This window comes from Peromyscus leucopus, chromosome 9 (genome assembly GCF_004664715.2).
Source record: "Peromyscus leucopus breed LL Stock chromosome 9, UCI_PerLeu_2.1, whole genome shotgun sequence".
Lineage (NCBI taxonomy): Eukaryota > Metazoa > Chordata > Mammalia > Rodentia > Cricetidae > Peromyscus > Peromyscus leucopus.
The window spans coordinates 102,690,126-102,752,488 of NC_051070.1; the positions used below are offsets into that span (position 1 = coordinate 102,690,126).

At 45.6% G+C, this 62,363-nt stretch overlaps 4 protein-coding genes across 6 annotated transcripts in view; 3 read left to right on the forward strand and 1 right to left on the reverse strand.

Moving 5' to 3' along the window:
• Positions 1–3,446, forward strand: part of Ghitm (growth hormone inducible transmembrane protein) — a 13,400-nt gene extending 9,954 nt beyond the window's left edge. For both annotated transcript variants that reach the window (XM_028883031.2, XM_028883032.2), the window contains exons 8-9: positions 306–477; positions 2,161–3,446. In XM_028883031.2, coding sequence (XP_028738864.1) covers positions 306–477; positions 2,161–2,245 — 257 coding nt within the window. In that variant the 3' untranslated portion in view covers positions 2,246–3,446. The remainder of the gene's footprint in view (positions 1–305; positions 478–2,160) is intronic.
• Positions 3,447–12,896: 9,450 nt separating this feature from the next.
• Positions 12,897–20,585, forward strand: C9H10orf99 (chromosome 9 C10orf99 homolog). Its single transcript, XM_028883030.2, has 3 exons — positions 12,897–13,229; positions 16,105–16,179; positions 20,027–20,585. The coding sequence occupies exons 1-3, from the start codon at positions 13,160–13,162 to the stop codon at positions 20,110–20,112; spliced, it is 231 nt and encodes a 76-aa protein (XP_028738863.1). The 5' UTR covers positions 12,897–13,159; the 3' UTR covers positions 20,113–20,585.
• Positions 20,586–26,736: 6,151 nt separating this feature from the next.
• Cdhr1 (cadherin related family member 1) lies at positions 26,737–47,048 on the forward strand. The gene is made up of 17 exons (XM_028883029.2): positions 26,737–27,031; positions 27,548–27,643; positions 28,508–28,653; positions 29,688–29,738; positions 30,960–31,049; positions 33,087–33,173; positions 34,404–34,520; positions 35,600–35,743; positions 36,128–36,206; positions 37,383–37,483; positions 39,136–39,339; positions 39,801–39,953; positions 41,821–41,985; positions 42,682–42,749; positions 43,346–43,574; positions 44,196–44,453; positions 44,946–47,048. The coding sequence occupies exons 1-17, from the start codon at positions 26,977–26,979 to the stop codon at positions 45,480–45,482; spliced, it is 2,580 nt and encodes an 859-aa protein (XP_028738862.1). The 5' UTR covers positions 26,737–26,976; the 3' UTR covers positions 45,483–47,048.
• Positions 47,049–50,231: 3,183 nt separating this feature from the next.
• On the reverse strand, positions 50,232–54,961 carry Lrit2 (leucine rich repeat, Ig-like and transmembrane domains 2). 2 transcript variants are annotated; one of them, XM_028883021.2, is made up of 3 exons: positions 54,852–54,961; positions 53,787–54,568; positions 50,232–51,398 (listed from the first exon to the last, which is right to left on the reverse strand). In XM_028883021.2, the coding sequence occupies exons 1-3, from the start codon at positions 54,959–54,961 to the stop codon at positions 50,641–50,643; spliced, it is 1,650 nt and encodes a 549-aa protein (XP_028738854.1). In that variant the 3' UTR covers positions 50,232–50,640. The 2 variants fall into 2 exon arrangements, with proteins under 2 accessions (XP_028738854.1, XP_028738853.1); XM_028883020.2 differs by having other exon boundaries at positions 50,232–51,423; positions 53,776–54,568.
• Between the last annotated feature and the right edge of the window lie 7,402 nt (positions 54,962–62,363).

A 62,363-nucleotide genomic window follows, 5' to 3' on the forward strand; every position in this document is an offset into this window, starting at 1 on the left:
TGATTATTTGACATCATAAAATCTTAGCTCATGGTTAAGTATTCATTTTATTAAATACCTCTGAAATGATCAAGCTGACTTAGAAATTACTCTACTGTTGGCATGTAACCCATTAGAGGAAAGGTGATCTGTGAGATTGTATAAGCACCTACTCAAATATCAGATATACCAAGGTAGCTTTAAATAATGGAAACTATAAGTGCAGTTGCAAGAAATCCCTTTATATATATATATATATATATATATATATATATATATATATATATATATATATATACATTCTATTTTTTTTCCCCTTGTTTCAGGGTCTATGTTTCTTCCCCCTACCACAGTGGCTGGTGCCACTCTGTACTCAGTGGCAATATATGGTGGATTAGTTCTTTTCAGTATGTTCCTTCTGTATGATACTCAGAAAGTAATCAAACGTGCAGAAATAACACCAACGTATGGAGTTCAAAAGTATGATCCCATCAATTCGTAAGTAAACTTTACTGTTACTGCCGTATTACATGGGTATGGCTTTTTGGTTCTGGTTGCATTAGTTTCACAAGGTACCATCATAGCAAAGTAGCATAAGATAGGTGGCCTAAAATTTATTCTCTTTAGGCCAGGCATGGGAGGAAAAGGCAAGCAGATGTCTTTGAGTTTGAGGCCAGCCTGATCTACAAGAGTTCCAGGATAACCCTGTCTTGAAAACCCACCCAAAAAAAAAAAAAAAAATTCTCTTTTTCAAAGCCAGAGGACTAAAGATGTGAGCATGGTGGAGAACTTTGAAGGCCTTGAGTGAGACTGTATTCTCTGTCTCGGCTGTATATGATCAAGTGATCCTTAACTAGTAGATACCCACCTTCATCTTCATCTGCCATTGTCCCTGTGCAGTATGTCTTTGTTCTCTTTTTAAAAAGATTTATTTTTATTTTATGTGCATTTGTGACTTGCCTGCATATTTCTATGAGGGTTCCAGATCCCCTGGAACTGGAATTACAGGCTGCTGAAAGCTGCCATGTAGGTGCTGGGAATTGAGCCCAGGTCCTCTGGAAGAGCAGCCAGTGCTCTTAACTGCTGAGTCATCTCTCCAGCCCCATTTCTCTTATTTTAAGAAGGCCACCAGACATATCCTATTCCAATATGGCCTCATTCTAACTCACATTGTAATTGTGTCTGCTTTGTTTTTGGTTTTTTGTTTGTTTGTTTGTTTGTTTTTGTTTTTTGAGACAGGGTTTCTCTGTGTAAGCCTTGGCTGTTCTGGGACATGTTCTATAGACCATGCTGGCCTTGAATTCACAGAGATATGCCTGCCTCAGCCTCCCAAGTGCTGGGGAATAAAGGTGTGCTACCACCACCCACATAATTACATCTTTGAAGACTATATTTCCAAATAAGGGCACACAGGACCAGTACTGGGACTTCCAACAGGTTAAATTTTGCTACATCTGTTGGAGTATAGTTTGGGCTCTCTACTTAGAAAACTGATTGCATTGCAGCTGAGTATAGCATTCAGGTTATCAGTTACAAGTAGTGTCTATTGGAAGGCACATAATTAACTGAAATGTTTAAAGAGAGGAAACCAGTTCTGAAAATATTTTTCCTTGTGTTTGTGCTAGAGACATTCAAGTTTAGTTGACATTAAATAATATAAAATAAAATAATGTTTTCACTTTTCTTAGATTCTGCCTAGAGTTCCAGAGTGTCTCTCACATTTTTAGTAATGCTTTCCTTTACTAAAAATAAAATAATGTAATAGCTTTTTAAAATGTTGCTATAACACTTGGAGTTTTATAGCAGCTTTTTTGAAGACGATGAAATGGATATATTCTATTTGAAAATGCTCGACTGTCTTGCAAGTTTTTAAAGGTGTGTTTCTTTGATTTGTTTTGGTTATGCCGTTGTCTAACACTCAGGTTTGATCCTCATAGCAGGATGTCAGAGAATACATAATCCTTTTAAAAATTGTGTTCTGCATTTAAAAGATGATTCTTCCAGAAGGAAAACTGAGCATTATCTAGTTTAGGACTCCAGCTGACTTTTAAACATTGTATTTTTAGTTTCTATCTAATAACACTAGGAATAATGAGTATTATTTTTTCCTTTTTTTGTACTATGAAATAGGTTGTCATCTTTATTGTTAGAGTCACATCTTTCTATAATTTTCTTTTCTAGGATGTTGACAATCTACATGGATACATTAAATATATTTATGCGAGTTGCAACTATGCTAGCAACTGGAGGCAACAGAAAGAAATGAAGTGACCGCTTGTGGTGTCTCTGCTCACTGATGCTTGCTTGTTTATTAGGAGCAGATAGTCATTACAGTTTGCACTAGCAAAACTCCTTTGAGGTTTAGAAGATAACCTGTCACCATGTTGAAAATGTTCAGTAATGTGACCCTTCAGGCTTGCTTTTTCTTTTAGAGAATAAATTCAATAGATGTCTTCCAAATAAGCACATATATTTTCACCTGTCATATTTGAGTAATTTAAAAATGCTTTGATAAGTGTGGGAACTAAGATTTGTGTTACAATATTGCAAGTATTTTTTTTTTAATTTATTGGATAGGTAAAATTTAGCAAATTTGTGTGTCTTCATATTTTGGGGAGCTTGCAGAATATTTAAGATCATGAATGATGTAGAGGTTTTAGTATAGAGATCAGAGAGAGGTAAAAAGTCACCTGTAGTCATATTTTGAATGCTTAGGAGAGCACTGATTATGGTGAGCCAATAAGAGACATCTGAGATGTGGAAACAATTGACCACTCTTCATGGTCTCTGACTGAAGACACAGATGTTTCTTTCCGGTGTTGACTACTCACTGTCAGGATAGTCCAGAGTGTTCTTCCTTCAGAGACTCCCTGGTAGAATTATGTATATGAGTTTTACTGTGAAGTCGTCTTAAACAAATGTCCTTAAAACTATACTCACTATAACATACTCCAAAGCACGAGATTTGTTTTCAAATATATGATCTATTTGTAGTTGCAGAAATTTGTTGAGTGTTTTCTCAGTGTCTAATTGAAAGCATGCTTGCTTCTCTCATCACAGCTTTGACAGCTGTCAGAAAAGCCTCTGTGGCTTATGCTAAGATTAGGAGCCTTTTTTTTTTCTTCTCTAAAACTGTTGGCTTCCTATGTTCCTTCTCAGGTTAAGCATGAGCAAACAAAGCAAAGTTAGTTGACCTTGGGAAATATTTGACTGAAAAATACAATGGGGAGGTGCTTCTTTGGCCTCCCTTAGCACTTTCTTTCCGTGTACACCAGTGACATTTGTAAGGTTTTAATACAGATCAGTTATGTGGGGGTGAGGGGGGCTTCAGTGTAGTCTGTATAAATATATACACAATTGCTATTTTTGAGAAATATTTATTACAATAATCAAGAAATGACTAGTTTAATCATTTTAAAGTATACAGAATGCTTATTTCTAAAATAAAAGTTTTAGCCAGATGGTGATTTCTGTACGTTTTTCTCTCTGAAACTTCCACCCCACTGGAGTCTTGGGTAAGAAAGCAACTTGGGCTTTTGCCCCTCAGTACATACTGCAGTCTGGTAAGATGGGGAGACTTGTGGCTGGGTGGCCTGTCTCCATTTGGATCTCAACTCAAATTTTCACTGATTTCTTAATTGATGTGGGACAAATTACCTAACCTCCCCAAACCCAATTTCCTCATCTGTAAGATGGAGACAACATCTACCCTGTGGGGTTAAGGCTAAACTCAGACATGGTTGGGCATTGTCTGAAATTTAGCTGTTGCTGCTGTTTTTGTTTTTTTCCCTTAAGTAAAAAAGACTAAATGCCTAATTTTTGTCTTTTAGTCTTCATAAAGTTATACTGTCATTTTAAGTTTAAATCTTAACCACCTATTGTTTTCCATTGCAGTTTAGAGCCCAGAGTTTAGTCCTTCATTTTGTATAGTTACTCACAAAACAACAGTATGATTTCAACAGTGGTGTCAGGTAGAAATTGATAAGATCAAGGGTTCTTTTGCATTGTGAGCATGCACATGTCATGGTGTTCTGTGGGCCTGTGATGATCAAGACAGCTTGAAGCGTTCTCTTCTACTGTGTGGGTCATAAGGTATCAGCTGAAGTCATCAGGCTCAGTAACACGCACCTTTTACCCACTAAGCTGTTTTGCCTGCTGTCAACTGTTTTACTTTATGATAGTATTTTATAGCAGCTTCATCACTGAGACAGTGAAGACTGTAAAATGAGTTCTATAAAATATGATTAGTTAGGCAGTGGTTCTGAAATGATAATGGAAAAACCTGATTTCTTGGATCTTGATATAATCTTGGTGGGTGAGTAGGTATTCTCACAGAATAGAATTGACCTGCAAAATAATAGATTTTCGGCAAAAATGGAAATTTTGTATCATTTGAAATCTTAAGTTATAACAAATAGATGGTTTAAAAATCACAGGTCCTTGGGATTGCTTAGAAGGGTTTTGTTTTTTAATTTGTTTTGGCAAAGCTTGGAGGCATGTAATTGCTAAAGTAGTATACATCAATTTGTTCTAGTCAATGGCAAACTGAGCTTGGGGATTTTTGTTTGTTTAGTATTTGAAAGCTGTTTTTGTTTGATTGTTTGCTTTGTTTTTAGTATTTGAAAGTTTTATACATTTATCTTAAATACCCACTTATTCCCCCTAGTGCCCCACACCCTTGTGTGCTCCCTGTCCCTCAGTCCCCCTTTTTGTTAATAACTCAGAATCCATATGCACATGGATATATGTCCCTGATGGAGAGTGACTCCCTCAGCTGCCATCACCTACAATCAATTTCTAGGAGGGTGGGACCTCAGAGGTCCCTCCATTCTGGAGTTTTGACTAGATGTGCAGGTAGTCACATGCTGTGAGTGGATGTGTGTGTAGCAGCCATGTTCAGAAGTCAACAGTTCACAGTACTCTTTCCTACAATTTGCACATTCCGTCAAGTTCCTTGAGCTTTGGATGCTGGAAGTTGCTATAGATGATTTGCCCACAGCTGAGCACTCAGTCACTTAGACAGTACTTTAGCCAGTTATGAGTCTGCAGCAGCCACTACCCACTGCAGAAAGAAGCCTCTCAGCCGGGCAGTGGTGGCGCACGCCTTTAATCCCAGCACTCGGGAGGCAGAGGCGCAGATCTTTGTGAGTTCAAGGCCAGCCTGGTCTACAGAGCGAGATCCAGGAAAGGCACAAAGCTACACAGAAACCCCGTCTTGAAAAACCAAAAAAAAAAAAAAAAAAAAAAAAAATGACATACATATTTGGAAGTTAACATGACATTTTAGCAAAACATTTTATTCCCTAGGGTTTATGATCTCCTACATTAAATATGAAATCCTTCCTGAGGCACAGACCATATCCAATCAGCATTTGGTGACCTTCATAACCTTCATGTAACACCTGCCCACAAGTCAGTATTGTAGCATTCAAGGTGTAGCATCAAGTAAGATCAGCAGCCTGCTCAACACCTTCTGGCACTATGTAGGTTAGCCAGGAGGGAAAGTATCCTGGCCAGTTCAAAGTTGATTTCTGTATGTCCTGAGCAAGTGTTTTGCAGTGGGCAGTGAAGCGCAATGGCAACAGTATATTTGGGGTGCCTCTGGGCCTACCAGACCAATAACTCTAGATCTCATACTTGGCACTGAGATTTTCATTTAAACATGCCTTCTGGAAGCAACAGCATCTACTCAGTTTTGTTGAAATTCCTTTCATATGTTAGCTTACAACTTAACTGATATCCATAATCTTCGTGTATTCTTAGTTTTGGTTAGCAACCCTCCTACTTTCCTTACACCCATCACCCTATGTATATGTATGTAGTCCCAAGAATCCCCTCTCCCCCTTTTTCCTGTAACCTGTATTCTGCTGCCCCCTCTAATGGAGCTTTTTTTCTTTGACTAGAAGATCCTGGGTTTCCATACAGCTTTGCCATGTCCTCTTCCCCTTGGTTGAGTCTTCTGCCCGACATATTCCCCACCCCTTCCATGTTTGAACCTTTCCACCACTTCTCTACTTTGACTTTACCTGTATTTTACTAGCCCCTCCCTTAAGCATCGAGTCCCAATGGCTCATTTCCAGTTTCCTGGCTTCCACATGTACTCCAGGTTAAACATTAAAAAAATAAAACCAAAGCTAGGATCCACATATAAGAGGAAACATGGCTTTTGTCTTACTTTCCCCAAGTAACTACTTTCATTTTGCTAGTTCCACTTACCTGCAAATTTCATAATTTTTCTATACTACTGAGTACTACTTAATTATTCATCAGTTGATATCTTGGTGGTACCATTTCCTGGCGACTATGAAGTGGGCATCATTCAGAACTGCCAATATCAAGATATAAATGACAACAAATGCTTTCAAGGACACTTGAGTGTGAACTAGTAGAGTCACTCTGGAAATCAGTCTAGGGGTTTCGAAAAAGCTGGCCAGAACTACCATGACCCAACTAAATCATTCCTGAGCATATTCCAACAGCACTTTATATCCTACTGCAGAGAAATGCATCCATAATTGCCTTTACCTTTTTTTATTTTTTATGTATACAGTGTTAAGCCTGCGTGTGTGCCTGCATGCCAGAAGAGGGCACCAGGTTTCAATCTTATTGTAGATGGTTGTGAGCCACTATGTAGTTGCTGGGAACTGAACTCAGAACCTCTGGAAGAGAAGCCAGCACTCTTAACTGCTGAGCTGTCTCTCCAACCAGCCTTTACCTAATTTTAATGAAGGCTAGAGAGATTGCTCAGCAGGTAACATGCCACAGAGCCTGATGACTTTAGTTGGATCTCTGGGACCCATATGGTGGAGGGAGAGAACAAACTCCTGCAGACTCTAGCTTCCACATGTGTGCCCATGTGTCCTTTTTTTTTAAGGAGGTGGGACTTCAGAGAGCATTACAAGAAAGCATGGACAAGTCAGCCCAGTTATGTTCTGAAAGCATGTTGAATAAGTTGATCTTGGCAATATAGAATGACTGAGACTGAATGATGAATGGAAATTGAGATCTTTACTTGTTGATGTGATCTGTGTTCAAGATTATAAAATTTGGTAGTCCTTGAATTCTTGGCACCAAGTGGAAACAAAGAGTGGCCTGAGGCATGTCAGTCTGAAAGCTTGCAACTGATCACCAGTAACCAAGAGAGGTCTAATGGAGTTAAAGCAGTTAGCCTTGCTGACCTTGGAGCACACAGTGCTTACGGCAGAGGTGGAGAATTTTAAAGTCTCGACAACACTATCCTTCAGAGCTTGAGTCACTCCAGATGTCAGCACACCTGAGTGACCCATGAATCACTCTTAGGGGGTTGGTGTATCTATTAGACACTCTTAAGTAATAGTTGGAGCACAAGAAGTAATACTTAAGTGACTCACGATTATCCAGAAAATAAAAAACGGATTATCCATAGTAATTTTAACGAGTGCTGAGAAGTCTTGGTACTTCTGGGAAGAAGAAAGTCTGACCTCATATCCACAAGCAGCAGGTGTGGGGAGTGTCGACCTACTTAGCAGAGAATTCAGCTCCAACGCAGGAACCAATCAAATCCTGCATGGTATTGGAAGCTGTAAAGTTTGGAGGACTACTTGTACTCAGAGTCAAGGACTGCCACTCTGGGTGTCTCAAAATAGAAGTATAATCGGCAGACTCATTTAAGTAGAATAATGCATCCTAAAGCTGATATGGTTGGGGGCACCAAGATGACTTGCTGGGTAAAGGCACCTGGTGCCAAATCTGATGACTTGAGTTTGATTCCTAGGACCCATATGGTAGGTGAAAACCAACTCCAGTGAGTTGGCCTCTCCTCTTCATACAGGTATCACAGCTCATACATGGGTGCATGCATGTGTCTATGCACGCACACACACCACACACACAGGCACAAAAGTAACATACTAAACTACAAAAATGAGATTTTTGTTTTTCAATTGGTAAATTGAGGAAAATGGGGAGTTTGATATTTTTTAGTATAGTTCAATTGCCCATGGTTAGTATTTTACATGTATGAGTGTTGTGCCTGCATGTATATATGTGACCCATGTGTGTGCCTGGTGCCCTTTGAAGCCAGAAGAGGGTGTCAGAATTCTTGGGACTGGGATTACAGACAGTTGTAAGCTGCTTTGTGAGTCTGAGAGTCAAATCTGAGTCCTCTGGAAGAGTAGCCAGTGCCCTTAACTGCTGAACCATCTCTCCAGTCCCTGGGTAAAATTTAAAAATGAAAATCCATATGGAGAGACATTGAAACAGTAGATAGGGAGCTCCTGGGGAAAAGGTCAGACCCACTGCAGTGCTGGCCTTAAGCCTTCAATCCCCCATGGCCCAGCATTCTTTGCTACCTTGATTCCTCCAACTGAGTTGACTTTACCCCAGGACTGCCCATCTCCAGCAGATCCACACAAATCTCCATTCTGTTTTGGGTCTTCTAGTGGTGGAGAAGCAAGGTGACACCTTCTGGGAAGGCTGCTGTTGAGTAGCAAGGAACAGAACACACCAACAGGATCCATCCTGAGCCTTCATGCAGCCCTAAGCAGAAACCCTTGTCCCTCCAGCTCTATCCATACCCTCCCTGCCAGTTCTCACATGGGCTCTACTTGTCCTCACCTTTCTCTATCAAAATCCACATGTGCACTGGGCAGTGGTGGCGCATCCCTTTAATCCCAGCACTCTGGAGGCAGAGACAAGTGGATCTCTGAATTTGAGGCCAGCCTGGTCTACAAAGCTCCAGGACAGCCAGGACTACATGGAAACCCTGTCTCAAAAAATAAAAACGAACAAAACAAAAATCCACATGTGCAAGTGTTGTCTGTCTCCTATTGTAATTAAGGAAGACCTAAAACTCAGTGTGTGTATGTGTGTGTGTGTGCCTAGTGTAGCAAGAAAGTGCCTATTAAAGCATCAGATATCTTTTAACACAGGTGGTAGTTGAATACTATTTGGAGACTGGTTGTTATTGGAAAAGAAGAGCTAGCCACCCCATTTCTGGATATACATCCCAAGAATGTGAAGTCAATATGTTGAAAAGATATTTGTGCACCTGTATTCATCACAGCCCTGTTCACAATAGCCAAGGTAGAGAATCAAACTGAGTGTCCATCAGTGACTGAGTAGATAAAAGGTATCCGGTATATATATCCAACATAATCCTACTAGACCTTGAAAAGGCAAATTTGCCATAACATAAGCAACATCCTGGGTATTGTGTTAAATGAAATAAACAAGGCACAGGGCTGAGCGGTGGTGGTGCAGGTGGATCTCTGTGAGTTCGAGTCTAGCCTAGTCTACAGTTCCAGGACAGCCAAGGCTACACAGAAAACCATGTCTCAAGGGGGATGGGGTGGGGTGGGGTGGGGATAAGGCACAGAAACAAAAGGAATGTGTGCTCTTATATGAACTCAAGCCATTAAACTCAAGCAAAGCAGCAAATGGAGATGGGCTGTTTCCATCAAGAGCATAGAGACTGGCATCCTAATTTCAATACCAACTTGCAGTGGTCATGGAAGAGTAGAGAAAACAGAAAAAAAGTCTTCCTGCAAGCCTCTGTGAGCTGGTAAAGAACATGACATTCAGGAAACTTATCAGTGGAGGAAACCCCCGAGTAGCTGCTTCTATGGAAAGTCAGGGTGGCCCCAGAATCAAGGCTGTGGGAGAAGTATCTGGGGACCCAGAGATGTGAGTTAATAGTAGGACGACTCAGACTCACCACAGCAGTGAGAACAGAGGTCAGGCCTTTGTCAAGCAAGGGCAAGGACTGAGGGAGCACCTCCACAGCCGCACCCCAACCCCACCACATACACCAGCCTTGCTATCAGCTTCGTAATGTCCATAGGCAGGCAAGACCAAGTGGATAGAAAGAATGAAGGCATGTGAGGAAGTTCAGTTCGGGTTAGCTGAATTAAAACCATCTTGCTGCTCCTCCTCCCCACTGTGCTCACACCCTGGAACTCTGAGGGAGAACAACAGCTTTGGAGTCTGACAAACCTAGTTCCAGGTGAGAGACCCTCATGACTTCAAAGCCAATTGAAACTTTACATTCCCCGGGATCAGGTAGAGAAGGAATTCAGTGCAGCGAGGAAAGCCTGGGACCTGGGGCCTCTTGTCACCCTCCATTAGTTGCTGCTCTGCAGTTGGCCAAGCACACAGGAGGGAGAGTCATTTCTGGTCAACCACAAGGTCTATAAAGAAAAGGTAGGTGCTGCCTGAGGTGTGGAACTCAAGCCAAAGAGTGAGCGAACTGGGTGGGGAGGCGGCAGGCAGCTTCCTCCTCACGGCTCTCAGAAATGACAAAGTTGATTGGAAATGCTTTTTTCTTCCTTATAAACCCCCCTTGTTTTAGGTGTGTCTCTGAGAGATTCTCTTCTCAGGATGGCTGCCAAGTTTTCAAAAGCATCCTTGGAAACCATTCAAATTTGGGTATTTCGTTTTTCCATACTAAAGTTGCATATGCTTGAGACTAACAGGCATCCCCATTATACTCCTCATTTTCACCTCTCAGCTCAACATGAGATTTTGAATATTCTAAAAAGCCAGAGGTGTTTCTTCCTTTTTTAAAGTAAGAAGTTGACAGTTATCTTTGAAATGTTAAAAGTAAGTGAAAATCTGAGAAGAGTCATTGTCCCTGGGGCTGAGCTTGGAGTTTATGTTAATACCCTGTACTATTTTAATTTGCTTCAGTCAATTTTTGTGAGCATTTAAAAAGCAGGCAGAATCCCAACATAGGACTCAATTATTCCCCTGAAACTTATGACCCCAGGAAAAAACCTGCAAATGTGAGAATTGTGTGTGTGTGTGTGTGTGTGTGTGTGTGTGTGTAAAAGCCCCCAAGATAGCCAATTCACCCAACCCTTAGCTGATACTGGCCTTGTAGCTTTCTCCTGTGATAAGGAACAAGCTGTGCTAAGAACCAAAAGCCCCTTTCTGGTTCCACGATGGAGTGAGGAGAACTCCCGGGAGAACGATGGCAGCCTGTCCTAGTGGGTCAGAAGGCGAAGGCAGCGCTCCCCTAAGCAGTCTACGTTCAGGAACAACACTAGAGCTGGTGCCCAGGAAAGAGGTGGGGCGGCCACTGTTGGAGCAAGGTGTGTATTCTCTAGAAGTGATATTAGAAGGAAAAAGAACAACTTAGCTGGCAGAAAGGTAAGTACGCCTAACGTGACCTACAGTCCGACAGACCAGGAACCTGAACTAGTTTCTGTGGGTGAACTAACTGAAGTTTTTTTCACCCTATAAAAAGCATCAGCTGCTGGTCAAGATGTCCCTTGCCTATTGGTTTTTTGCACTGAACCATTTGGGGCCCGAGTCTAAACTGCTTCTCTGGCCTGCAACAAACAGAGCCCCAAGGTTAAGTGTACCATGGGACAGACTCCATCAACGGGATGTCTGACTTGTCTGTTTCCAGAAGGGAGTTCCTGCAGGCTGGCCCACCTTCCAACTTCACATTTCTTCTTAGGTCAGAGTCAGCTGCTGCCCTGTGCCTACCCATATGGAGAGCCCCTCCCACATGTGTTCCTTGCACTCTTTTGGCTGGAAGGACATTGCATGCTTCTCAGTCTTCTACTCCTTAGGTTCTGATCTGACCATATGCAATGCAGTCAGTTTTCCTATCTTAGTTTGCCTCTTCTGGGCAGAGCCTTACTCTTCCAGCCATCTCTGGAATGACAGCCTGACCTAGGGCCAGGTGGCCCGGTGCTTTCAAGTCTCAAGGCCTGTACCACCCTCAGCTGCCCAGAGATGCCCACGAATCACAAGGATGCCACAGGCCCACAGTGTCTGCCCTGCTCTTCTTTTGCTGTGTGGGTTCAGGCCGTTCGTCTCTCAGACCTCTACAGCTGGGAGGAAAGAGAAGTTGGAGAGCTAACAGTCAACACCAGCCACCATCACCACCGCAGCGGCCAGGAAAGCTGGGAGAGAAGATTCCTGAGCTGGGTCTGGAAGGAGGAGCAGGAGCTGGTTCAGGAATCTAGGATTTGGCTAGAGCTGGGTAAAGGCTCAGCGGAGTGGGTGGGAGTTGTCCACCCACTATCCCTCATAGGCTGGCCCTTTTATCCTCAAGACCAGGGCCTGGTACTTGCTGAGATGCCCATACAGTATTGTTAAAGGCCTCTGGTACTTGCCTTGCCCCCCAGGAAGCTGTCTTCCATTCACTCCCTAGGCTTCATAGACTGTTGTTAACAGAAAAAGGGACCCTAAGTGTCCAGCCATCTGTCTACCCAACCAAAAGACACCAGGCCTCCCTTTTTCATTTGGCCCATATAACTCCTCTGTTCAGGAAGCCCACCATGACCTGACCTACCATACCAAACCACTGCTCTACCCAACCCTATCTGCTCCATCTCTGCACAGCCTTCTCTCCTTCCTCTTCCAACCGACTAGACAACACCTTTTGTGGGCCTTTGGTATGGTACGGCATAGTGTGGCAGTCACCTCTTTGCACAGCAGTCTCTGGGGTCAGGCACAGTATTTTTCATGTCCTTGTGGTTTGGCTGACATCCCAGTGAAGGGCCTATGTCTAAGGGATGGGTGACCTAGCCTCCTGCAACTGTGACACATTCCCTTACTCTTCCAGTCAGATTCTCCCCGACGTCATGCCTTGCCAATTGCCCACCAGGGGCTAGCTGTGGCCCCCACATAACCTCACAGTGGCATAAGTACCCAGCTTGGTACAGATGACTTCTGGATCATGTCGTCAGGCAGCTCTGTGTCCACTTCACATATGGACAGCAGACTAGAGACATTTAATGACAGCAAGTTCAAGATAACACGGCTGATAAACATGAGAGAAAGGATTTAAACCTAGGCCATTTGGCTCTCCCCAAGGCTTTGCCTTTGGTTTTATGGCCCCTTTCCCAGCCATATTCACAAGAAAGCAGGAAGATCTGCATTTGATGAAGTTATTGCTGACTCTAAAAGTTAACGTTCAACCTGGACAGTGGCTTTTCCTTGCACGAGAGCTTCCTTCTCTAACCAGCTCTCAGGGCTGCACATTTCCAAATCCCTGCAACAAGTCATCTAATCCTCCTGACTTCTTGAAGAGCTGGTTTATTATCCTGTTGGGAGGGGACTTCTAGGGCTGGGATGCCTTGCCTGTGGGGAACGCCTCTCTCTGTCACTATAAATGTCTTCAGAGGCCAAAGAGAGGCCTTCTGTGTCACCGCTCCCTCCCTAGCTGTGAGACTCCAGCTACTTCACCATGAGACTTCTAGCCCTTTCCAGTCTGCTCTGTGTGCTGCTCCTCTGCTTCTCCATTCTCTCCTCAGAAGGTAAGGCTGTCCTCTAGTCCCTGCGTAGTGATTCCATGGTCTGGCAAGGTTTCAAACAGGAACTAATGGGGCGCAGGTCCCGGCAGACAGTCCTGAACACTGGAAAGAACTATGCAGATACTCTATCCACCACAGTGCCCAACAGGTAGGGAGCTTGGGGACTTCAGGCTTTGTATCTTCTACGTGCAGTCCTGTATTCCTAAACATGCCGAGGGCATACTGTATAAACTAAGGGTTTGGCATGAGATGTATAAATTAAGGGTTTTGACACCAGATGTATAAACTGAGGGATTTGGTATCAGATGTATAAAGAGAGGACATGACCACTCCAAGGTATGGTTGAAAGTTTTTATAGTAGATATAAGGTAAGTACAGCCAGAAGCAAAGAGAGGAAGTAGAAAACTGAACATGACCAGCAGAATGGACTCGGTCGTGAGAGGAGAGATGGGAGAGTGAGACAGGAAGATAAAAAGAGTTCCCAACAAAGGAAACCAAGAGAGAGGAGGCCAAGAGAGGAAGACAGAGGAGAGTGCCTGGCTGAAATGGCAAGGTTACATGGAAATAAGAAGCTGGGGAGGGAAGCCCGTGAGCTGGAGGAGTTTAGGGTTGGGGGCAGGGTGAGAAGAACTGAGAGGAGTTGTTCTACTGAGAGAGCCTGGGGAAGCTGCATGTGCTTTGGTATGGGAATGGGCACCATGGACAGCCAGTTGTCTGAAAAGTAATAAGGAAATGGCTCCTTTAGTTGAAGAAAACATGCAATGGAATTCGGGGGAGTGGAGTTTCCTTTGTTACCTGACACCTGTATGAAGCTGCATGCTCACCCTGCAAACACAAATCCTCTCTGAGAGCTACTCCCCTGAGTCTTGACTGGGAAGTCAGGGAGTCTCTGTTGCCACTTGTGTTGTGTTGGGGACAAAGTAAGTGAACAACTGATCATCTGGACTTGAGTATCTCAAATCCTTATGAGAGGAAAGCTCCATGGGCAGGTGAAATGGGGTTATGCATGATAAGGGGATATGTGTGTGGGATGCTGCTGTGTGTTCAGATGTGGGGAACGTACATGATCTTTTTGTCCCTATAGAGACGAATATTTATATCTCCTGCCTTTAAGATTCATTTTATTTATATGTCTATGTGTGGATATGTCACACGTGTGCAGATGCCCTCAAGGGCCGGAAAAGGGTGCTGGATTCCCTGGTGTTGGAGTTACAGGTGGTTGTGAGTCACTTGAGTTCTTGGACCCAAGATTGGGTCCTCTAGAAGAGTGGTAAGAGCTCATAAAGCCTGAGTCACCTCCCCATCTCCTTACTATCTTTCTTCATTTTAAAAGCTGAGTGCCTCCAGCACTCAGGAGGCAGAGGCAGACAGATCTCAGTGAGTTCCAGGCCAGCCTGGTCTTTATAAAACAAGTTCTAGGACAGCCAGGAGGAACCCTGTCTTGAAAAACAAACAAACAAAAAACAAAAAAAAAAAGCTGAATATTGGAGCCTTTTTCTCTTACTTAACCTCCAATTAATTTTTTGTATCAATAGTTATGATGATTTTAACACTTAGACATAAAAGGTTTTAAAAAAAGAACACCCCTCACCATACTTTATCACTCAAAATACTGATGGTTGACCTTCGTCCTCCTGTACAGCATCATCTCTGAGTAGCAGGGCTACAGGAAGCCCTTTGTTCTGATGGAAGCCCTACCTCAATCCCCTTCCCCATCTCTTCCCAAACCCTGCCTGACCTCAGAAGCCCACCAAACATGACTTCTCCCCAGAGATGCTCAAGACCACTCCCACAGGGTAGTTAAACTGCCTCCCAGAAAACAGACATGTGGTTTTTCTGTCTCTCTTCCCAGTCTCCTCTCTGGGGGCGGGAAGATAATCCAGGAGTGCTTTACCCAGTAACCCTGGGCTTTTTCTTAATTTGGTTTGATTTGGCCTGATTTGGATTGCTGCCTTATAGAAGAGGCTTATGGGGTGCAGAAACTTTTCATACTTGTTTTTGGTTAGTTAGTTGGTTGGTTGGTTGGTTTCATTGCTCAAGTTTCTGTGGTGAAAAGGTCAGCACAGCCCACAGCATGACATTTATCAGACCACTATTTTTGGATTATTTCAAGGTCACCAATACAATTCTAATGGAAAATAAATGAGAATGAATGTCTTTGACCATAAACCTTCCCCCCATTCAGGACTCTGTCTGGGAGCTTCAGGTTATGGCATTACTAAAAAGACATGTGTTGCCAACCTATGAGTGTTCACCCATGAAGTCATGTGCTTGGACACACTATATTAAGCATACAGTCACAAAAGCTTTGTGTATACAAAATGTTTCCTGTATTGTTTTCTTAGACTACAGATCTGGATTATCAAGTCAGAATTCATGTCTCAGTGCAAAGACATTTCTCCTCAGTGCTATGCTTTTCTAAACAGCATTATGAAGAGGAAACATCCACAGGGCACAGTGACCTCCAACATTGTCTTTATCTCTGGAAAGTCACACAACATAGGCTACTTCTTCCCCAGCCCTCAGCCCACCTCATCCTGTTTGTTTGTTTGTTTGTTTGTTTTGGGCAGTGGTTGTTTGTTTTTAATAAATGTTTGTTTGTTTTGCTTTGTTTTATTTTTCAACACAGGGTTTCTCTAGAAAGCCTAGGCTATTTTTGCTCTGTAAACCAGTGTGGCCTCGAACTCAGGGATCTGCCAGCCTCTGCCTCCCCAGTGCTGAGACTAAAGGAGTGTGCTACTACTGTCCAGCTTTTAACAAATATTCTTGACCTCTGGGTCTTCTCAGTAGAAGCCCTCCCAGTCATATCCAGGTACAGATTGGCCTGATGGTGTCCCTGGCCCACTAATTGGAGAATCTGTACCCTTTTACTTCTCAGGGAAAAGGCATCCTGCCAAGATCCCAAAATCTTGCTGTAACCTGGTTCCTAGATCCAGACTGACAACCCAGAAAGGTAAGTAACCTCATCCTGTCTGGGCTGGGAGTGGGAAGATTTCTAGGGTGGCCATGGGACAGGCCAGATTTGTGATCTGCTCCAGCCAGTATCTTGTGACAAGCTCTAGTACAGATGACCCACAGTCAATCTCAGTCACAGAGGTTAGAGTTCTCTGAAGAGGCCATGACTTAGCCTTTAAAACTGAACATGTTCTGTCAAGAAAAAACTCTTAAGAAGGGCATAGGGCCCAGGCATGGTAGCACATAGCAATCCCAGAATTAGAGAAGCTAACAAAACATGATGATGAATCTTGAGACCAGCAAGGGCTTACACAATGAATTCAAGGCTCAGGGGCCTGTGATCTGGCTCAGTCAGTGGAAAAATGCTTGCTTAGAAAGCTTGGGGTCCTGTGTTCGATCCCTATTGCAAGAAAAAGAGAAGAGAGGAGAGATGTGGGGAAGCACCCATCCCTGGATGGGAGGCCTCATGAGAAAGATTAGGAACCCGACTACAGATGATAGAGAATGGGAAACTGGTACAGAGGAAACAGCAGGCATGAAGGTGTGGTGTGGGCAAGCAGGAGACACAGACAGGGGAGCTATAGGATGGGAGGTGCCCATTGGATCTGCAAACCATAGCCCACCTGGAGACCTGAAGCAGGACCTGCGTGAAGGCCTCCAGCCAGTGTGTGGAGTATGTGGGTACAGAGAACTCCAGGAGACAAGACAGTGCCAGAGATGTAGACAGGTTCACTGAGGCTCAGTTTGACACCAGCATGACCATGAGGCCTGAAAGAGCCAAGCTGCCTCCTCCCAGACCTGGGGCACCTGACAATAGGTAGTGACAAAGATAGGCCCAGGTTCAGATCTCAAAGCACACAAATCCCACCAATGGGACTCCAGGCCAGCAGCAGGCCAAAGCTCTGAGCTGCTGGCCCAGGGTGGGGGGTTAGGATGGCTGGAACTTTGCAACTTTTGTACAGAGAGTCCCGGAGCTTAGAGCAGGCAGAGACCTGTGGGAAGGCAGGCTGCAGAACTCAGAGCAGACATGGCCTGACTTGAACTTAAGGCCTGTGTCTCAGCTCTCCATAGCCCCAGCGCTAATTCCTGGGAGCCCAAGGCTCCAGCTCCCCGTGTTGCTACAAGTAGCGGCACCTGAAGCCCATGACCAGCTACCAGGGGTGCTGTCTTCCAAGGACTTCCTGTCTTCCTGTGAATGAAGAGGGGGACAGAATTAGGAAGACAGGATAGCTCCAACCTTGGTACCCCTGAGAGGTTGACAGCCCCTCCTCCACACTGCCATCACACCCAGTCAGGGCTGGGTAAAAATAACCACTTCTCTCACACATGCCTTGTGAATAACCAAGTGTGAGGCACCCGCCTAGGCAAGGTGGAGGGTGAGCACTGGCTGCCAGCAGCTCTGCTTCCCATAGGAGCTTGTGAAATAAGGTGCAAATGTAGGGGAGAGAAATGCCAGCTCCCCGCTAAGGATGGCTTGCTGGAACTTGTCCTCACCTCTAGCCCCTCCCTGCACAGATGCACAGAGGCAGGAAAGAGAAACTGGGGGAAGGAGGGCTGCACACACACACTACACATACGCATATACCCACACAATCATACAGACGCAAATGCAAGTACATGCATGCAAACACCTGCACACCACATAATTACACACTACACACACAAACCTACACACACCATACCACATCACACACATACATACATACACATACTATATATCACACATCTAGAGTCACAGACACAAATACATGTGAATATACCACTTACTATATATATATAGCCACAAATACTATACACATATAGACATACAAATACATGCATATACACACACATATATACACAACTATATACAGATATGTACACCACATGCGCACAAACATACCTACATGTCACACGCAGACTTAGGCACATAAATGCACATATAGACTATGTACAGAGAGGCATGTATAAACACATTCACCACACTCTACACACAGCTCCTAGAAATGTGGAACATGGCCAGGTACACTCCTTGTGTCCAATACAATAACAGCCTTTTGTTGAGTGCACAATTCTATGGGAGAATGAGCTAAGTCAGGGATCTTATATTGAGACTGGATTTCCATTTGAGCATATATTTCAAAAATTCCATGGCAGAATTCATGAGCAACTTAGAACAAGAAGACTTAATTAGGCATCTTTGCTGGACTTTAAAGGCACATAGTTGCCTTTAAAGCCTCAGACCTACTCCAGGGAGTTCTTGTCACAATTATACAGATTGGGGAACTGAGGCTCAGAAGGACCCAAAAGCAGAGCTAAACACCAGTGTCTGTGGGTCCCTTGCACTAGAACAGACAACCTGGTCTCTGGAGGGAAGTTTTCTGCAGAATGTGAGCATGAAACCTCCTGGAAGGGAAGTGCCCTGTTGGGGGGGGGGGTGTCCCAGCTCCACCACCTGCTGGCCCTGTGCTCCTGAGCAGGCTCCTCCTCTGTAGAAAGTATGTGGCTGCAGGATCAAGCTTGCTGGTATTGAGAAGTCAGTAAGGTATGTTCACAGAGCACACAGCATCGGGTCAAGCCCATAACACCCTATAAACCTGTCTTGCTGTCACAATGGAGGAGGCTGGGCTTCCCCGGCAGCTGCACCCACCCCAGAGCCCATATGTAATGTGTATATTTGTGGATGGAGTTACACGGCACATAGATGTTGTGTATGCTGTATTTGTATACGTATTTGTGTGTGTGTGTGTGTGTGTGTGTGTGTGTGTGTGTGTGTGTGTACCTCTCCTTCCAGCTTCTCCTTTCAGTCCTGACTCTTCACTGCTGCTGATTACCCAACACCTAACCCAGAGAACATGTTTGCCCAAGCTTGGTGCTTCCACCCAGAGTCTCCTGGGACAGACCCTAAGATCCAGAGAGAAGAAAAGAGAAGATGAATCAGGGTGTTGGGCAATCAACACAGGATTTCAGGGTGCTTTGTGTTCCCGTAATCTAGTCTCCTGTACCTGCTTCACAGGCACGAGAGCAGGGCCTCCTCCACTTTCCACGAGGAAGGAAACTGATGCCCGCTGAGACAATAGAGGCACTCAGAGTGGCTGCAGCTCATGCCAAACCTTTCCTGAGCTCTGCTTTGGGTCTACCTGCTGGGCTAGGCCCACAGAATGACCCAATGTGCAAGGCATGGGATTCTGGGTGGAAGTGACAAATACATCTTTGAAAGTTAACAGGATAAATGACTAGCAGTCTGGCTGAAGTGAACGCACTTACCAGTTTACTAGAAGGAGATGGGACAGAGTTTTCTTAAAGCAGGCTTACAAACTGTAGAGCGAGCTATGTAGCAACACTGTCCAGGCAGCACCTTTGAAAGGAACATTCAATACACTGACACAGACAATGGTCTGAGCCAGACTCTTAGCTTCTTAGATCCCACCAGATCAAAGTCAGGAGCGAGGAGCCTTTGTGAAGCCATCTTCTGTCCATGTGTCACGAGGTCACCAGGGGATGCTCCTGCGAGGCCATGTGGACCCGAGACAAGCCCGGGTCCTGAGGATTTGTGCCACACTCCCTGTTTCAAAGCTCAACAAAATGAGTTAATCCACAGGGGCAGGCTCAGGGTAGAAGTCTGCAGGACCACCCCCCTCCCCCGACACACACACCACCACTGCCCACCATGTAGCTGTCTGTCTTTAAAAAGGGACTTAACTACAGTGGTAAAGGTCACCCACTGGGGAAGAAGGGCCTATTGGTAAAATTAATGTGTAAGAGTGAGTTTTAATTGTTTTTTGCTCCTTCTCTTCACCCTATTCTATCCTCTTCACTTTGCCTTCCCATGCCCCTCCTTCTTCTCTGCTGTCACTCATCCCCAGGAAACCACCTGAGGCACTGCAAACCATGCAGAAACAAGCCACCATTCAAGTCATGGGTGGTGCCTGGTGCTCTCCCACAGGTATAGAGCTCCTGAAGCCCGGCTCCACCCAGATGAGACCTTCATGCCCAGCTGTGGAGACACCAGAAGCCTTGACTTGCCCCCTGCCAACTTTCATGGTGGCAGTGAGCTGTGATAGCGAGCTGGGAGGTTTCACTTCAGACATCCAGGAACAGTCCAAAATTCCTAGACCTGGTTCCAACGGTGCCACCAACCTTCAGAGTCACTGTGAAGCCCACATGTCTTCATGGCTCCGCAAGAGTGAAAGTCAAAGATTCCTCCTGTGGGAGCTACAATGCCAGAGATTTCCAAGCTGGCCAGAGTGCAGAATAGCAAGACCTCAGTGCGATCAGCCAGGACTACAGCACCACGGGCAGCCACAGACAGCCTCAAATTCCTAGCCTTTAACCAATGGTCTCTGGACCAACTCCTGTAACTTCCTAATTACGTCACCAGGAGAGCACCCAAAATAATAAATAATAAATTGGCTATACATGGAACATCCTTGTCTGAGAAAATAATGTGGCCTGAAGTACAGTGTTATGCTAAAAGGAAAGTGTCTGGAAAACCTTGGTGTCTACTCCATCACAGGACAATCCGACAGTAAGAAAGAGACAGTAGTTAGGTGTTTGGGTCCCACATACCAGGACACAGAGCCTAGTCTTGCCCAGGTTTCTCTGTAGGCTTGACAGTTCAATTTTCTGTAAAACAGAAATGACTGGAAGGATCTACTTAGGAGCAAGCAGATAGTGATAGGGTCCCTGCAAAGTACTAAACTTAGAAAGGCCCAGCAATCCACCCACCCTGGAGCAGTGTTTATCTCCACAGTGAGCAAAGAGCTCAGAGGAGACAGGTGGCTCAGGTCTAAGAGGCTTGTCTCAGTAAAGCTCCCTCTAATCGGATCCTCCCAGCAAGGTGAGAAGCCCCCTTTCCTGTATTACTCCCAGGCCTGAGTGAGAACACCAGGGCCATCAGGTGTGAGGCTGATAGGCAGGGCATCCCTGAGGACAGCCATGCCCAGGCAAACCAGAGCTTGTGGCTTGTCAAGGGCCAACGTTCCACCTCCCTTTCATAACTGTTCACTCACTCACTCCTCCGCTTACCATTCCCACGGAGAACAGTGGTCAGACTCTGCCCTGGGTCCCAAGGTTCAAATAACATGGTTCTCTGACACCTGAGAGACTGCCATTGCTGCGTAAGCACAAGGTGAAGAGCAGAAGGTGAAGTGTAAGAATAAAGAAAAGGGGGGGCTGGAGAGATGGCTCAGAGGTTAAGAGCACTGTCTGATCTTCTAGAGGCCCTGAGTTCAATTCCCAGCAACCACATGGTGGCTCACAACCATCTATAATGAGATCTGGTGTCCTCTTCTGGCATGCAGGCAGAACACTGTATACATAATAAATAAACCTTTTTTTTTTTATTTTAAGAGTAAAGCAAAGAAGATAAGTAGCTGAGGTATGAACTCAATGAGAGTCAGATAGAATCCCAGCTAGAGAGGGATGTGCTGTGCATGGGAGAGTTGGTCTATGCGCTGTGGCGTATGTACTTCACTATGCATGGTGTTGGTGTGGTATGTAAGTGTAGAGTGTGTATATGGCCCTGTGTGTTTTAGGATGATGTAGAGGTAGGAAGGTTTGAGAATTGGAGCAGAATTCATTAACTAGATAACTGTGTTGTGGGCCAGAAGAGAAGCAGAAAATGAGAAGGACTCAGCATGTCCTTGGATTTGCCTTGAGAACAGGAAGGATAAGAATGGGGTAGAGCAGGAGAAAACGCAGGTAGCAGCAGCTAGAGTGAGCTGAGGTGGCAGAAATACAGAAGGTAGGAACAGGCTTTATGGTGGCAGTGGTGTGGTTTCATGCTTCCCAAGCTTCCTGGGCAGTGGAGGATGTGTCCACAGTCCATTCGTGGTACTTTCAGACCTTATTAGGAGCTCCTTGTGTCTGAAACTTCTACCTCATTGACAATGGGAGGTCTGGTAGCTTCTCTCTCCCATCCTTATATGCCCTCCATTCTCCCTTGAAAAAGGCAAAGAAACACATGGATAAGACTTTACACATGTACTTGGGTCTACCAGGAGAAAGAAAGATAAGAGTCCAAGGACAAAGCCTGTGCCATCCTGAAAAGGGCACAAGGAAAGCACACGTGGAAGCCTCAGGATCTCTGAGGGAAGGGGGACAGGTTAGTTAACATTAATAAGTAATAGAGGGACACAGCTGATCCTTGGAGAAGAGAGCAGCTCTTGGGACAGGGAGTTGTAGGGACTGCAGTATCCCAGCTCAAAGCTACTTCCTGCAAAAGAGTACTATGAAGGTCAGCCTTCTAGGGACACCAGCCCCAGAGGAGCCCAGGTCATAAGGACTTAAAAAGGAACTACAATCTGGCACCCGCTCCTCCCCACCCCAACTCATACCTACCCTATTGGTGAAATTATTAAGGCCACTCCACGTAGTTAAAAGGGAGATTTATTTAGTGTTGTAACTTACAAATGAAGGGATAGGTAGGTTGCAGGGTCTGGGAAAGATGCAGCACAGTCCGGCAGTGCTCTCTGGGGAACTCTGCTCAGTCTATCTCCAGCGTCCAGGGTCCAGGAAACAAGAGAGGGCAGCGCATCTGGATCTCGGGTCTTCAGAGCCCTCTCTTGGCTCTGCCTTGTAGGCGTGATAGTTACTGAAGCTTCAGTGGGGGTTGGAACTTCCAGACCAAAGCTGGAATGGCTACCCACTACACTACCCCACATATGTCCTTTCCCCAGGGAATAAAAGAAATCTCAAGTCTGGTTTCTAGCTGGAACTTAGCTCACTATCAGGCCTCACCAAGGCCCATCAACCCAGGAGGTGGGTGCTGATCCCCATAGACCAAGCATCTCCTTCTTTCACTGGCTCCCAGCATCAGTACCACGGGCTTTTAAACATTTCCAGCAGTGAAGAGCTTTGTTCACAAAGGGCAGACAGGGAAATTAATGAATGTAGTTCCTCATGCTTAGGGAGAAAACCCAAGCATATAGAAGTGACTGTAAAATAATAAGACTACAAGTCACATATTGATTGCCTTTTTTAGCTCCTTGAAGAATCTAGGCATGTTTAGAGGATAGAGTAGGGTTATTAGAAGAAGTGTATGATTTCTGTGGTAACTAAAGGAGTCCATGGTCCTTGAAGGGGTGGGACACTTGGAGCAGTTGATAGAGCATGAACGTCTGAGACAGATTTGGGGATCAAGCAATGGCTCTGTCACACATACATTTATGCGATATTGGATGAGGTCAGGTGACTTCTCAGATCCTCAGTATTTCCATCTGTAAAATACTGTAAATTACCCATCACCTCTCCCAGATTATCTGTGTGTCAATGGTCATCGGGAACATGAGCCTTGATAGCATAGTGAGCACCTGCCACAGTAGAGGGAGACTGGGAAGCCTGGCCCACTTCCCTTTTGTGTGTTCATGATGGACATGTATATTTACATTGAGAGATAAGGTCACATGTAGATGAGGAAATTCACATGCAGATGGTGTGTGTGTGTGTGTGTGTGTGTGTGTGTGTGTACACAAAGGGGTCTGCAAACAGAGTAGAACTCATATGATTGTAGATAGCTGTGGGAACATGTATGAGGGAAAAGGACTGTGGCTTAGCATGCTCTGCTACAACCTGTGGGTTGTGACCCTTTTGGCAAACCTCTGTATCCAAAAACTATTTAATTATGATTCACAACAGTAGCAAAATTACAGTTAGGAAGTAGAATGAAAATAATTTTATGGTTGGGGTAACAACATGAGGAACTGAATTAGAGGGTCCCAGCATCAGGAAGGTTGAGAACCACTGTTCTAGCAGATCAGATGAAGGTAAAGAACTTGTGCTGACATGTTGGAAGAGTGACCTGGAGCGCACATTCATGACAGGCTGGCAGGTGACATTCTAAGTCTTGTTTATCAAGAACTGGGCCAGCGGCTATAAATCCATCAGAGGAAGAGCTATCAGAACCGGAATTAAAGACGACCTAATTTGGAAGGGCATACAAGGAGGATAAAAGCTCATGAGTCACCCTGCAGAGGTGATGGCCATATGGGGGTCAGGGTAAGTGATGTATGTGAAGCTGCCCAAGGTGACAGAGTAAGAATCAAGCCCTGAATTCCACAGCAGATGATCCCCCCCCCCCAGATGCATCAAACCAAACCCTCCAGGTAGCATCCAGACTTTCTACACTGTAAGGTCAAGATTATGGTACCCAACAGAGTCAACAGGAAAAGCTGCTGTTTTCACGTGTATTGAGGACAGGGCTACATCTGACCATCTCAGGTAGCCCACTCCCCTGTAAACTGAGATGTTCCTGATTTTAGTATTAAAAGTCTTGCATTCCTGGAAATTCCTAAGTTGTAGGTAAAGTCATGCAGATGAATGGCAGCCCTTCTAGCAGATCTTGTACATTTGTGGGCAGGGAAGCCTCTTTAAGGAAAAGAACATTAGGGTATAAGTATGAAATTACAGTTCTGGAAGGACAGGTGAGTGATTGAAGGGCCTGAAGTTGAAAGCTTCAGTAGCTTTATGACTGTGTACCTAAAATACAGAGAGTTTCAACTTGAAAGATAGTACAAACCAGATATAACTCCAACCTCTGCCCCTCATTGACTGGGTGAGCCTATGTAGTGGTTTAAATGAAAATGTCCCCTATAGGCTCATAGGGAGTGGCACTATTAGGAGATGTGGCCTTGTTGGACTAGATGTGATCTTGTGTCACTGGGGTTAGGCTTTGAGGTTTCAGAAGCTCAAACCAGGCCCAGTGTGCTGTGGGATGTCTTCCTGTATGGTGTGGATATGTGTGGCTCCCATTAGCTAATAAATAAAGCAGCACTGGCCTATGGCAGGGCAGGATGGAGCCAGGCAGGAAAATCCAAGAGAGACAGTGAGAGGAGAAAGGAGAGGAAGGGAAGACGCCGAACTGCAGTCCAAGGAGCAACATGCCATGAAACATCTGGCAATACATAGATAAATAGAAATGGGTTAATTTAAGATGAAAGAGCTAGCTAGCAAGAAGCCTGCCATAGGCCATACAGTTGGTAATTAAGATAAGCCCCTGAATGATTATTTTATAGGCGGCTATGGGACCTTGGGGCAGGGTGGGACCGGAGAAACTTCTGCTATACCAGTGTCACTCTTTTCCTGCTCCCTGCCAATCCAGATGTAGAACTCTTGGCTCCTTCTCCAGCACCATGTCTGTCTGCATGCCACCATGCTTCCTGCCATTATGACAATGAATTAAACCTCTGAACTGTGAGCCAGCTCCAGTTAAATGTTTTCCTTTATAAGAGTTGCCATGATCATGGTGTCTCTTCACAGCAACAGAAGCCCTAACTAAGACAGTCTACGTAAGTTTTTTTCTTGGCTTTAAAACTTTCCTCTGTAAAACATGGGCAATCATACCAGAAAGACTGGGCAGGCTAAATGAGAGACATGGTTGAGAGTGTACACACGCGCGCACACGTGCACACACACACACACACACACGTTAGGCAGGCATGTGGCCTATACATCTTCTCTGTCCCTCTCCAGTGCAAGTCCCTTGATTGAATGGACTGACAGTAGAGAAGTCAGAGGCCTGAAGGAGCCTCTTAGGAAGGAGGTGGTAGACAAGATTCAGAGAAAATCAGATCTCAGCACATCAGAAAGACACCTGCTTGAGGAACCCTTACATCAGAGCAAGCTCCAGCAAAGCTATCTTCCACACTCAGTGTGGGACCTGGCTTTGTCCTAGGATTTGGAAAAGCGAAGAATCAGAAGTACCTGTGTAATGTGCTGTGCACATTCTCAGCCAAAGGCCCACCAGAGTCCACACAAAGGCCTTTGGTCAGACTTACCCGGAATTTGCCGCACTTCCTAGGTGTCCTGATTCAGCCCCACCCTGCTGCTCTCTGAATCCCTGGTCCTTGCTAAGAGTTGATCACAGAGGCCTGCCCCAAGGGGTATAGGTGCTCTGCTTCCTTGAAGTACCCTGGAAAGGGAGGATGCCGAGAGCTCCATGGAACACACAGAGGGTCTCCTTTGTATCAGGGCACAGCATCCCATGGGCAGCTTTGAAAGCAAAGTGGTTTCAAGTTTTGCCTTACTTCTCACCTCAGCTGATGAATGACCCAACACGGAGAAGGGTACAGGGGACATCTCTGCTCACACTCTAGTGTCAGAGATGGAGGGTCCAAGCCAGGAACGCTCCTGGGCTTTCCTGTTCCTACTCTGTTCCGATAGTATCCTCTCTACTCTTGCTCTTTGGTCTAACTCAAAGCTAAAGGGCCTGTTTGAATTGCCAAGACAATGCCGCTTTTCAACACCCTTTCTTTCCCTCCACGCCGCCCTGGAAGAGGCTGGGCTGTTTTCCTGCTCACTATTTTATGTTCATGAATGCTTTGATTAGAGAGGTCTGACCCCCTGAAAGCCACAAAACAAAGTTAAATAAGGAAGGAAAATTCCTGCGCAGCCGGAGCCCCACCAAACCACGGGAAACCCTGAATTTCTTGTGGCTTGCTCAAGGTAGTCTGGGGCAGGCACACAGTCCCTCTGCAAAGCCCCACCTCTGCACCTGGCGCTCCTGAGTTGCTAGGGCACAGAGGGCGTGGTAGGAGGGAGGCAGTCTTGTCACGCCCTCCCGCCCGCCCGCTTCTCTAAGCTGGTCCTGGTAATTGGTCTCATTAGTTGTCTGACCGGAGCCATCCAACGGTGCAGATCCCGGAGCGCTGTCATCCGCTTAGCGCCCTCGCAACACCCGCGCTCCCTCCCTGCCACCGCTGCCGCCGCCGCCGTCACCTGCATCGTCGCCTCTGCCCTCCTCCCGCGCCTAGGGCATGCTCCGAGGTCCAGCACCCGGCCCCGGCAGTGGCCAGGCTCTCGACCAGTCTGCAGAGACATGAGGTGCTGCCCGCGGGCCGCCCTGGTCCTGGGGCTGCTGCGCATTTACCTGGGTGAGTGGCAAGGGCCCAGGAGGATGGGTGTTGGCGCTTCCTAGGGAAACACGGAGACTGAGGCTGCACTATCCAGTTGCAGACTATGGGAAGAGGGCAGCCAGCCTTCCATGAGCGAGGCAGAGCGATGGGACACTCCCTGGGTGCTTCTCCAGAGGCTGAGAGCCAGCATCCCCACAGACTGGGATGTTTTGGCTCCTTCAAACTCGAGCTGGGAGAATAGGGGGCTGATTTGCTGGCTGCCCTGGCAAGGCAGGAAATGTGACCTTGGGCGGCACACTACCCCTCTTCGAGCTCTTTGATGGGGTGGGATTGTCCTTCACCTTGATTCTAGGTGCCTGAGATAAAAGGTGTCCCTGCAAAGCTTGAACCTAGCCCAAGCATACCGTCACCAGGTACCCCAGGGAGGAACTCCTTGCAGGGAGACAGAACCCCTCTCTCATTAGCTGGGTCCAGACAGGTGATTTTGCTGGTGTGAAGCTCCCTCGAGGTTTCTATTTGTCTTCATTCTTTTAGCCCAGGCCAACTTTGCCCCTCACTTCTTTGACAATGGAGTGGGCAGCACCAACGGCAACATGGCACTGTTCAGCCTCCCAGAAGACACTCCTGTAGGTAAGAAAGTAGCCTTGGCCGCTGCATCCCCGGTCTCTGAGGGAGTTTTCCCCAGGGGAAACTCATCTCCCCAGAACTCAAGGGCACGACTCATGACTCCTCGCAGCCTATGGCATGCTCATGTCGCACGGTATGGGCTCCCATGGGTACTCTGTTTGTGCTCTGAATGCCCCAGGGTAATAGCAAGGAAGGAGGTCATTGCTGCTATGGTGCCCTAAACTGGACCCCTCCGAGAGACCAGGATGAAGACCCAAAGATGGGGGTGGGCTGACTCCCTCTGGAGCATAGTTGTGAGGAGCTTGCTGCTTCTTAGGGTGTGACCTTGGGCAAACATATCTACCTCCACAAGCCTACTTTAAAGCCACCCAAGAATAACCAAGAGATGTGCAGAGTGGTGGGCAGAAGGAGAGAGGGAAGGTTAACACCCTGTACTTCACCTTGTCCAGGTTTACCTAGCTCCTGGGAAGAGAGCAGAAAAACATAGGTGCCAGAACTCAGAAGTCCCCTAAGAGTCAGTCCCTCCTCCAAACAACTATGCTTTACTCCACTTGGCTCCTGATCCCAGGGACCCCTCCAGCTTCCACTTCCCAGAGGGAATTCATTCCAGGCAGAGGGAAAGTCACTGCAGTTACACACCTCCTCTCCAGGCTGTATTACAGATCGCCATCTGTAAAGTGGCTGATAATAACATCTGATAACTTTAGAGAATTAAGATAACATAGGAAGCAGCCAGCAGGGGTGAGGCCTGGTTGGGCTGTCGCCATGGCACTGAGTATTTACAGCGGAGTCTCTAGCTCTGAGCATCCGATATTTTCAGGAAAAGCTGGGTCCCAGGTTCCAGATATTCCCTTTGTCTCCTTCCAGGTTCTCACGTGTACACCCTGAATGGGACCGACCCCGAGGGAGACCCTCTCTCCTACCACATCAGCTTCGAGCCCAGCACTAGGAGTGTCTTTTCTGTTGACCCCAGTTGTGGAAGCATCACCCTGGTGGAAGAGCTGGACAGAGAGGTACAAAGAAGTACAGGAGAAAATTGGGGCTACGGCTTGCTTAGTACTCAGAACCTCTGTGCTGCTCTCTGTGGGAGAGGGGATGAGGGAAGGGGTGATCTCTACACTTCAGCTCTTCCCCTAGACCAGTCACATTAGCAAAGATTTCTTTATCCTCCCAGGGTGAACAGTCACAATCCTTCAGTGGCAGCTCTCAGCCTTGCTTGTCTTTAAAGCACATTCAACTAACAAGCAAAGCAAAACAAAATCAGTACTTGGGAGTTTCTGAAAGAGCCCCCCCCCCTTAAAGTAGGTTTTTAAGCCTGACCTTGGAGGAGCCCCACACACCACAGGGACTTCCACAGGCGAGGCTAGACTGAGAGAGTGCATCTGAGTTTGGGACACCCTGGTTCTGGGTACTTCTGAACCGTGGAATGATAGAGCATACATACATAATTCAGCCTTGGTCCTGGGGCTACAGCTATTTCTGGTTCCACAGCAAAACCCACTAACCACAGGTGAGTGGAGGGGACAGGAGGGGGGCTGGGGGGACGACTGCACTCAGCACAGTGGTGAGGATTTTGAAGTGGAGGCAGACTGCTGCCAGCACACTGCCCTGCATACCTATGGATCTGGTGACCTCCTCAAAATGCCAGCAAGTCTTTGGAAACACTTGGGACACCATTAACACGGACCATTGCCAAACCCTGGACTTCAGAGAGGTGCAGAGAAATAAGGGAGGGGAGGGGAAAAGAGAAGTGAGGAAAACTCCTCTCTTGGGTATACCAGAGTCACCCCCTCCCCCTTCTCTAGCAGGGCAACATCTGTTGGGGACACAAGGAGCCCTCTGGATCTATAAGAACTCTGGACACACATAGCCCTCCCAAATAAGGTCTCAAGCCTGGCGGGAGGGAGCTTCACAGGCCTTGCACACTATCACAGTCTTGTTCGGCTCCTGGGCTCCTTAAAACAGTCTTCTCTGATGGGGCCACAGCTTAGCACAGCCTCCAGTCTAAGCTGCTCCCAGCTTCTCGCTCAATCTTTTTGCTTCACAGAAGGAAGATGAGATCGAAGCCATCATTAGCATTTCCGATGGCCTGAACCTGGTAAGTCAGCCTTTATCATCTATGCCTGAACGGGGCATGGTTCCTCTTCCAGCTGTGGCACTCCCTGAACAAAACAAGCCAGGGACCGTGCAGGCCTGCCCAAAGCGCCCACATCTAAGGGGCACAGTCAGGCCATAGGTGAAGGAAGAAAAGGGATAAGCAGAGAGCAAGGCTTCGCTTCACATGGGTCTCACCTACACCACACATCTTCTCAAACCTGTCTACTCATTGCCCATCTGCCAGCTTCTGCTTCTGGCTCCTGGCCCGGGGGTGCCAGGTGTTCTCCCTCACTTCTCCTCCACTCCCACAGCCACTACTTTCTGCCTGTCACTTCGGTGCTGACATGATTACAACAGGCCCCAGGGGCTCCCTGACCACCCAATCTGCATTCAGAGGGCTGTCAAGGCTTTCACTGTCTGACATAGACCTGGCCGCTCTCCAGGTGTGAAAGCACTGACAGCTGGCCCTCCCCTCCCTCAGGATGAAATCCAAGTTGCCCTGCAAGGCCTCCCTGTCAGGTACCATCTGCCTCTCCTAACTCTTCTCCCCCATCCATCCTGCCAACCATCCAGACAGACTCTCCGTCTGTGCTCTGAATTCCTTTTGTGTCCATCTCCTCTTGGCTTTGCACATTGACCCCAGATTCCCAATTCATTTCTGCCTCTTCCCTCTGACAAACTTGCACAGGGTTGATACCTCTGGTCCCAGAGGCTCCCAGGTGTCCACCACCACAATTCAGGATACTTGCAGGACCTCTGGCAGAAGCATTCAGCATGAAAGACACATTGGTAGGGGTCATGGGCAAAGACTTTCTCAAGTGTTTCTATTTAGAGCATTGCTCCTTGGACTTGTATATTACATCGCCATTCTAATGGTGTATCTCTATGTGCTGATTTCTCCCCATGTCTAAGCCACTGTGGTCCCTGAAAATCCCCATCAAGTGTCCCTCTGTCTCTAGAGTGAAACAAAGTGCTTGTCATCAAAGGGTTGCTGAACAATATTTATTGCATGAATAAACAAAAGCAGGATGGAAAGGAGGAGAGAGAGGGGGAGAGGGAGAGAGAGACAGAGAGAGCAGAGAGAGAGAGAGAGAGAGAGAGAGAGAGAGAGAGAGAGAGAGAGAGAGAGAAATAGTAGAAAACATCTTTTTAATAGTAGGCCATCTTTTTAACCTCCCAAGAAGGTCTTCCTGCTCCGACTCCTGACTCTTCTACTCCTCAGGTGGCAGAGAAAGTCGTGATACTGGTGACAGATGCCAATGATGAGGCGCCAAGGTTCATCCAGGAGCCTTACATTGTCCTGGTTCCAGAGGTGAGTGAGGGGCCCCATGCAGGGACAAAGCTCTCATTTGGGTCCCGGCCTGATCCCAAGGCTGCCCTATGACTTGTGCAGAGGACCAGAGCCCTGGGTATAGTACAGCTATCTGTTACTCACTGCAACCGCTTGCTATTTTCACCATAACTGTAAATGCCTGCTTATTGTAGAAATGTTAAATGCATTTTCAAGTCATTCTCACGCTCCTACTTTGAGATCTCACTAAATTTTGTTATATTTCCTTTTAATATTCTTAGGTGTGGTTATAAGGTTTTTATTCTTTTTGTTTGATAATTGTGATTCTTAAAATATGCTCTCTGTATCTTGTTTCTTCATTTCATTACAATGTAAGAATTGTGTTATTTTGTTCCTTCATTGTCAAGCTTAGGCAATTAGCATCATTTTGATAGCTTCTATCAAGTGAACAGCCATCATACACTGATGGAACCCAAGAATCCCTTATATTTGGATATTTAGGCTTTAAATTTCTACTGTCACAGAAAACATCAACCTTTAAGCACAGCTTTTAAAATATTCACTTATTTATTGTATGTGTATGTGACTGTGTGTGTACCACATGCACACACAGGCCAGAAGAGGGGGTCAAGTCCCCTGAAACTGGGACTACAAATGGTTGTGAGCTGCCATGTGGGTGCTGGAAACCGAACAACAAAGGTTCTAAACCACTGAGCTATTTTTCCAGCCCCACACAGACATGTTTTTCCCCTTTAATTTTCTTTTTGTTGTTGTTGTTCTTCTTTTTTTTTCAAGACAGGGATTCTCTGTGCAGCCCTGGCTGTCCTGGAACTCAATCTGTAGACCAGGCTGGTCTCGAATGCAGAGATCTGCCTCTGCCTCTCAAGTGCTGAGATTCAAGGAGTACATCACCACCGCTGGGTTTCCACTTTTAATTTTGATTGTTTTTGAGCTAAATATGGTGACATACATCTGTAGTCTTATTACTCGGGAGGCAGGAGTGTCACCAAAACCAAACGGTTCTGGTTTTGTTTTTGAGACAGCTTCACTATGTAGAAAGCATGGCTTTGAATTCTGTTCTTCCTATCTCCACCTGAGATGCTTAGTGTCCAGGCTGGGGGTACAGTTCCATGGAAGGAAATTTGCCAGTAATGCTTGGAGCCCTGAATTTTCCCCCTATAAAAAGAATCCATAAGATAGAGTGAAAAAAAAAATGAAGTTACTGTACTGATTTGCTCACATGAAGTTTTTATTACTTGTTTTTATGAGCATAAGTATTTTCCCTGAATGCATATCTGCACCGCATGTGTGCAGTGCCCGAAGAGACCAGAGTTACAGATGGTTGTGATCTGCCACGTGGGTGTGGAGAACTGAACCCGGGTCCTCTGAAAGAGCAGTTGTCACTCATTTCTTACCTTACCAAAGTACTTTACTAAAAGGTCGCTTTGTTTGTCCTCTGCTCTATGATGCAAGAGAGCAACTGTCTCCATCCTGATGTTTGCTAAGGGGTCACTCGGAGAGTTTAGTGGGTAAAGGTATTTGCCAACAAGCTTGACTATCTGAGTTTGATCCCCAAGACCCACAAGGTGGAAGGAGAGAATCTGACCCGCATACAAGAGGCTGTACGCACACACACACACCTCAAAAAACAGGTCTTCTACATCAGTGGTGAAAGATACTCCATTCTTGCTGTAAACTGTTCTCTGGTGGTCCTGAAAATGCCCATGTTTATGGGCTGTGTCATTGTTGGTAAATTACAATTTCATATTTAAATCCTTTAGCTCTTAGTTTTTGCTAAGTCTAGTTTTAGGCCTAGTTTGTGCCTCTCACTCTCCCCTTTAGGACAGCCTCTCTCTTCTTGCCCTCCCCCTTTCCCTCCCTTTTCCTTGTATCCACTCCCTCAGCTCCCATCTGTCCCTGTCCCTCTCCATTCTTGTTGCTGAGTGCTTTGTCACCACTGTTCAGTCACCCTGTCGATCCCTCTGTTCCATGGCCCCCATGCCTCTGCCTCCCACATCGTCTTGTCATTGACACTGACCCTTCTCTGTGACCCCTCAGAACACACCTGCTGGGAGCAGTATCTTTAAGGTCCATGCGGAGGACAAGGACACAGGCTCTGGAGGGAGTGTCACCTATTTCCTACAGGTAAGATAGGACACACAGATGCAACCAGGGCCTTGAGATGGAGAGGACACCTGGATGTCCTCCATTTCCATCACCAGCTAGCATGTCCCCCATGCCTGCCAGTGTCTCTGTTCTCAAGGGTACCCCACAGGGATGAAGATCAGAAGGAGACAGGAGACTTTGCCCCCAATAGCCCATCTTGGCTTCCTCTGAGTTGGCCTAGAGCCCCCCCTCTAGGATTATTAGACCCTTGGCTCTCTACTTCCCCCACCCTTTCCCCTAAAGAAGTTCTGGACAAGTAGCACCCACGCAGGATGCAAGAAATCCATTTAGGACTCAAACAGTCATTAGGAAAAAGAAGAGAAGAGAAGAGACTATGCCAAATAAGAGAGCTGGGGTGCCCCAGCCCCCTCTTTCATCCCTCTATGCTGTGCTGGCAAAGATGGGGGCCTTCTCCCCTGAACCGCTGCCTTCTCCTGCTCTCCCAGGAGCCGCTGTCTACCCTCGAATGGCAATGGCTGCTGTTTTTTGCAGCACATCCTATTCTTTCCATATTTGCTCACCTGCCCTCAGATTCTCAAGGCAATACAGCCTTGTGGCTAGCACTACAAGTTCTAGAGAAATCCTCTGGACTCATAAGAACTAGAGAAGAACCCTTCCCCTCAAACACACACTGACCACTCATGTTCCTTCAACACGTTCCTTAACTCTTCTGCTGGGAGTGAGAAGCATTGCTTATTCAACCAGCATGAGGCTTAAATGTGTAAAGCTCTGATTGCAGTATCTAGAGTCTATTTCCCGACCTTCCCCAACTGGAAGAGCCCCTGAGCACCTTAGCAGAGGCAAGTGCTTTTACAGCCTGTTCCTGGTCACCCACCATCTCCTGTCAGACTTATAATCACCACAGCCATTTTTACCTGGTCTGGTTTGAAGGTCCACAGATCTCTCTCTTTCGCTACTACATGTAAGCCCCAGCTTCAAACCAAATCAGAACACTGAATGTTTCTTCCTGCTACATGTTAGCAGGCTTTGCTGAGAGGGAGAGAGCTGGTTTCGCCTGAAGATGTAGAAAGTTGAGCAAAACTATTGTTGATGGAAAATCCTGAGTTTAGACAGGCAGGACACTTGAACTTGGAATCTATGCCCCCAGGGTTTCTGGAATAAAAGCCAATGACTCCTTTAGTGGGCAGTGTGAGAACTCCTGACATGGCCTGGTTGCTCCTTGAGTTCAGCTGCTCCCCAATTTTACAGAACCTACACTCCTCCAAGTTCACCATGGACCGCCACAGTGGTGTGCTGCGTCTCCAGACTGGAGCCACACTGGACTATGAGAAGTCGAGGGCTCATTTCATCACTGTGGTTGCCAAGGTAACAAAGGAAGATCTAGGGGGAGCATCCAGTGGTAATTTCATCCTTTGCTAGGCTGGAGCACAGTGAGGTTCTATGAAGGAGAGGGTATTTTCAACAGCAAGAAACACAATGTGGGTGAGGCAGGGGCAGGGAAGGCCAGGAGGCAGCTGCTTGGAATCTCTCCTGCCTGAACACATTTTCCAGGAAGGCTGGTGTCTCTAGGCTAGAGGGGCCACATTTCCTTTTAGGGATGTCCTATGACTCTCTAGAAACTTAAGCTAGGTGCCTTCGTAGGGGAGGGAGCCATGACACAGATCTGTGTGCCTCTCACAATCTCCGGAGCCTCTCTCTATGCAGCCAGAGTGGCTCATGCTCCTCTTCCTTGCCATGTGATCAGCTGTCCTCTCTGAACTCGGTTTCCCCAAGTGCCTGCTTCTAAAGCCTAATGAAGTTCCTCACTTCAGTTTGGGAAGCACATAGTTGGAAGTTGGGAATGAGCAGACACTCAGGCAAGCCTCTTGCCCCAGGGAGAAGGAAAACCCAGCCGTCCCATTAGACTTACTGGATTCTTTGGTAGGAAGCCCCCTTCAGATCACAGCTTGACTGTAGGCCACCCTCCTGCAGCCTGTACCAGGAGGCTGGGTACCACTCCACCTGCTGGCTGCTCACTTCCCTTACTCTTACACAGAGGGGTCCCAAGTCACATTCCTGGGACTCCATGGCTGCCATCATAGAATGGACATATGGATGGTTCTTAGGAGCTGCTTGAGGCTTGGTTTCCAGCTAGGAATAGGAATTTCAGTCTGATTCTTCCTCCCCGGCACTAATCACACATAGAGAATGTACCCGGAGGGTTAATCCTGTGTCCAAAGAAACCAGTCAGACACCTGACACAAAGCCCCCACGGGGTCATTTCTTTGGCATGCCCAACACCACTGAGAAAGGAGAATGGACTCCAGAGACCCAAGAACAAATAGACACTAGAAGGAGCCAACTGGCTTCACAGCCAGGAGGTGGCAGGGGTATGTTAAAGTAGAGCCTGTCAGCTAGAGGCCAGCTTGTCTTCACCTTCCTTCTCTGGCCTAATTCCTTCCCAGGATGGTGGAGGCAGGCTTCGAGGGGCTGATGTGGTGTTCTCAGCCACCACCACGGTCACCGTCAATGTGGAAGATGTTCAGGATACGGCCCCTATGTTCGTGGGTACACCTTATTATGGTTATGTATATGAGGACACCCTTCCGGTGAGTGGCTGCATCGCCTACCCAGCGTTCCTTGTGTGACTCTCTGGGACTACCCTGAGGGTGGCTGGATTCACCGCACACTAGCCAGTCTCCCCTCTGGGAGGCTGGCTAGGAGTCAATCAGGAGGCCAAAAGTCTTTGGAGACTAATGCTTTGATCCTGGGGCCAGGGAGTGGCAAAGTTCATTCAGGTGGTTCCTTCAGCCTTGGGAGGCCAGGTGTGGAGAGCCCTAAGCAAGTCACAGCAGGGTCACCTTCTGGAGCCCCCCAAAGCCTAGCTTTTTTCCTGGGTGCGATGATGCCTCCTGTCCATGACGGGGCAGTGTTGGGTTAGGGGAGACACCCCTATCACCATCAGCCTCAGACAGCGGCTCCTGTTCTCCAAGGGCTCGGAGGTGCTGACGGTGGTTGCCATAGACGGAGACCGAGGCAAACCCAACCACATCCTCTACAGACTCTTGAACGGTAAGTGAGGGTAACTCTCTGCCACATCTCTGCTTCTGTGCAACTGGATTTTGGTTTCCTCACCTAGGGGACCGGGATGACAAGAAGCTGGGGGTAGGGCATGGGGGCTGGTCTCCTCAGATGACACCTTTGCTCTGTGCTTGTCATTACATCCAGTGAGAGGGAACACCACAGGGTCCCAAGAGAAAACGTACACTCTTTTTGTCCCAGACATAGCTACCAATGGCATGAGTAGCAAAATGTCTCCCGCATTCAGCATTTCTGTGTTTTGCTCTTTTTCTTTTCTGTTTGACTGGGGCAGATGACTGAATGACTTAGCTACAATGATGTTGTGGCATTTCCGTAATACTAGGCCTGTATGCAGAAAACAGGTCCAGAAGGCCGATAGGTATTGACTACTTCTTGATTTTAGTCTAAGTCAGATGACTCTAGAATGTTCTACTACTACAGCTGGACAGCAGGCAAGCAGGCCACAGTGTCCCTGGGGCGGGCTCCATGGCCTCAGGAGACCAGGCCAGCACACCTGAAGCCTGATCCCAGATAAACTTACATCTGTAATGCACTACCCTTCCCCTAAGACATGCTGGCACACAGTCACCTTCCAGGAGTTCAAATAAAAACATGCTCAGGGCCACCAAGAAATCACTGTGTAGGGCTACTTTTCCAGGGGTCTGACCACCACCTCTGAAACTGCCCTCCAGTTACAGTACGCTCATCCCACATCCCTCCTCTCCTCTCCTTTATACCCTCCATCTCCTGCACCTTCTCCAAGCTCCTCTCTGTCCTTCTCCTCTTCCCTCCTTCCATTCCCCTCTCTCCATCTTTCTTTCTTATCTCTTATCTCTCTCTCTTCTTAAATCTTCTTGTTCCTTTTTCCCTACACACACACACACATACACACACACACACACACACACACACACACACACACACTTTTATGTATAAGAAAAGGCACATGGGATGGATCCTGAGAGCTGTACAAAAGTTCAAGTTCAGATCTGTACTGGCTGAGGGATGTTAGACAAGTTACTTGGCTCCTCTGGGCAAGACACAGATGGCTGACAGGGTTCCATTCTATGAGGAGCTCTCCATGAGATGCCAGAAGACTGTGTGGCATGACTCCCATGCTACCTCCTATGACCTCGTACTAAACTGCGAGACATTTTTCTGTGACAGAGAGTGATGGAGTCTTCGAAATTAATGAGACATCTGGAGCCATCTCCGTCCTTCAGAGCCCTGCCCAGCTCCGGAGAGAGGTGTATGAGCTTCATGTGCAGGTGACACCCTATTTTCTTGGCTTATCCCCCACCCCCTACTCTTCAGTCTTGGAGAGCAACAAAAACTGATGAGACCCACGGGCTCAGTCTGGGGAGGAATTGAAATGTTTCTCCAAGGAACACCTACACCAGGCTGCAGCAAACACGTGCAAAGAGAAACATAAGATCACAAGCAGGGTTACTGAAAATGCGGAGGGTGCATCCCTCTGTGGGCTTGAGCCTGGACTCCATACAAATAGAGAGAGCTAGATGTGTTGTAAGCAGCAGGGAGCTATCAACATGAACACATACATTCCTTTTGCTCTGGACTGTGAATGCTGTCTGACCAGATGCCTCAAGCACCTACTTCTGTAACTTCCCAGCAGTGATTATCTGTATCTGGAACAGTAAGGAGGAGTAAACCCCTTTCTCTCCCAAGATGCTTTGAGTCAGGGACAGCCACTGAAAGAAAACTAGGACAGGCATGGAGGGAATGAGACAGTCCCCTGAGAGGATAGTTGTTCCAGGAGAGGAGCTGCTGGCAACATCCGCAACTGCAGAGCCTCAGAGGCTAAGGGTGAGGAGGATGTGGGGAGCAGGTGGAAGAAACAGTAGGGACTGGAGAAGTCTATGAGAATGTGCCAAGAATTGACTCACATAACCAAGCTAGCTGAGCCCTCTGACGCTAGGATGGTAGCGCCAGATGTGGTGTGGAAGTCTGTGTGAAGAACCTAAATGGGGATGGGTGAGAATTGAGTGGGATAGGAAAGAGAGACAGCATGCAGGGGCTTCTGAAAAGGAGTAGGTCTACAGATAGGTGTGGATTGGGGTCTGGGAGGGTCATTTTAGAGCAGTGGTTCTCAACCTATGGGTCATGACTCCGAAGACCATTGGAAAACACAGATATTTACTTTATGATTCATAACAGCAGCAAAATTACAGTTATGAAATAGCAATGAAACTAATTTTATGGTTGGGGATCACTACAACATGAGGAACTGTAATAAAGGGTTGTAGCATTAGGAAGGTTGAGAACCACTGCTCTAGAACATCTTTTTAGAAGTATAGAAGTAAACATCCTCATCCAGCACAGAAAGGAGCTCCTGGAAAAGGGATATTTGTCACAAGTTTCATGGGAGTGTCTATGATCACCCAGTCTTGGCTTTACAGCCTGTATTAGTTAGCTAATGCTTCATGAGAAATCACCCCAAGCTTAGTGGCCTAAAACAATATACAGGGGTAGGGAATCCAGATTCAGCTTGACTGGATCTTGGATTCCAAGGTCATTCACATAGCTGCAATCAGAGACAGTCAGGGCTGGGATCTCACTGGAGGCTTGGCTGGGGAAGGACTGGCTTTATGGCTCACTTGGTTTTTGGTATGACTCAGTTGTTCACTGGCTGTTGCCTATGGGTGACCATTAGCTCCTTATCCCATAACCTCTCTAGCATAGCTGCCTGCTTTGCAAAAGCCTTGGGAAAGGGAAACTCTGTTAGCCAAAAAGGAATTATAATCTCTAGTAATCTAACCACACTGCCAGTCAAAAGCAAATTTTCAGGTCAGGCCATGCTTAAAGAGAGGAATTGCAAGGGTATGCACACCAAGAGGAAAAATTACTAGGCCTAGTAACAGTCTGCGTGCCACACAGCCGTAGCCATCTGTTCCCATGCTAGGTGACAGAAGTCAACTCTCCAGGAAGCCCAGGTGCTCAGGCCGTGGTCCCAGTCACCATCAGGATTGTGGACCTCAACAACCATCCTCCAACATTCTATGGAGAGAGTGGACCCCAGAACAAGTTTGAACTATCTATGTATGAGCACCCACCCCAGGGGGAGATCCTTCGTGGACTCAAGATCACTGTCAATGACTCTGACCAGGTATGTGGCCATGCCCTTGACTTTGACTGGGTCTATGTCAGCGCTCAGTATCAGTGAGAGGGTCCAGGCAAGTCACAAATGAATGAAAGAAGATGGTGCAGCTAAGAGGTAGTGGAGCGAAGGTAGTCAATCCCATACTATTTGCTTAGACATTAATAATCAGTTGCAAAGTAAAAGGCAGTCAAAGCATGGGTCTTCTGCATTTGACCTTCTGACTGCACATGTGTAAATGTCTTTGCCTCCTCCAATGCTCAGCACAGAGTCAGGCTGTATTTATCTTTTACCTTGCTTAATTGTCATGCCCTGCTAAATCTGATTCTTAATCAATTCACCTTTATAGAGAAAGACTACTCACTGCTTAGGGTTAAGGGCATGTAAGGGCTCCTCAGCTAGCACAAATATATAATGCATTTCTATTCTTATTTATCTTCTATCTTCTCTCTTCAAACTCCATTGCCTAGGGAGCCAATGCCAAATTCAACTTACGGCTGGTGGGACCTGGAGGCATCTTTCGAGTTGTGCCACAAACGGTCCTGAATGAAGCCCAAGTCACCATCATAGTAGAGAACTCAGCTGCCATTGACTTTGAAAAATCTAAGTTGTTAACCTTCAAGGTAGGTGGGGCATTGCACAGCCCTGAGTGGGAAGGTAGGGCTGGGAGTAGGCTATCTCACATCACTGTCTGCATTCAGTGTGGGGGGACCATTGCCTTTCCCAGACCTGAGTGGTTCAACTCCTTTTTTTCCCAGAGTCTCTGCCCATCCTGTGGGCATGTGGACAATAGGAAGTAGGGTGGGGGTGGGGTGGCGACATTACCCTGCATCCTGTCTTCCTCCTTCCCCCAACACACACAGCTTCTGCAAAGTGCTCACAGCCTCATTCTTACTGAGGTGCCAGCTTCTAAACCACCACTGGCTGAGGAATTTGAGAGCTGGGGAGTCGAGGGCATACCAATATACTCTCTATTAACTACCAATATAGTTTGCTGTGTCAATAGAGGGAGAGAGAAACTATGTGGTTATCAAAATAGAGGTTTCTCAGGTGCCTTTGACATTTATCATCTGTTCCAGTAACAGCCTTCACAGAAGTGGGGAAATATATTTTTGATGTCATTTATAATTATTTAAAACTATGACTATGTATAAATTATTTCTATCATATATTAACATGCGAGTAATATATTAATTAAGAGGGAAAATAAGTACTTCAGTAATATTATTTAGCTCGTCATTATTTATAATTCTATATACACACAGAGTGTGAAGCCAGCATCATGATAAAAAGTGAAATACTAAAAGGCTTTGTCTGAAGTTGGGAGTAAAAAGTAAAACACAAATGTCACCAAGATGATTTAGCTCAACGTTTGGAATGATGCCATTCCAGACAAAGAGGAAATAAGAGCCAAAAATTTTCGGAAGGAGGAGCTAAAAAGTATTATTGTTTTCTCAGAAAAAAAATCTAAGAAAAATGATTGAAAGACTATCATAAGTAAAGCAGAGTCACAGCACAAAGTCAACACTCTACAGCAGCAGCTTTCTTAGGAAGTGAGAGGAAGGGGAAGAGAATGTGAATACAGTGGAATAAGAGACACTTTTGCAAAAGTAATTAATGCAACATTATTAGGAATTACCCTAATGAGAAACATGCGACACATGCAAGTTTTCCAGTGTTATCTAAGGAAAGCAAAGCTAGGAAGGTATTCCTGCCTTCAAAAATGCAAACCTCCCTAAGTTGGTTTTTGTTTTTGTCTTTTTGTTTTTGGGTTTTTTTTGTGTGTTGTTGTTGTTGTTGTTGTTTTTAAGACAGAGCCTTGCCATGTAGCTCAGGTCAACATGGATTTCACTGTGTAGCTCAAACTCACAGTCCTCCTGTCTCTGCCTCCTGAGTACTGGGATAATAGGCAGGTGCCGCTATGGCTACTCAAGCCAAATTACCTTTGACCTAAATTTCCTTTGGTGAGAAAACTTGATAGGATTATACTGGTTTGTATCTGGAGAAATCAACTCATGAGAACAGCTGGAAACTTGGATTAGAAAGGAATATGTAGATCCATAGAACAAGACAACCACAATAGCGATCCCAGGCCTGGGTACATTGGGAGTGACAAGAACACTAGGACTCACAGGGAGGCATGAGGAGGGACTGTGAAGAAGGTAGCAGGGATGGCCCACCTGGAGCCAGAGTAAGCACCGGATGCAGGCTGGGAGTGGTGGTACATGGCCGTAATCTTAGCGCTCAGGAGGCTGAGGAAGAAAGCTGGTCAGTTAAAGCTGGAGTTTGTAGTAAGACCCTGACACCAATAAATAAATAGATAGATAAACAAACAAACAAACAAACAAATAAAAATGCAACTCCACAGCAACAAAAGTCAGAGAGAAGAGCACACAGTTGCAAGACCAGTTCTCGGAGGAGGGATGGGTGGTAGTGGGCTTTTAGTGGGTAGCTGCCCTCCCTCAACTGTGTTTCTCCATCTTCCTCCAGCTCCTGGCTATTGAAGTGAACACCCCGGAGAAGTTCAGTTCCACAGCAGACATTGTGATCCAGCTTCTGGACACCAATGATAATGTCCCCAAGTTCACCTCTCACTACTACATTGCCAGGATCCCAGAGAATGCTCCAGGGGGCTCCAACGTGGTGGCTGTCACAGTAGGTTGAGGACTGGCTCACAAAGCCTACAGTCATGAGCTGTGATCTTTTTGTTTGTTTGTTTGTTTTGTTTTTCAAGACAGGGTTTCTTTGTGTAGCCTTGACTGTCCTGGTACTAGCTCTATAGAGCAAGCTGGCCTCAAACTCAGAGAGATCCATCTGCCTCTGCCTCCTGAGTGTTGGGATTAAATGTGTGTGCCACCACTGCCCAGCTGTTAGCCGTGACCTTGAATAAGCCCCTTGCCCTCTCTAACTCTCTGATTCTTCACCTAATGATAGTCCGTCTTCCCTCACTGTTATGTAGCTGGGGCCATATGAGGAAAGCGCCCCGTATCATGGCAGAGGGCACAGTCTCTTATAATTTGCTCATAAAGGATTATCTCCTTCCCTTTGCCATGTGCTGTAGAAGCAAGCGGTGGGGCCAGGTCCTGCTGGTGATAATGGAGATATATGTGCGAACGCCAAGCACAGGGCCTGAGGTCCACTCCCTCTCCTCCTCAGTTATGAAAGAAGAACAGATGTCTTCCAGACATAAAGCTTTTTGGTTTGCTCACATTTACTACCTCCTTGAAGAAAAGCAGGGCACAGAGCGACCCCCAGGCTTCTTCCTCCCCAGCGGGGCACACTCCAGGCTAGGCCAGCTTTCCATTGACTACCACACAGTGCGGGTCCCATTAGGAGCTTTCTTTTTTTCAGGCTGTGGATCCAGATACAGGACCATGGGGCAAAGTCCAGTACTCCATCTATGGGACCGGGTCAGACCTGTAAGTAGATCCAGAACACCAGACAAAGCCGTCTACAAGGCTCTGGGTGAAGGGAGCCTCTGCTTAAGCGGGGTGTGTGGGGGGGGACCAGTAAAAGGATAAGAGCCAGCTTAGGGAGGTGACCATCCCAGGGTACAGGGTAGAGAGGGACAAGGAATGGAAGGAAGCCATGGAGAGCCTGAGGTAGAGATAAGGGACACGCTAGTGAGGTGACTGGGAAAGAAGAAGGCCGGGGGTGTCGGTGTTGACCTCAGAAGGCAGGTAAGCCGGGATAGGATGGGGTGTGGATGGGGTGACAGGCCAGGGATAAGGAAAACAGACTGCAGTTTGCATTGTTGAGCTCCATAGTCAACGGCTGGATCTGCCTCCTAGAGTCAGATTGTAAGGATGGGGCAGGAGCAGGTGGGATGCTTTCAGAAGCTGCCTGATGTCTCACTGAAGACTTTTGGATGCATCTTATTACTGCAGGTGTGTGTGTGTGTGTGTGTGTGTGTGTGTGTGTGTGTGTGTGTGTGTGTGTAGGTGTAGGTGTAGGCATAGGCATGAGCATGCATGTACAAGTGTGCATGAGCAACTGTGCTTTCTGTGTTTGGTAGATTCTTGATTCACCCATCAACTGGGCTTATCTACACTCAGCCCTGGGCCAGCCTGGATGCTGAGGGCACTTCGAGGTACAACTTTTACGTGAAGGCAGAAGACATGGATGGGAGGTACAGCCTGGCTGAGGTGTTTGTCACTCTGTTGGATGTCAATGACCATTACCCTCAGTTTGTACAGAGCATCCAGGAGAAGACAATGGTGCTGGGAACCCCAGTGAAAATTGAGGTGGGTTTCAGAGACAGCTGAGCACTCCTGACTGAGCCATAAGAATTTAACTTAAAATAAATGTATCCTGATAAGGGCACTAGGCTACATGGCACTATACATAGCTTCTTTTTCACCCCAACTAGAAAACTTCCCTAGGAAAGAATACATCATCAATGAAACACCTGAGGCTCAGGGAGTACGAGTCCTGTTCTTGCCTGAATTCATGTAACTGACCTGCCTGCCTACAAAGCATGCTTTTCCCACTGTACACTATCTTCTCAATGCAGAAAAGTCATACATTCTGAATCCCAACAGACATGCTTTGAATACCAGATATCCCCCTTCCACCTCATTCTGGACCCGTCACTTGGCATCCAAGCTTTCATCTTTGCGTGTATAGTAAGGAGTCACCAACACCCACTTCACAAACTTCTGAGGACGGAGCCACACAACACCTGCTAGGGCCTAACATAGACCATGGCTCAGAGTAGCACACACGTTCAACTCTATCTACTCCAAATAGGATCGGAATCCTTTCCCATCAACCCAGAAAGCCTCACTTTATATACTGACTTAGCCAATATTCAAAGACATCTTCCCCAAGTGATCCTCTATCCCCCACCCCCCTGCCCTGCCCAGGCTACGGACCAGGATGCAGAGGAGCCGAACAACTTGGTAGACTACTCCATCACCCATGCAGAGCCAGCCAATGTGTTTGACATTGATGCACACACGGGAGAGATCTGGCTCAAGAATTCCATCCGCTCCTTGGAGGCCCTACACAACATCACACCCAGTGGAGACTACTCGTGGTCCCTACAGGTACAGGCCAAGGACCGAGGCTCCCCGTCTTTCAGCACCACAGCCTTACTCAAGATTGACATCACAGACACAGAGGTGAGTACAATGCTGCGGTCGGGAAAAGGGGGCAGAGAGCAACTTGTGCCAAAGGATACTGAGTCCTGTCAAGGACTTTCTGTGAAATCAAACCCATAGGCTTGGGAATCAAGTTGAAATTCTACCTTCAATATTAGTAGTGTGACTCTAGGCTATCTAAGCCTCCATTACCTTTCCTGTGTTAGAAGGTAGAAGTGAAAGCATTATATGTAGTTCTCAGCTCAGTGTCTGGCAGGAATTCATCATTTTGGTTTATGGTCCTCCCTGTAACCAAAGACAAGCAATATTCTGTTATTTCAAGGAAAGACTCCAGGAGTTTGAAATCTGCAGGAGACTATTGTGGTCTGTCTCAGTCTATTTTGCCTGAAGTTCTTATAGGGACGCCTTGGCACAGGATGTTTAAACCTGTCAGGCTTAGGGAAGCTCACTCTATCACTGTCCTCCAGGGAAGAGGAGGAAGCAGTTGACACAGGGTGTGGCTTTTTCTTCCAGACGCTGTCCCGAGGCTCCATGGCTGCCTTCCTGATACAGACCAAGGACAATCCCATGAAGGCTGTGGGTGTGTTGGCTGGAGTCATGGCCATTGTTGTGACCATAACTGTCCTCATCTCCACCGCCACCTTCTGGCGTAACAAGAAGTCCAACAAGGTCCTGCCTGTGAGGCGTGTGCTCCGAAGACGGCCCAGCCCTGCACCCCACACGGTTCGAACAGAGTGGCTCAAATTCAGGAGGGCCAAGGCTGCTACCAAGTTCATACTCAAAGAGGATCCCCCCAATGAGAACTGCAATAACGGTAGGGCAGGAATCACAGTGCCCCCCAGAGCTCCAGCTCTCCCGCCACCCCCTAAAATGTCATCCAGTACAGTGGCCCAACAGACAGTGCCTACTGTATCTGGATCCCTCACCCCACAGCCACCCCAACAATTACCCAAGCCCAAGCCCTCAGGAGGCCCCATTCAGTCCTCTCTGGTCTCTGAGCTCAAGCAAAAGTTTGAGAAGAAGAGTTTGGACAACAAGGCTTACTTCTAGAGTGTGTCCCATGATGCGTCTCTTCCCTTCCCCCAGTACTGACCCTCAGGGTCACCTCTATTTCGTACAATGTTGTAACCCTATATACAGGGCTCTGCAAAGTGCTTTGGGATGGAGAGTCCTCAGATGGGGTGCAGCTGGCAACCACAGGCCCACTACCCAAATCCTTGGCACAGCTACAAGGCTTTCTATTCTTCAGAGACTAGAAGCCCACAGGGAGTCAAGTCTGTGTGTTTCTACTCACCAATCCTAGACCCCATAGGCATTCGAATCCTACTGGGACCTTGTCATCCTTAGTTGAGAAGTAGGGCCCAGACCACGGGTGACAAGACTGGCAAGAATCTAGATCCTGAAGCTTCAGCTAACAGCAGGTTAATGGAGGTTTGTCCTCAGCTAAAGCTGAAAGTCAGTGAGCTTTGTGGGCTATAGAAGAGGGCAAAAATGCTCTAAAAACTCATGCTAACTGTTTAACTAGATGCAATAGAACTGGCATCTAGAAAAGACTGTGCTCCAGACTTGTAGGTGTAAGGTGAGCTTTTCTAAGAGTGAGAGCACATGTCTCCAGGCTGGCTTGAAGAGAGAGGGCAAAGCAGTAGGTGGATATCAGGACTGAGCTCAGGCAAGACTTGTGTGTTGATCCAGCTCTTCTCAAATCACATGACCTTAGAGATACTGTTTAAACTCTAATCGTCTTCTTCCTTGTCTGTAAAATGAAGCAGTGACTCTGAAGGCTTTCACCAAGTGCAGAACAGCATGATTACAAAGTATTTGTCCTAAGCCAGTTCTCTGGCTACACTTCATCCAGAAAGTATTAGCACCTTCAGCAACTCCAAGTGTCTACAGGAGGGACTATTCTGAGATTGGGGACAACCATCATTCTAGACAGCCACAGTCTGATCATGGCTTTCCCTGGACTCACACAACTTTCCCTCCATTCACTCCTCACCCCATGTCACTCTCAAAGAAGCTAAGTCAGGCAGTAACATCCAGTCCAAGTCTATTTTGCTGACACAGAGAAATGAGTCTCCCAGAGTGCTTTGCTCCATGAACACAGTGGATCGGTAGCAGGCATCTAGTCTGAGAGCTCCTGGTCCATACCATTTTTCTCTAGTTGGGACACAGCTTGTTAGCATGTGATAATCTTACAGGAGAGAAATCCTGCAAGCTGCCATGGTTAATACATAGAGGTTCTGTTGGCCTTTGAGAAAGGACTTTAAGGAAATTTAGATATGTACACTCGGCAAAGCCCTCTAGAATTTTGTGGTTTCTAATGTGATCAGATTGTATGAATATATGGTTTTCTTGATGCCCTAGTCTGTGTTCTGAAGTGTTACACAGATGTGCTAGTATGCAGAGTCCTCACCTGGAGATCTGCTGTTGCTGGCCTACACAGTATTAAGGTATGGATACTAAAAGTCCAGCCTGGAAGGCACTATCTAGCCCACGTTTCAGGAAAGTGCTGGGCTGGATCATGTTTGCCAACCCAGGGAGTTCAACATCCTATAATACGCATGCAGTCAAACTCTTTTGTAAGTGGTAAATAAAATCCATTATTCAAAGGATAAACTGACCTCCTGGCACTCTTTTATTTATGTTTACTGACTTGTGGAGACCAATATCACTGACCCCATAGCTCATTCAGTGGGAGATAGTATTCATTACCTCCATTCTGACACTGAGGGAGATTGCAACATTTTGTCTTAATTGTCTGCCTACATCTTAATTTCAACACCTTTGCAAACCTTGTCTTGTCCTGGATTTAAATTCTATTTTTCCTAATCTATAAGGATCCAATCAGAATTGCTTGGAGGAAGAAATAGGTGTGAAGCATGGGCTAATGACCCCTAAAGCAGTCCAGGAGGGGCAGGATTGGTAAAGTCTCGTGTGGGCATGAGGTTAGAGAAGCCGTTTATTTCTGGCAATGTAGTAGGGAAGACCTTTGGACTGGAAGTTCTGTTCAGCACTGTGGTCCTTAGGAGGAGAATGGATTTGTAGCCAAACTCAGGACCTTGACCAAGGAGAGTCAGTCTTGGAAGTGATCACAGAAGAAGAAAGGGCCTAGTAGCCAACATCAGCCACTGGAAGCGAGGAGGATAGAGCCAAACAAGACCAGCAAATGTGGTCAGCACTGGAGAAGACCCTGTCAGTGGGGTGAGGCCTCCAAGTCCCACAGCATGAGGAAGTGGCAAGCTGAAGGGCAGCCTACTCTAGCATGCTGAGATAGGTCCAGATCTGCAGTCTGCCTTGATGATAGGTTTCCAAGTCAGTAGGTGGGATGGAGACAGAACAGCTGCTGAGAATGCCATCCTCTTTTCAAAGCCCGCCAATGGAGCATTAGCCTCATGCGCAATCAGTAGGGGTGATTCTAAGGGATCTGAAGCCATGTTTCTGACCCTGTGAACTTGGACTCATGTGTATATGTGTGTATGCAGGTACACTGTGGGGGATACCCATGCATATGAGGAGATCAGAGGTCTCTCTCAGATGTCTCCTTCAACTACTCTCCATCTTGTTTATTGAAACAAGGTCTCTCACTTTTACCTAGACTAGCTGGCCAGCAAACTCTAGTAATCTGCCCATCTGTCTGTGCCTATTTGGGACTACAAGCATGTTCCATAATGCCTGCCTGACCTTTTTTTTTTTTTTTTTTTTTTTAAATGTGATTCTCGAGATCAAACTCAGGTCTTCAGGCTTGCATAGCAAGCACCTTACTGACAGAGCCATCTCCTCAGCCCTCCAAGATCAGACTTCCTCATTTTAAGAAATAATAAGGTGCTTTTTGCAGTTTGACAGTTTTAGGTGTGAATACAGGCTTTGCTACTTTTGTGTGAATTTGTGCAAAAGACCAAGGTCGTCTGGGCCTCACTTTTCTCATCAGCACAGAGTGCAAAGGCTTATTGCTGTGAGGGCAGCAAGAGCTAATAGATGCAAACACCTAGCGTCTGCTTGGTAGCTACTGGTAGAAGCTCAGCTGCTTGCTATTCTGAGTTGTGTAAGGTGCATTTGAGGATGCCTTGCTGTGGCCCACATACAAGAGCGCATGTCCTGGAGGAAAGAACCTTTGCCCACAGCCTTACACATGGATGATCCACAGAGAAGGGAGGGGGACAGGTGGAAAGAATTGGAGGAAAGCAGGTGGACACACTACAATCCATCTGTAACTTGGAGCCTTTTGGCATCCTCGCTCCAAGCAAGATGTCACTAACAGAGTCTGCGGAACTTTGTCTTGCAGCTGCTCTTCCTCAGAGCCAAGCTGGCAAATGTGATAAAAAATGGGGATGAGAAAACTGTCCTCATTTCTCAAGGCCTTCAAGGGTTTTGTCTACATAAACAAAGGTGCTTTGTTGTTGATGTTTGGTTGTTGAGATAGGATCTTACTGTGCTGATCAAGCTGGTCTTGAACCCATGGGCTCTAATAACCCTCTTGTCTCAGCTTTCTGAGTAGTTGAGACTATAGACTCCAGGTCACAATGGGAGCTTTGAGAGAATCCAGACTCTGAAAACCTGCCATGGGTGTTTGGTTGGCAGCAACTTCTCTGATGGTTATCAAGACTCTTCATCGGGAAATGGACTGAGATAAGAGAGAAGATGCCACATGAGAACTAAAGCTATACCTGATGTATGGACACATGGAGGCCCCTTTAGGAGGATCAGGAAGAACTGAGGGATGGGGCTGGGTGGCTGCTCTAAAAGACTCAGTTTCTATCATGAGGTGACAATGTAATTTTTTTCTACCTTTAGTACAATAGTGTCTTAGTAGAGTTTCCATTGCTGCAATGAAACACCATGACTAAAAAGCAAGTTGGGAGGAAAGGGTTTACTTGGCTTACACTTCCATATCACTGTTCATCATCAAAGGAAAGCAGGGCAGGAACTCAAAGAGGAAGGAACCTGGAGGCAGGAGCTGATGCAGAGGCCATGGAGGGGTGCTGCTTACTGGCTTGCTTCACAAGGCTCATTTAGCCTGATTTCTTATAGAACCCAAGACCACCAGTCCAGGAATAGCACCACCCACAATGGGCTAGGCCTTCCCCATAAATCATTAATTAAGAAAATGCCCTACAGGCTTGCATCATATGAAGGCATTTTCTTAATTAAGGTTCCCTCTTCTCAGATGACTTTAGCTTGTGCCAATTCGATGTAAAACTATGCAGCAAAATAGGGAATTTCCATTTAAAAAGGTTTATTTCTTCTTCTCAGAAGGAAAAAAAGAACCTAAAGAAATGAAAGATGATTAATTTCAATATCAGTGTTGTCATTAATTCTCAAAATGTTATTTGACCTGCCATTGGTTCTCAGTACATCCTGATGAGCACAGTGGTTGTAGTAAGGTCAGGCTCTGACTCATTTGTAGAACAAGAGGATTCATCCTCTGTAGACCAGTGCTCTGCCACCTGCTAGATAGGTGATGGGCAAATCATTGACCTTTCTGAGGTCAAGTTTCTTTACATACAATAAAGACTGTTCTGTCATTCTTTGAAGGATAATGCATATGAGATATCCTGTGTTCTGTAGAACTGAGTATATACAAAAATAACATTCATTAATTTCTAGCCACTGTTGGGCACAATAAAATGACCAGTTTAATAAGACAGAGCTCTATTGGCTTTAGGTGTGTGAAGATAAATACTGTGTTCCCTTTCTTATGTCTGAACTCCCTCCTTCAAGTTCCTTGTTTAGAATACAATGGATACTCAACACATACTTGTTCGATAAATGTGTGGAGTCAAGTTGTTCTGTCATGGAAGGTTTGTTTCAGGGACTGGAGGTGTTGTGGGATGTTTGTACACTATGTGAAGGTGTATTGCTGTGATTGGTGTAATTAAAAGCTGACCTGCCAATAGCTCAGCAGGACGTATAGGTGGCACTTCCAGAAACAGAAAGGACTCTGGGAAGAAGAAAGGCAGAGTCACCAGCTCTGCAGACACAGAGAGGAGACACGGAAAAAGCAGGATGGGTAGTACATGACAGAATAAAGATAAGTAAAAATGGGTTAATTTAAGTTATAAGAGCTAGTTAAAAACAAGCCTAAGCTAAGGCCAACCTTTTATAATTAATAAGTCTCTGGGTCATTATTTGTGGGCTAGTGGTCCAAAGATAGTCCAACATGAGAGCTTGCTACATGGAGGTCCACCCATTTCCATTCCATGGTAGGTTGTTAACTGTTACTCTCTTTTTCTATCTCCTCAATCCCCTCCATGACCCTGTGACCGTCACCATCCTCGTAGACAGCTGGAAGATCTTTGAAAGAACTATCCTTGCACTGTGGTCTGGCTTGGGGGCACCTGAGGGTTTTCCTGTGAAAAGAGTCACAACATAAACACCACTCACTACAGTTGTATGGCCCCTGGGCAGCCCACACATAAGCACCCACAGGCAGTGCCAGGAGCACAGCACACAAGACCACAGTGACATGCAAAAGGCGCTCACGACCCTCCAGCCCACCACTGTCTTTGCCTGTCACGAAGACCACACACTGGCCCTGACCTGAGGGCTGACTCCTCAGGCTGAGGCATGCTTTATATTTTGTAGCAGGGAGGAGGTCATCCATAGCATATGTGTTGATTCCAGGGCCTATGTGGACCACTTTCTTCCTGAAAGCTTCATCAGATTCGATGTGGAGGGTGAACCACTGCTCCTCTGGGATGTTGGCCACTGTGAGCCACTCCAGCACGATGCCATGTACTGTCTGCTTGACGACCCGCAGGTCAACATAGGCACTGCCTTCTGAGGAGATGGAAAAAGAGTGCAATCCAGGCATAGCCTGGGCTGGCTGGATGTAGAGTGAGATGACAAGGGAGCTTCTGCCAATGGAGTTGAAGGCCATACAAGTGTAATTACCTCTGTCTATCAGATGAGCTGCTGGAATGACAAGCTGGGACAGGATGGTATCTTCTGCAATTGATGAGGCCAACACTGGGTGAAAAGAAGAACAAAGCAGCTGTGCATTTCTTTGATAGATAACTGGGAAGTTCTAGCACTGTTAGGTCTTGTGTTAAAAGGATGGTTACTATTTATTAAGCATGTACCTGTGTCAGGGGCTATCTTTCTAGAAACTCTATGGGGTAACAACATAATTTGTATATAAGACATTGAGGGTTGGAGTAGCTGATTAACTTTTCCATGGTTGTTCACAGACAACAATTATATGGAGCCCATTCTTCTATCTAAGGAAGTCATATTCTTTTAACATTAGTAGTGCCCACTTTGGCCTTGCTGAGCCTAATACCATGGCTTAAGGAGATTTTTCAAAATGGGGTGATTAAGAGATATTGTGAGCTCCAAATGAGTTCTTACTTTCCAGATGTGCCTCAGAACCTGGAAATCAAATACCTGGGCTCCCCCCTCTTTCAAGTACATGGTCCTGGGCAAAGTGCTTAAGTTCTCTTAGCCTCAATCTCTTTGTCAAGAAAGTGAGATGTCATGCTCTCCACAAGTTTTATAGAAAACACCAGTAAGTCTTACCTGTTAATATTTCTGGGAGGCTAGATATAGCATAGTATTAAGAGTAATTATCGTGGGGCTAGCAAGATACCTTAGCAGTTAAGGATTTGGTCCCTAGCACTCACGTGGTGGCTCATAGCTACCTTTATCTCCAGTCTCAGGGGAATCCAATGTTCTTTTCTGGCCACTGCAGGCACTAGGCATGTATGTGGTTCACAGACGTACATGAAGGTAAAACACTCCTTGGGAAGCCTAGTTTTATGTCAACTTGACACAAGCTAGAGTCATTGGAGAGGAGGGATCTTCAATTGAGAAAATGCCTCCATAAGATCAAGCTGTAGGCAATCCTGAAGAGCATTTTCTTAATTGGTGATCAATGTGGGTGGGACCATCCCTGGGCTAGTGGTCCTAGGTTCTATTAAAAAAGCAGGCTGAGCAAGCCATGTGGAGCAAGCCAGTAAGGAGCACCCCTCCATGGCATCTGTACCAGCTCCTGCCTCCTGGTTCCTTCAAACCCTGTTTGAGTTCCTATCCTGACTTCCTTCATTGATTAACAGTGATGAGGAAGCATAAGCCAAATAAACCCTTTCCTCCCCAAGTTGCTTTCATCATGGTGTTTTATCACAGCAAAAGTAACCCTGACTAAGATGCTATACACATAAAATAAACAAATGAAACATTTTAAAAACAAGCAATGGTAGAGCATCTCTGGAGACATTTCTTGATTTTAAAAGAAAGCTACAATGATGAATTTTGTCCTTCTCTGCTATTAGCATTCAACCCCCAAGTCCATAGGGTAAGATCAAAATAAAGAGAAAAGTGAAAAATTCAGTCAATTGTTTATTTTTTTAACCACCTGGGGGTTCATCATTTATGATAACTGACTTGGCTGCAGCCCTCAAATTTTACTCCATTTCAACTGTTCTAGACAGAGGAAGAGTTAAGAAGCTACAAATGTCCTTCCAGCTCCAACATGCTCCTGGGGAGCCTTTGCCTGGCTTTGGGAAATGCTGAAACCTACTTCAAGAAAGGAGGTGCAATATCAGGTCCCAGTTTTGGGCCTCTGGAAGTCATTTCCTCCCCATAGGCCGTATTATAATTTTGAACTAATATTGAAGCAAATATTCAGTTGGTATGTAGGACTTGCTATCCTTATCTTATGGGGACCACTCAAGGGGAACACCATGGGAGTACATATGTAACAATGCATATTATTGGCCCTGGACTCACTGAGTTCAAATCTCCAGGGCAGGACCTTATAAATATTATTTCAAATAAGCACCCCACATGATTCTGGTGACATATGGTAGAATAAGTTCTAGTTAGAAATTTTAGAATTCTAAAATGTCAATATTATGCTCTTTGTCTAGAAGGTTCCCCCAAATTTATTTGTTCATATGTAATTCTATTAATATTTATATGCTATATGAAATCATCAGCTCCAGTATATTTGTTTACATATGAGATCTGCATGTACCCACTTTAAACAGTGCTGATAGTAGAATGCTATCTTGGACTCTTTTTTTGTTCTGAATAGTTTTTTTTTTTTTTTTTTTTTTTTGGTTTTTCGAGACAGGGTTTCTCTGTGTAGCTTTGCGCCTTTCCTGGAGCTCACTTGGTAGCCCAGGCTGGCCTCGAACTCACAGAGATCCGCCTGGCTCTGCCTCCCGAGTGCTGGGATTAAAGGCGTGCGCCACCACCGCCCAGCTTGTTCTGAATAGTTAATGCACATATATGCCTATCTTACCTGCACCCATCCTTTATGACAGGCACAGTTTAATCCTCTGTAACGGGACAGTGTCACAGACATACCTCTACACTGCTTCCCCCATATATTTCCAGAGGGTACATGTGGCTTACCATCAAATTCTCTCCACGTGCTCAGAGGATACTTCCATGCTATGCTTGGTGAGGGACTGGCTTGTGCCAAGCATTGCAGGGTCCCATTCTTTCCTACCTGGATAGTGATGTTGGCACTTGGGGTTGAGATTTTTGGCTTCATACAAACACCAAGCTCAGTCTCATGTAAAAGCTGTCCTGCTTTAGAGAAAGGGCCTTGGCATATCAGGTAAGAATTCACTAGGATGAATGGGAGACCAGTGGACTTGACAAACTGAACAAGCCCCCTTAAACGACAGTCACAGAACCAGGGATTATTGTGCAGTGCCAACACCGTGCTGGAGATAATTTCAGCTCCAAAACCATGCTGCTGGCGTTTCTGATAGACTGGCCAGTTCAAGAAGACACCCTTGGATACAACTGTCAGCCTATTGGAGGATATGTCAAGGTATGTCAGGTTGGTTAGGAACTGAAGAGCCAATTCAGGGAGTGCATCAATCCTGTTGTGTTTGAGATCCAAGACCTGTAGGAGAGGGGTGGTGCGGAATGCTGTCCATGGTACTGAACGGAGTTTGTTCCCCTCCAGTCTCAGTTCTCTCAGCTCTGGCAGATCCTCCAGGGCGCCTGGGTGAATCACAGTGACATTGTTAAAGTTGAGCCAAAGGTATTCCAAGGTACTCATGTTGGCGAAAAACCCCTGGGGAAGTTCAAATAAGGGTGAGTTTTCAATTCTCACTTGCTTGAGTTCTTCGGGAAAGTTGCCTGGAATCTTTCCCAAAGACATAGACATGCACTGTAGACTCCTGTATAAGAAAGCAGAAAACTATGATAAGCATCAGGGGACCTAGAAGTGGTATTGAGTGGATATCATCATTAGGCATGGGGATTAAATAAAAATAATGAACTTGAACTAAAAGTGATTGACATTGCTAAAAACATTCTGCTCAATAAACTCCAGAACCAACTAGAATGAATCCCACGGAGATTTAGCTGATTTCCCACAAGCTCTAAGCCATATCACTCCAGAAGACAGCCCACTCCCCCCTCACCTCTACCACCCTCTGGAATCCTGTCAGAACAGCACACCTGCCGAAATTCTCCTCTGAGCAGGTACACCCTGGCAGACAGAAAGACTGAGCTGCATGTATATCCCAAGAGGCCAGAACTTGCAAGAAACAGTAAAAAACAAAAGCCATATTTATCTGTAGGCAATACCCTGTGTGTTTTGAGTAGGTATGGTCTCAGCTTCTGAGTAGCAAATCCTATTATTGGTAATCCATGAAGATGTAGGTCAGCACAGCAGCACTAAAGCCCCGAATGCTCTGAGGTCTGTTACAGTCCAGCTCCCAAGCTCAGGCTAAGCTCATGTGGAAGGAGTTGGGCCTCTTAATTAAAGTGAGAAAGTCCACCAAGCTCTGCTTCTTGAGTTTGGAAAGAGAACTATAGATCAGACATCAAGTTCTATTTTGCTTCTACCTTCTCCCAGCCTCTTACAAACAATCTAGGGGAAATAATCACATGTTGCAATCCTGAGCACCACCACTCAGGACTTGGCCAGAATACACCTTATATTTCCTAATTCACAAATAAATGCCATATTCTAACTATTTTCTTGAAGTGAAAGCAGATGACAAGCAACAAAGAAATTCTGTGATTCTTCCCCTTGCTTGTTGTCTGCCAGCACCATGGGTGATGTGCTTAGTCATACTTCTACTGCATTATGACAGCTGTTTCTGCAACTCGTATCACTAGAATCAGGGATGCATCAGGATGCCCTTTCCCATGGAAGTTTAAAAAACATAAAGCCAAAGTTTGGGATCTGGGGCATGAAGCTTAATGGCATATCTTTTCCTCGACTTTCCCAAAACACTGCCTCACACCAAAAAGAGCAAATTTCAAGCTTGTAAATGTTATCTATGGTAATCCATATTGCTATACCACTCTCCAGTCATCCAATATTTATTGTTTATTCATTGTAAGCCATGTTTGCCAGGCACGATGGTGGTGAGAAAAACTGCTATAGAGATTTTCTCATTTAGTCTTCTTTGTGTCTATGCTTCTGAGTCTGAAGGCTTGGGAAATACTTTTTAACCTGTGAGCCTCTGTTTCTGCTCTCCAGAATGAGAATGTTAATAAACATCTTAAAATATGTGCAGGAAATGTTTAGGTTAATTAAGATGCCAAGCACACAGTCGTTGCCCAATAATTTACCCCTGATAATGACAGAGTTTAGATGAGCAGAAGGATCAACTTTCTCATTAACTGGGGCCACTACAAGAAAATACCAAAATTCCATGAGTTCTTGTTAAAACTCATAATATATGTTATACCCTACAAAAGGCTTCAGTGAAAACAAATCCGCTCAGTAGCTAACCAGTGAGGGGAAATGGGTCACCAGCTAAGCTGCTTACATCCCAGGCCTCCCACTCATGCCAGATGCATTCGCTGGCATTCCTAGGCAATCTAACTCATATGTCTTTGCAATTCCTTTCAAAGTAAAAAAAAAAAGTGGGCGTGTGCTGTGGACACAAAGTCTAGGTGAGATATGCTGCTGTCATACATTCAAAAGATGAGGAGGTGAACCTCAGCTGCAAGGAGTGATTTCACAAAGCAAGGTCCTTCCCAGAGCAGCACACATCCAGCAGCAGGCTGGAGAGGATATCAGTGTCTGGCCAGTTTGACCTCAAAGAATCAACATGAAGTGATTTTTACTCCAGAACCCTCTGCCAAGTTTCCCAGGACTTAGGTTTACTTCATGGGACTCTGCAATTCAATGAATGGGTATCTGAGAGCCCAAGCAAATTCCTCTTTCCTCATATACCCAAATATAAAAGCCAAACAAAACAAAACAAAAAAACAAACCTCCCTTTCCTACAATGTCTTCTCTATCCACTCCATGTGCTACTTACCATAAACTCAGACCTACTCACTTTCCTAGACGTTGTCTTAGAGCTTGTAAGGAATGTCTACTGCCATGTCATCTTAGGAATCGCCTGGGTCATTCAGCTCTGCAATTTCTCTTCTGATCATCATCCCCTTATTTTGCAAAGGGACATATGAAGTAGCTGTGGGGGAGTATAGAGGGAACAATTAAAGCTAGCTTGGTGGCAGCTCTGGCACTCAGCAGTAACTGTAGCCAAGTCAGCCTTGGTAAGTAGCAGTCCATGTTGTCAAGTCCATGGCCATAATCTCCATCTCTGCCACCATGGCCACTTTGGTTGTGGGATAACAGAATAGGTCATCTTATTTACTTAGTTATTGAACTCTTCCTCTGCTGAAGTTACCTTCTGATGAGCATTTATATGGGTCACAAATATCTTTACATTCTTTACTCATTTGAAGAGATCTATCCATATACTTCATCCTCAGATATCTTTTTCACCAATTTTCTAATCACGTCTAATCTAAGTCCCTGACCAACCAGCCAATCCATTGGCTACAGCCCATGAATCAGTGAACATTCACAAATCTGGCCATTTCCAAAGAGTCAGTGATCAATCATACATCCAGCCATTTCTCTTGTGGACAAAATGTAAGACTATGTGTACTACCTGAAGTTCTACACACTGTGAAGGTTTCCCTTCACTGATGTCTTTTAGGGTTGTCCCAGAAAGGGATTGTAATGCTGCAGCTATCCACTTATGCATGGTGCAGGCTATGGTCCAGTTAGTCTAACCAGCCAGTGGTCTGATAACAAGTTAACTGCTTTGGATCACTTCTTCCATTGGAAGGACTTTGTATTATACTGGTTATAGGTTTGCCTTTCTTGTACATAATGCTTCTGCCAAAGCCACCATCCATTGACTTACTGAATGCCTTACCCACCACCATGGTATTCCACACAGTGTTACTCTGAGCAAAGAACTCACTTCACCTGCAGAGAAGAGTGACAATGGGCTCATGATTGTGGAATCCACTGGTCTTACCATGTTCCCCACTATCCTGAAGCAGCCGGCCTTTTGAAGATCCAGGTGGCAGCAGCCTGGAGGGCAGGGTTCTCCAGAAGGTGGAATATGCTTTGAATCAGTGTTCAATATGTGGTATAATTTCTTCCATAGCCAGGATGAATTATGGGGTGGAAAGGGACGTTATTCACTCGCTATCACCTCTAGTGACTCACTAGAGAAAAATTTCCTTCCTGTTCCTGTCACTTTAAGTTCTGCTGACCTAGAGGTTTTTGTTCCAAGAGTTCCAGTGCTCCTGCCACGAAACACACACCAAAAAAAAAAAAAAAAAAAAAAAAAACCATTCTGCTTCTCTTATAATGCAATATCAATTAAGAGAATATCAGTGCTTATCATATTTAATTTTTGAAATACCAAAAGAGTGTCCCTCAAGAGACATTGCCACTTATTCTAAAATTTATAGTGTGTTTGCAATTGTATGAGAGATAATTATATCATGTTAGACATAATTATGATCTGGCTATTGTTTTCATTTAGAAATTAAGCATGACATAAGGAGGTATGATTGCATGTCAAATTGACTAAGGGTGAACTTGTGATGGCTAGTCTCAGTTGTCAACTTGATTAATCTGGAATTAACTAAAACTCAAGCAGCTGGGTACACCTGTGAGGAATTTTTCATTCATTAAATCATCCCAAATGAAGCTGGGTGATGGTGGTACATGCCTTTAATCTCAGCACTCAGGAGGCAGAGGCAGGAGGATCTCTGTGAGGTCAAGGCCAGCCTGGTCTACTGCCACACCAACTCCGGGGTCGTCTGTGTGACATGAACAGTTATGTCAATAATAGCAGACAGGAGATACATGTCCCATGAGACTAAGCTCCCTGGAGGTCCCTGGCAGAGTGCCCGTGTTATGCCTCCTTCTTGAAGGAGACGTGCTTCACAGATCATGAGCTCCCTGGGCTATGGGTTCTGTATAACTGCTTTTCTGATAATGTTCTAATTAATCTATAAAACACAGCCAAAATTAATGAATGCTTGGGTTGTGAACTATGGAGGAAAGGGGAAGCTGGACATGGATCTTAATCAGATATAACAGAATGAGCTATTTCTTAAAACCCCCAAGCCGCTAGATAAAGAAAATATAAAAATTCAGACACTTCTGGGGAAATAAACACTCACCGACTAGGAATCCTTTGGGAATCCCAACTAAAATGATTTATGACAAAAAAACCTTATCTCATAGGAAGCAGATGGTGGGCCCCTTTCGTTGAGGAAGTTCAGCATGGGAAACTTAAGGACTACTGCAGAACAACAGAACCCCTTCCCCTTACAAGTGTAAAAGTACAAGAGTCCATATTCCAGCAGGTAAAAAGATTTTATATTAAAAGAGATATGTGATGGAAAAACTAAAGAAAGACTTAGAGAGGGTCTGCAGCATCCAAATTGGCTAAGTAGGCCATGAGAACCAAAAAAGTAAACATGTATAATAAACTAGAAAGCTGCTGAGATAAAGATGAAGGACACAGCCGCAACTGCAAAGAAGCCTACACGAGTCTAGGGACTGTACTAAGTTTAAAAAACACAGACTGCTCTTTGGGTCATAAAGTTCTTGTGGGTGAAGGGATATGTCTAGCGCCGATTAGTAACTGTGTGCTTGATTTTTTTAAAGATGATGTAATTGAATTATTGGCAAGCTCTTGTTGTTCTTTGTATGACTTGATAGTTTTCTTTTCTGTATATAAACTACTGATTTGCAAAAGTAAAATTACAGCAGATTCAAACCACTTCTGAGTGTGTTGTCTGTCTGTCATTCGCTGAATCCTTGCCTTCCTGACTACCCAAGCCCTGGTTTTCCTACGGTCATGGTACCCCCGGTGGGCCAGTCCGTAGCAATCTACAGAGCAAGTTCTAGGACAGCCAGGACTACACAGAGAAACCCTGTCTTGAAAAGAAAAAAAATCATTTGAAGTGGGAAGACTCATTTTTTTTTTTCTTCTGAGACTGAGTTTCTTTGTGTAACAGCCCTGACTGTCATGGAACTCGATTTGCAGACTAGGCTGGCTTCACAGAGATCTGCCAGCCTCGGCCTCCTGAATGCTGGAATTAAAGGTGTGAGCCACCACTCCAGGTGGCAGGAAACCCAGTTTTAACCTAGAACTTTCTTTTAAGGTGGGGAGATCCACCTTTAATCTGAGTCACACCTTCTGTTGGAAGCCTATATAACAGACATGAAATAAGAAACTTGGCTCTCTTTGCCTGCTTGCTCTCACCCTCCATGGCAAGTCCATTCCTTCAGTGGCACTGGAACCTACTTCTTCAGGATTTCAGCATATGCTGAAGACCAGCTGAGACATCCAGCCTTGTGGACTGAACAACTACTGGATTCTTAAATCTTTCATTGATAAGCAGCCATTTTTAGAATAACTGGACCACAGCCTGTAAGCCATTCTAATAAATACCCTTTCTATATCTATCTAGATGTATTTATTAGAATATCTCTCTTTCTCTCTCTCTCTCTCTCTCTCTCTCTATATATATATATATATATATATATATATATATATAGTTGATATACAGACTCATTCTTTAAATTCCATTTCTCTGAAGAAGCCTGATTAATACAATTACTTGGTTAGTGTTGTTGTTTAGCTTAATTAACATGTTGCCAAATGTAATCATGAGACCCTGATATCAAAGAAAAGAGGATCTGAGGGTATTTCATCTTTATCTCCCCTCTGAAGGAGGCTTTTAAGAATTTGGATTATAGAATTCTCTCAAGAGATAGTTTTTGGAGAATTACTGTGTGATTGTGGCATAGATATAAATTGCTATGGGAGACAGTTCCTTTTTACCTGAACAGACTCCCAATAAAAGAATATCCTATTCAGCTGGAAAGTGCCCCTACTCCCCAATATCAGCCACTCTGAGAAAGCCTAGAGCAGTCAGAACTGGGTGAGCCACCAGGTAGCAGATAATAACACTCTGTTTTCTCTAGATAAAGACTTTGCCCTTTCTAGCTTTTATGTTTTTTTGAGACAAAGTTTCTCTGTGTAGTCCTAGCTGTCCTAGAGCTTGCTCTGTAGACCAGGCTGGCCTCAAACTCATAGATCTGCCTGCCTCTGCCTCTGTGTGCTGGGATTAAAGGCACGTGCCACCATTGCTTGGCTTCCCTTTTTATCTTTTGACAACAATGTCTAAGATGGCCCCTTGGCCACTCATGTTGTGTTGTATGGCAGTGAAAGAAATGCAAAAGGCCACATTTCAAGGCTCCCTTGAAATAGTTAAGCCATAAGACCCATATTTTGGCCACTGAGATGTTAGAAGTAATGATGTTTGAAGATCCCCTCCATGATTCTCTGGATTTGTTTTGTTGTTTCTCCTTGTTGAGGTAACTGTTGTTATTCCGGATGGTGGGGTTTCACCCAGCCTAGGTTTTTGAGTAAGTGAAGTAGATCCCTCCCTCCACCATTCCCCACTCACCCAGTGAGCAGACTGCTAGAGCAGGAATGACTCATTATGTGCTAAGCTGCTGAAGCGTGGAAGCTGCTGCCATGGCCTAAGTGGGATATGTCCTGCCTACAATGCCCTTGCAAGTCAACAAATGCTCAGGTGCCTGGGAATTGATTATCTTCAGTAGATTCAGCTCTAGCTGAACAAGCTCTTTGGGTTACTTGATTAACAGCCTAGCCTGACTGCTTACATCCTCTTTCCAGCACATAATTTGTTTTTGCCTTTTTGTATCCTGCAATGTGGAGAGGCAACTGAGAACAAGTGACTTGGGACACACCACCTGTGTAGGCAGGAGGAATATAACCACGCTGTGGCCTGGAGAATATATAACAGAGATGCCATGAAACCATGTAAACTGATTGACATTGATTTGCAACTCCTAAACTAGCTACCCAGGGGCAGTGTACCACAGGATCACCATAGCCCAGGTCGCAGCTGGCCTTTAGTACAGAAAGACCAGGAACTGTTTTTCTAGACTATTCAGGGAATGTCCAGTTCTCAAAGGATGAGTTATACTAAAAGGTTAGTATGTAAACCAGATACCATTTATTTATTCATTTGCCAGAGGAGTTTGTTTTAGTAACATAAATACTCATGAGAACAATCCAGAATGACTCTTCCCTATAAGAGAAAAATCAGAAAAAACAGAACACATAAAGGAAAGCTGGTACATGGACATTAAGAGGCCAGCATCTCATTGTAGGCAATGATCATCCACACCCTGAAGATAGTCCTACTGGATTTTGATTCTCACCCTCACTCTCTCACATTTTCCTCTCCTTCCTCCTCTTGTATCTCTTGGTCAATATTGGGTATACTAATTTTATTTTTTGCTTTCAAGTTCCTGATTTTGTTCCACAAAGTTCAATAAAGCTAATTGGATGTTGTCTCCAGTTTGCCATCTGTTCTTGTAAATGTTTTACTGGATCATATCCATGCCCATTAATTCATATATAGTCTATATTTGCTTTTCCTTCGTTCTATTAGCAATGACAAAACCTGTGATATTTATTACCTGGTTTTGTTTACAAAAAAATTATGTTGATCTCTGATGCAGACACGGCTATTACTGTCGAACCAAAAAACTTTTCTTGCTAATGGTGATGACTCACAAGTCATAATCAAATGCAACCTTCAGGGGCAGGGGACAGAAAAACATCCAAGTTTGCTGAATCTATG

Coding starts and splice junctions, on each gene's coding strand:
- Cdhr1 (XM_028883029.2), top strand. CDS start 26,977: ATGAGGTGCTGCCCGCGGGCCGCCCTGGTCCTGGGGCTGCTGCGCATT. Junction 36,207..37,382: donor CCTCTACAGACTCTTGAACG/GTAAGTGAGGGT, acceptor TTTCTGTGACAG/AGAGTGATGGAGTCTTCGAA. Junction 39,954..41,820: donor CTAAGTTGTTAACCTTCAAG/GTAGGTGGGGCA, acceptor ATCTTCCTCCAG/CTCCTGGCTATTGAAGTGAA.
- Lrit2 (XM_028883020.2), bottom strand. CDS start 54,961: ATGGCTTTTGTTTTTTACTGTTTCTTGCAAGTTCTGGCCTCTTGGGAT. Junction 54,569..54,851: donor TCAGAGGAGAATTTCGGCAG/GTGTGCTGTTCT, acceptor TTTCTTATACAG/GAGTCTACAGTGCATGTCTA. Junction 51,424..53,775: donor AATTTGATGGTAAGCCACAT/GTACCCTCTGGA, acceptor AGAAATGCACAG/CTGCTTTGTTCTTCTTTTCA.
- C9H10orf99 (XM_028883030.2), top strand. CDS start 13,160: ATGAGACTTCTAGCCCTTTCCAGTCTGCTCTGTGTGCTGCTCCTCTGC. Junction 13,230..16,104: donor CTCCATTCTCTCCTCAGAAG/GTAAGGCTGTCC, acceptor TTTACTTCTCAG/GGAAAAGGCATCCTGCCAAG. Junction 16,180..20,026: donor CAGACTGACAACCCAGAAAG/GTAAGTAACCTC, acceptor ACTCATCCCCAG/GAAACCACCTGAGGCACTGC.